The sequence below is a fragment of the Ovis aries genome, chromosome 18 (genome assembly GCF_016772045.2).
Source record: "Ovis aries strain OAR_USU_Benz2616 breed Rambouillet chromosome 18, ARS-UI_Ramb_v3.0, whole genome shotgun sequence".
NCBI classification, from domain to species: Eukaryota; Metazoa; Chordata; class Mammalia; order Artiodactyla; family Bovidae; genus Ovis; species Ovis aries.
The window spans coordinates 47,590,548-47,662,636 of record NC_056071.1 but is presented as its reverse complement, the minus strand read 5'-3'; the positions used below and the strand labels follow the sequence as shown (position 1 = coordinate 47,662,636).

Below are 72,089 nucleotides of genomic sequence, written 5' to 3'. Positions count from 1 at the left end.
CATTAACACTGAGTAGAGCAAAAGCCTTCTTTTCTTTATTAAGAAATATCAAAAAGGGTGAGAATAGAGAGAGGTCATCATTGTTTCAATCAAGAAGGTATGAGAAGATGAGGAAAAAGCTGCTCTGAAAAAATGTTAATAGCATATAAAGTAACTATTTCCCATATATTCATGACTTTTTCATTTTCATTTAATTCATGTAAATATGTTTCATCTAACAACTAGTTTTGATGCTTTTTGAGGTATGGCAGAACCAATTATAAATTTGAATTTAATTTTATTTCTCCCAAGATATAGTAAAAAAGATGTCTAAGTAATATTTTTTGAATGAAAAAACATTCTGCCTATTAAGTAGTATATCTTTCTAAAATGTCAATTGACTGTTTTGTGTACAGGCCAAGTAACAGCTTGCAGGTGTGCCAGACTCTAAACTTTCCTAAATAGTAGGGACTAGATAACACCAACTTCTTCTGCTAATACATTCTGCCCTTCTAAACTTTTATGACTAGTGTCCTAAGAATACTGATATTGTCAAAAATCACATTTAAAAAACAATTATTTCAAATCATTTGCTACAAAAGCTACACAGCACTGAGTTAACCCAATATTTACAATTGATAAAACATTTTCAGGAAAGACTAACTTGCCATTTATTATCATTACAAAGATACCACTTGCATACCTTTATAACTTCTTATTGTTCTTAACAAAGCACAGAGCTACTCAGACAAGTGGGTGGGTTATGAGAGCACCAGCATTTTTCATAAGAGGTGCTATTTATAGATTGCCAAAATTGTACCCTACATGGCATAAATGCTGATTCTGAATCATCAGTTGTCTTATACATTGCTCGCTTGCTTCATGGAAATTCACTCTGCCAAACATCGATAATCTTTCTGGTCTAAAAATATCACAATTCACACATCAGAAAATAATATTCAGAAAGTTAGCCTCCTTTCCCTCACTCTCTTCCATGAGATTAAAAGAAAAAGGAAATAAAATCAGACATCTCAACATTAATCTTTAGCAAGATTGTTTAAGATGGATGTTTCTTAATTTTTGCCAATTCTCTTGAAATGCAATAATGGTATCAGACATGGGAGGCCTTGCTTTCCTGTCCTTTTCTGGCTTATTAAATTCTTCTAAAATGCAACAGCATATTGTTACATATTTCCCATCACCTCCACATATATGCTCTGTCAGAGCTGTCTTTCTGCAGCTCTGTGCTCCAGGCAGTATCATGATCCCAAGTGGCACAGGCATAGAGCAAAGTGTTAACTGAGGGGGCAGAACACGGGACATTGCAAATTTGGCATCCCCAAAAGGTCTAGATGTGGATGCAGCATGTGGCCATTCTCCACTTGCCTGTTAGAAGTCTATCATCATAGCTCGTGAATGACTAGCAGTGTTATTTTCCAAAACTCACTTTATTAAAAAAAAGCCAAATTTTCTCAGACACAGCAATTAAGTTAGCCTACATTTGCACATAAACCTAATGCACTAATTGGCAAGTTCATTTGGATCTCCAAATAGCACGTACACCTGTTTCTCAGTGTGTGAGACAAATAATTACCTTTGCTTGCAACTCATTTTAATGAATTTTAAGAGAAGAAAACCCATAATTGATTTTCTTTGGAAAGTTCTAGATTATCAAGGCACTGACTTTTGCTGAATACATCAGATGTGTTTGATTTTTAAAAAGGCCTTCAAGGTAATTGAAATCTCACTGCCTTGTAGAACAGGGAGGAGTAAATGGAAAAAGAGGAGGAACAGGGAGAAGGGGATAGTGTTTTACATCAAGGGAGAACTTTCCAAAACTATGTCAAAAAGCTTTCTGAGAAAATGGATGTGAGTTTACTGGCTGAACAAGTCTGACCCCATCCATCACCGTCCAATGAATGATAGATTGTTCGATACAAGATGTTTGCTTTTTCTATGTTCCCATATTTGACACTTAAAGGAGACAGAAAAACATAGAAACCCTTCAAAGACAAGCCTTTTACTATAGCAATTACTCCTGAAATATATGTGAGTGACAGAAAGCTTGGAAGACTATTTTCTGAAAATCATGTGGCATTTTATAAGGAAACTAGATCATGAGGAGGTTTACTTACTCAGATAAATTATAAATTACTGGCACCATCTATACAACACACTGAATGAAAAAACACAAATTTAAAAGTCATTGACTACAGGGGTTAATTGATAGCCACCTGTTGCTCTGGCTAAGCCATGAGAACAATACCATGGGAAGAGAATAAAAGCAAGATATAGCAACTATGTATAATCTAAACAAAAAGTCCATGGGGCTGATTAGTTGGGATCAGCATGCCTTGCTGAGCTAAGGAGGTACATACTGTGGATGGAACACCAGGTCAGTGCAAGGTCAGAATGCTGCTCGCAACATGCATTGATTGTTCTTCCATGTTCATGCAAGGACTGCTGCCCCCGGCTGTGTGATGCCCTTGGTACTGGGAGACAGCATAAAAGTACAAAGAACATTCACTCTGGGACATGACTGAGGGCATGGGAACCTTATGCTATCTAAAAACCAGATACTTTCTGCATACCAAGAGCTCAGTAAAAGCGATGTGGAATCAGTCAGTGGGGCTCTCGATCCTAGAGGTCTTGAGTCCCCCCATCCCATATTTAAAACTTTTATTCTGTTTCTAGTTTCCTTTTTCCAAACTGTGCATCGACCGCTTTTGATCCCTACCTACTGCACTGGCCGCAGCAATTGACAAGAAGTGGCAGTTTAAAATGGCTATCAGTTCAGTTTAGTCGCTCAGTCATGTCCAACTCTTTGCGACCCCATGAACTGCAGCACACCAGGCCTCCCTGTCCATCACCAACTCCTGGAGTCCACCCAAACCCATGTCTATCCAGTCAATGAAGCCATCCAACCATCTCATCCTCTGTCGTCCCCTTCTCCCGTCCCCTTCTCCTCCTGCCCTCAATCTTTCCCAGCATCAGGGTTTTTTCAAATGAGTCAGCTCTTCGCATCAGGTGGCCAAAGTATTGGAGTTTCAGCTTCAGCACCAATCCTTCCAATGAACACCCAGGACTGATCTTCTTTAGGATGGACTGGTTGGATCTCCTTGCAGTGCAAGGGACTCTCAAGAGTCTTCTCCAACACCACAGTTCAAAAGCATCTAGGAAGTTACTTTTTATAATATCAGTGAGATGGTCAAATAAATATCAATTCAATTATATAAACTCAATGGGATTGGTATATATAATTTTTCCAGATACAATGCTGGCTTCATAAATGTACTTAGTACTATTAATATTTAGCCTTTGATACTTTAAGTCTTCTATTGAGTTTCTCTAATAGATGTTTCCAATGACACTTTACTCAGTAGTTGAATTTCCCCAAGATTTTATTTGATATTTTAAACATGTTTTGCTCTTTTCTTTTAAATAAAGTATCTGAGGATTCCCATATGGTGGTAAAATACAGGAAACATACTTTTTGCTGAAGATAAAGCAGATTCCAACAGGAATGCAGTGTAAAATTGTTACTAAAAAGGCAATGCTTAAGGCCTTTATCTTAGTTTGAATTCCTCTGATAGCATAACCTGAAACAAGGCCTGGGATGTGGGTGATTTCGCTGGGAGATAATAGAAAGCAAGTGTAATGGAGTGGAAAAAGTGAGAAAGGAAAACAAAAAAAATGGATCATTCCTTAATAAGCTGATTACCTGTGTCAACAGCTGGGTCTTAGTACCCAAGGGCCTTCCAAGGAGTCATGTGGAAGGTGCCCTAGAACTATCCCTCCAAGGAGAGAAGACTGGGGCCTTTATCCACCAGCCTACTCTCCTCCATTCTATAAGGGTTACTTCAGAGAGTATTAACCCTCTAATTAACCTGCACAAACTTACCAAGGATAAGAAAATTCCCACGGCTTCCGGGAAAGCCCAGAGGCAGTAAAATGTGGTGTGTTATTCATGCTTGAAGTGCACTGTTGCCTGGGCATCCACCTGCAGTTAAAATCAAAAGTGGCCAAGGGTTGCAATGCAGGCCTCAAAGGCATCAGTTACAACCATTGCATTTCTTTTATCTCCTTGTATGTATTGCACTTCCCTGGTGGCTCAGATAGTAAAGAATCTGCCTGCAATATAGGAGAGGAAGGTTCAATCCCTGGGTTGAGAATATCCCCTGGAGAAGAGAATCGCTACCCACTAAAGTATTCTTGCCTGGAGAATCCCATGGACAGAGGAGCCTGGAAGACTACAGTCCATAAGATTGCAAAGGGTTGTCTATGACTGAAGGGACTGAGCTCTTACACATGTAAGGCACTAGTAAAGGACTTAGAGATAAAAGGCACTAGGAACTTTGAAATCAGATCTGTATGTGAAAGCAGTCTCTAACATCATTAGATGTTCAGCACTGGGAAAATCCATCAGTCTTCCTAGGAGATGCTAGTATCCATCTTCTAGGCTGTGATCATGATTAAATGACCTAAGACACACAAAACATCTGGCACACTGCAAGTGTTCATGAGTGATAGTTCTTATTGACTTGCCCCACCTGTAGTGATACTATCACACTCATTTCATGATTTCTTTTATTCATCAGATTATCAAGTTTTTAAGTTTCAGTTTAAACTATTAGTTACTCGGGAAAGATGTCATGAACTCACAACACTAGATTAAGCACCTTAAAAGAGACTACTGAGTTTCTCCATGCTGCTAAGTCGCTTCAGTCGTGCCTGACTCTGTGTGACCCCATAGACGGCAAGCCCACCAGGCTCCCCTGTCCCTGGGATTCTCCAGGCAAGAACACTGGAGTGTGTTGCCATTTCCTTCTCCAATGCATGAAAGTGAAAAGTGAAAGTGAAGTCACTCAGTCATGTCCAACTCTTAGCGACCCCATGGACTGCAGCCTACCAGGCTCCTCTGTCCATGGGATTTTCCAGGCAAGAGTACTGGAGTGGGGTGCCATTGCCTTCTCTGGAGTTTCTCCATAGGCCTTCTTTTTTAACACTTGAGTTGCTTGTTACTAATTATATATATTTAGGCTAAACTGTTAGCTCCACGATGGAGGCAAATGTCCACCTTGCTTTCTAGGACTATCAATGAATATTTCTTGAATTGTATTGATATCTCTTAATAATATATTAAGGAATTCAATAAATTTTTCACTTCTTAGCTTCCCCTGATTGCAGAGATCATATGAAATCTTGGCTACTAAGAACACTTACAATATCATACATACTAGCAATACAATCTGTATTTCATCAATAAGCTTTACTGCCATAAATAGGTCTTGATGCAATTTTTATTTTGATTCTAGAGCACACAGTTGAAATTAAGCCTAAGATGATACTTATTCTTCTTCCATAAGCATTTGTCTACCTCACCACAGACCACTGCCCCATCCAATTTCTTAGATAAAGATATAAAAAAGTGATCAACAGCCCAAGTGAAGAAAAGCACCAAAATATAGGTAGAGGAGGGCTGGTGGGTGGGAATTTCTGCCCTCCATTCTCCAGAATGGTCTTTTTCCAAACCCGCAGATGAACTGTAGCAGATTGGAGAAACCCTAGTTCTTTCCTGCTTTGATGATGGAATGGGTACAAACTTAGAGACTGGTTTTCTCAGAGGCCTATTTTCAGAAAGGAAGAATTTGTATGTATCAGTCTTGAATCTCAACCTCCTGAGGAGTCCCTGAAGCCTGACATTTCCTTGCATTAATTTCTAAATGTAAACAAAAGAACAAATGCTAATGTTTTCTCCCCTCTAGGTCGTTCCTCTCATTCAAACCACCACATTAACTTTTGCTGATGTTGTTCTTGTCTCTAATGTTTTTTCTGGATTTTCTGATTTGGTTTCCTAGTCTTAACTTGAGTTCATGTCTTCATCCACTTGCTGATATTTATCAAATATCAAGTATGGTACGATTCACTTTTTGGCCCTGGACCCTCTCCCTGAACTGCATCATGACATCTGAGCCCATCCTAGCTTCCTCCACACCCAGACTCATTAAAGCATTCACCTTGCTGACACTGGATAGATGTTTTATGTTCTCTCCTGGGTCTCAGAAATGGCAGACTTGGCTTAGATAAACTATTTACTTTCTGTTTGGTTTTAATCATTCAATTTCCAATTCATTAGGAATTAATCTCTAATAGGTGAAATTATTGGCATAATTCTTCTCTCAGCATCCAGCCCTGTCAAATCACATGTCTGACTTGCCCAATTCATCAAAAGGGGAATTGATGTGGAGTTAGTGACTAGGTTGTCAGCATTACTGATCCTTTCCCAATTACACTGATTTAATTATCTTCACACATTGCTTATATGGCCTGGATGAATATTAGCTACACAGAATTACAATGGTATTGAAAAGAACCATCTTACTGGGTGTACCATAAATGCTTCCCAGTTAAACGGTGAGACTATTTTTGCTCCAGGGATTATTAGCATGAACAAACTATTTTGCATACAATGAGTGCTCAATAAATGTTTGTTAAGTCAAACCCAGTGTTTTCTAAATGTTTCAACAACTCTAAAGTGCAATACAATGTAGCATTATTTGGCATTTGATTTGGAGCCAGGCTTTCTGTAGCCTGTAACATTTTATGTAGGCTGTAATCACACTTATTCTATTTTGAAACTCAGACAGTCATAAAGCTGGAGATCACTTCAAAATCAACCAGCTTTTCACACAGCTGCCATACTGTCTTGTGTAATATTTTAGATATGGAGAATATTCTGTTGGAAAAAGTGGCCTCTGCCAAATGATGTAATGAGAATGCCGATAGTCCCAAACAGGGTTAACAGAAAAATGTTTCATATTTGCAAAGTATTTAGATCACATCACCGGGCCTGACAACAATACCTACAGTGGTTGGCTAAATGATTACAGTAGTTTGAACCATTAGAATCCATAGGGGGACTATTCTAATGTAGTTTCTCAGAATTACTCACGTTAAGGTAGCATTAGAAGATCCTGTCGACTATCAGCTGATGGGTCTTTTTAAAGAGAAAAAAATCATTGAATGAATAAAGCAATGAAATACGTATCTCAGTAGCAAATATGAATGACTGTTAAGGCATTGTGTGAAATGAAGACAGTTTGAGCTGGAACATTGTCACAGCACATGGTAACAATCTGTGGAGACCATTACTCAAAGCCAGGGTCTCTGTTGTGGATATCTTTTTCTGAGAACTGTTAAGATACATCAGGATTTGCTGTTTATGGAGATACCTCTAAAATGTATCTCAAAGCAAAGGTGCAAGGAAAAGCAAATAAAGGGGTTCTCTAAACAGTCTTTTAAAGAATATGGGCTTCTGTACTCATTCCTGATGAATCACCACACATATCAAAGGCTGGGAGAGGGCTTCCCTGGTGGTCTAGTAGTTAAGAATCCACCTGCCAAGTCAGGGGACACAGGTTCTATCCCTGGGCCAGGAAGATCCCACGTGCCACTGTGCAGCTGAGTCCGTGAGCCACAGACACTGAACCTGTGCTCTAGAGCCCGTGAGCCACAACTGCTGAGCCCACATGTCACATCTACTGAAGCCTGCGTGTCTACAGCCTGTGCCCGGCAACAAGAGCAGCTACTGCAATGAGAAAGCCCGCACACCACAACAAAGAGTGGCCCCCACTCACCGCAACCAGAGAAAGCCTGCGTGGAGCTACGAAGCCCCAACACAGCCAAAAATAAATAAATAAATAAAGGTTGGGAGAAATCCTGCAGTAAAAAAATCATTTTCACTTTCTTTCACCTATTAGGTCCTTCCTGCTTCTTTTCACTTAATCTATTTCATCAAATCAACATCCCATGAACGTAATTTTCTTTATACACTTTGGGAGATGCTGCTCCAGAGTGTAATCCACAAGTGAATGGGACACTTGAACATTTCAAGTGATTCTCCTCTTTTCATTGACAAGAAAATATTGAAAGGCCTTTTAGACCCAAGAGGGCCTTTATTACACACCTCATGATTTGTAAACAGCTAGTTTAATCGAATAATCCATTATAGGCTTGTCTCTGATTATAACTTCTGAGCTACTGTAATGCTACTTTCTTGCTAAATATGGAACTCCAAGGATTGTCTAACTTAGGTTTTACGATTAAATATTTGACCTGTCGACTATTTTTATCTAGAGGAGAGAACAACTCTTACCTCTGTGTCTCAGAATATAATTTATTATTGGTATTTAGGCAATGTGATTGCTTAATTTTAGGATTATTTTGATGTATATTATTCAAAAGCTTACTGTATTACAGTTGATAAACTACACACCAAGAATATAAAGATGATCGTATCACAGACCCTGACCCAAGAGGTGTGCAGTAAAGAAGAAAATTTTAAAAACCAATCATATCATGATGACAATACTTTGTAGGTCATTGCAAAAATATTGTAACACACTGACATGATAAGTTCTGTTTTGAAGGACTTGAGAGCAATTCAAGAGGATGATAAACAAAAGGTGACTGTGTATTCTCCAAGTCAAAAAGTCATTTATTTAAAAATAGTCATTTAAAATATTTATTGAGCACCTGCTTTATGCTATACACACTTCTATGCGTTAGAAGGGCACTGTGAACAAAAGAGACAAATACATTTGCTTCACAGAGATTATTTTTTAGTGGTAGATAAAGACTATGGTGAGAAAAATACACAAAAATAAATAAAGCACATATTCATTTAGAAAATGATAATTACTAAAAATAAAGAGGGCCAGAAAAGCAATCTGAAGACTCTGTGGCAGTAGACAAGGGTGCAATTATAGATAGGATGGCCAGGGAAATCCTCAATGAGGTGACTTTTGAGTAAAGTCCTGACAGCAGTGAGCGGACAAGCCCTGGGAACATATGGACACAGTTATTCAAGGCAGCAGGAGCCGTGAGGACTGAGATCATAAGCTGTGCAGCTGCCTAACGTGTGTGAGGCAGTGAAGAGGCCAGTGTGGTTGCAGCAAAGGAGAGTGAGAAAGTAAAGGGAGATGAGGTCAAGAAGCGAGGGGTCCAGGCCTCTTGGGCCACAGTAATGATTCTGGCTTTTACTTAAGTCAGATGACGAATCATGGGTGCTGAGCAGAGAAGCACCATGATCCAATTTAGATATAACTGAATGTTAAACATAGCAGTCATATTGGCATGTTGAGAGCAGATGTAAGGAAAAGTAAAAGTAAAATAAAAGAAATACATTAGGACATTATTAAAATATACAAATGAGAGTCAATGGAAAATCAAGTCACAGTAATAGTTTGGAATCTGAGTATACTTTGAGGGATTTACTAGTCAGACATGACTTTAGCAATGTAGCACAGAGAGTGTGAATTAAAAAATTAAGTCAAAATCATTCCACATTTCTTAATGGAGTTGCCATCAACTAAGGTAATGGCACCCCACTCCGGTACTCTTGCCTGGAAAATCCCATGGACAGAGGAGCCTGGTAGGCTGCAGTCCATGGGGTCGCAAAGAGTCGGCCATGACTGAGCGACTGAGCGACTTCACTTTCACTTTTCACTTTCATGCATTGGGGAAGGAAATGGGAACCCAGTACAGTGTTCTTGCCTGGAAAATCCCAGTGATAGGGGAGCCTGGTGGGCTGCCTTCTCTGGGATCACACAGAGTCGGACACGGCTGAAGCAATTTAGCAGCAGTACCAGTAGCAGCAAGTAACAAATGGGGCTTCCCAGGTGGTGCTAATGGTAAAGATCCTGCCTGCCAATGCAGGAGATAAAAGTGACAAAGTTTCGATCCCTGGGTTGGGAAGATCCTTTGGAGAAAGAAGTGGCAACCCACTCCAATATTCTTGCCTAGAGAATCCCATGGACAGTGGCATCTGGTGGGCTGCAGTCCATGTGGCACAAAGAGCCGGACACAACTGAAGCGACTTAGCACGAAGTTACAAAAGACCCAGGATGAATCAGTTTCCTTAGATGAGAAAATTTTCCTTAAAGTTTTATTGCCCTTTATTTACGGCCCTTTGGACCCCCTTCAAAGGCTTGGGAGAGGTCCTGAAAATATACTACATGAATCATTTTCCTGTAAGATTTGCCAAAATAAGATATTTTAGCTAACTGCAATTTCTTGTTACTTCAACTTCCTCTTCATCATAATTCTCCTGTTTAGTGGTGCTAGGATGGCTGCATGTATGTTGGGGATCCAAATGAAGATAATTTGAGGACATGATTCAGTCAGTTCAGTTCAGTCGCTCAGTCGTGTCCGACTCTTCGCGACCCCATGAATCGCAACACGCCAGGCCTCCCTGTCCATCACCATCTGCCAGAGTTCACTCAAATTCATGTCCATCAAGTCGGTGATGCCATCCAACCATCTCATCCTCGGTCGTCCCCTTCTCCTCCCGCCCCCAATCCCTCCCAGCATCAGAGTCTTTTCCAATGAGTCAACTCTTCGCATGAGGTGGCCAAAGTACTGGAGTTTCAGCTTTACCATCACTCCTTCCAAAGAACACTCAAGACTGATCTCCTTTAGAATTAGATTGAGCTTAATGGAATATATGTATCACTTCTGTGTATAGTTGTTTTATAGCTAGTCATTTTCCTATACTCCCACTACTGATGGGATGATTGATCTGGCATTGCGACACACAGGGACAAGGCCAGAATTTGCAAATGAATATACTCTATGGCATCCAGGAATAAAACCGTGGGTAACAGAGGAGAAACAAGAGTTGAAATGTACTAAACAATAATTTAGTATGTGGAAAATTCTTCTAGTAATCTTATGTATAGACACAAGATTTCGTACTCATTGCCAAACGTTCTGTTCTATCCTGATTATGCTCAATGATACAGTTTACACAGTTATGACTAGAGAAAAATATTTTATGAGAAACATACAAAATATAATTTTTCAGAATTTCTGTATTTGCAGAAGTACCACTATAAAGATTGAATGTATGTGTGAGGTCACACATTTTATGTATTCTAAAGTGTCAGATCACATCTTAATATATCTGTTTCATCTTGTTCTCCTGAAGCTTGACAGTTTCTTAAAATGGTTCACAAAAATGCCACCTTGAAACTGAAATAGACTGAAAAATGTGGGTTTCAATAAGAAACTCCTATTTACATTCATTGCTAAACTGGTGGTGGTTATATTGACTAGGCCCTTGTATTTTTGATTATCCAATTCATGACAAGAAGTGAAATCATATTAACATAAGGGAAATATATTTAACATTACTTCTCAATCGACACAAAATGGTGACATTAACAACTGCAACAACGACAACAAACAATAATACAGAGCTGTTATAAAGAATCAGTGACAAACTGATGAACGTCTGTGAACAGTTCAAATAGGATTTAAGATTGGAGAATACCCAAGAAAACTGCATGTTCCTTGAAGTCTTACAATTCAGATAAGAAAATACTTGAAAAGGATTTTACCCAAATTTATAACAATTCTAAAATTTTACATGGGATTTCCAATAACAGATTGTGAAGCAAAAAGAAATATTTCTAGCATATCAAAATAAGAAAAAAAATAATCATTTATGTTAGAGGAATAACAGAATTATCTTTTTCTTCTCTCTAACAAAATTTACATTTTTAAGTTATTTGGAATATGATGAGGTAATCGAAAAATAGAAGAGGGAACGTATCGTAGAGGTTTTTCAGTCGGTTTATTAATAAAACATAGTATGCTGGTTTTCTGGATTTTGAAAACTTTAACTTATTTGTAAGTTTTTAAAATTTATAATTTGCTAACATTTCTTTTCTCATGCATCCGTTTTGAGAAGCATGACAGAAAATGCCTGGATTGCTCTGAATAGATTGTAAGAAATATCGACGTTAGTGACTCTGTTACTGAAGACTTAGAATAAGGTGAGAAGTGTGATAATGAATATCGAAATTGTTTTGAAAATATATGAATCATTATGAAGAAACTGTTAGAAATATGAACGTGCAAGTTACTGCCAATGAGAGCTAAGAATGAAGTGACAAACAGTAGAAATGGGATCCTGTCTTAAAGTGGCAGTGAGTTTAGTGGAAATATGTCTTGCTGTTATGTGGAAAGGAGACTTTGTAAATGACAAAACTGAATATTTCGCTGAGATTTTCCAAGCAAAATGTTGAAAATATAGCAACACTTACATATTTAGTTGGGGAAAGTGTTGAATGATCGTCTTGATATTTATAATGAAATGTGAGAAGAATGAGATAAATTTAGGGTAAAACTGTTAAATAAATAGGAAGGAGGACTCGAGGATTTGAGAATTTTCCAGACTAGCCAGATTGCAAAAGATACTAAAATTAAGAGAAAGTATGCTCTAGACCAGAAAATCCAGAGCATGACTGTACAACCTTTTGCCTATACCTCAGAAAGATCAAAAGGTCAGAGTATTCAGTCACATATAAGGCTCTTTAAAAAGACTAAAGGGGTGTGGATCACAGATCTCATTTAAACTTAAAAGAATTTAGGAAGTTAAAAAGCAGAGACATTACATTGCCAACAAAGGTCCACACAGTCAAAGCAGTGGTTTTTCCAGTAGCCATGTATGGATGTGAGAGTTGGACCATAAGGAAGGCTGAACACTGAAGAATTGATGCTTTTGAACTGTGGTGTTGGAAAAGACTCTTGAGAGTCCCTTGGACTGCAAGGAGAACAAACCAGTCAATCCTAAAGGAAATCAACCCTGAATATTCATTGGAAGGATTGATGCTAAAGCGGAAGCTCCAATACTTTGGCCACCTGATGTGAAGAACTGATTCCCTGGAAAAGACCCTGATGCTGGGAAAGATTGAAAGTGGGAGGAGAAGGGGAAGACAGAGGATTAGATGGTTGGATGGCATCACTGACTCCATGGACATGAGTCTGAGAAAGCTCTGGGAGTTGGTGATAGGGAAGTCTGGCATGCTATACAGTTCATGGAGTAGCAAAGAGTTGGACACGAATAAATGACTGAAGAACAAGGAAGCTTACGGGCATTGTCCCTCATCCATGTGATCAGTCATAATTGAGGATGAGATTGTCCAGGAAGATCTATGGACAAGCCTCTAACTATGGACAGGAATCTGTTTGTTTGTTTGTTTGTTTTTATAAAAAATGTGTTTTATTTTAAAACAAGTCTGTAAAAGTAGAAATCATATACCAAAAATACAGATTACTCTGACGTGATAGCAGAATAGCTTATGGCTGGACTTGAGTTTGGAAGTACTGTATGTGTGAGGGTATCTGGAAATCAGAGGCCAGCTGGATCCTCCCTCCAGCCCATGTCACTAATCTGTAAACAGTAATTTCAAATAGTATGTAGCACTTTTAAACTACTACCGAACTGGAACCTAATTATTTCCCGTATAACACTACGGGAAATAAATATTTGTAAAAATGTTCTTCCTTAGGTTTGAGCAGAAAAGGGCACTTCACACCATTGTTTCCGTCATTTGAAATATCTGATTTTTTACAAAAGCAATGTTAAAGGCAATGATGAGTTTGAGCTTTTTGCTTCATTTTGAACATACGGGAAGGACACTGATTTAAACAAGAAATTAGTGTTTTGTGTGTGTGTGTTTTAAGTAGAATTTAATCCTGTTGCTTCTATGTATTTAAAAAAAATCACTGATGCTATCAAAAGGTTCAGCACTCGAGTCTTAACTTTTATGCAGGTGCCAGCTGTGCTTATTGCTCTGAAACTGCCCAGAACACACACCTGTTTCTAGTGTATATTCCTAATTGAAATGCAGTTCTTAGGGAACTCCAGGTCCAGAACTTTATAAAACGGGTTGTTAGAAACAATCATTGTGGAAGGCCATTAAAATAAAAAAACCCAATTTAAAATACTTGATTCCAGAGTGAAATAAAAATAACTTTAAGAACCTCAGCAAAAAGGAAAATGGCTGGCATCCGCAGTTCAGAATTCCATCCAACATTTCAAGAATCAGAGACTGACTGGTTCCCACCTCTCTAAAACAAAGCAAGCCATTTTAAAAGCTAAAGAACCCAAGTTAATATAATTTGATCATAAAGTCAGAAGTCGACAATTCAATTGCCTCAGCTAATTCAGAACGCTGGGAACACAGTACATAAAGGAAATAAAAGTATTAGTCGCTCAGTCATGTCCTGACTTTTTGCGACCCCATGGACCACCAGGCTCCTCTGACCATGGAATTTTCTAGGCAAAAATACTGGAGTCAGTTCCCATTTCCTCCTCCAGGGGAGAAACTGTACATAAAGGAGACTTCATTAATGTGCATTAGAGGATACCCCAGGTTAAACTGTTATAGAAAACTGTCTCTTGAGTCTTTAAAATCTATACCAATTCTATACCTCTGGTTGGCCGATTGTTTGTTTCTTTATTTAGGTTTTAAGGTGAATGACCTGAGGATATTTGTTTCCATCAATTTGATTGCTAATCTAAAAGCACAGTTAAAATTTTCTTGCTATCCTCAGAAGAGATGGCTGCAAATCTACTCTATGATTCTCATTCTTTTCAGCTTACAATACAAATACCTTATTATTTTTTTCAACCTATGTCTTATAATAAAGCAGGACTGAAAAATTAAATAGAATAAAGTTCAGTTGCCATATAGGCTTTCAAAATGATTTGCTGGTGGTGATTTTTAAGTTTGATTCTAAATAGATTTACCAAAAAAAGGGCACTCGGAAGATGTGGTTCAAATTTTGAGGTATCTTGAAATTATAGGCTCACTCTCCCCAAAATTTCAAAAGGCATAGAGCTTAAGAGTATATATACCCTTAAGAGTATATACACCCTTAAGAGTATATACACCCTTAAGAGTATATACCCTTAAGAGTATAGCAGTGATAAAAGCTTTCCTGCTGGTGCTGCTGCTAAGTCACTTCAGCTGTGTCCGACTCTGTGCCACCCCATAGACAGCAGCCCACCAGGCTCCCCTGTCCCTGGGATTCTCCAGGCAAGAACACTGGAGTGGGTTGCCATTTCCTTCTCCAATGCATGAAAGTGGAAAGTGAAAATGAAGTTGCTCAGTCGTGTCAGACTCTTCGCAACCCCGTGGACTGCAGCCTACCAGGCTCCTCCATTCTTGGGATTTTGCAGGCAAAAGTACTGGAGTGGGGTGCCATTGCCTTCTCTATTCATTTCTAAAAAGCAACACTTCATAGTTTCCTCTCTCCAGTGGTTCCCTAATATACTAGTAGAAGGAAGGCAATGGAAAACCAAGAATAAAAATAGCTGAGCTCTCCACAGTTGGGCTTCCTGCCCACTTGCCATGTTCAAAGAAAAGAGAAGATACCATTCTGCAATACAGGCTTCATAAACACCTAGGCTTCTCCAGTGACAGCCTGCATTTGATGCCCCATTTCTCTTGGTTCTTCCTGTTGCCAATGGTCAGCCTGGCGATGGTGGTGAAATGAGAGCAATTAACCTGTAGATGAGGGAAGACTTTCTTTAACAGTTGAAGAGTACTGTCTGGCACAGTTTCAAAGACTTGTAGTGTTTTTTATTTTTTAATTTTATTTTTTTACTTTACAATACTGTATTGGTTTTGCCATACATTGACATGAATCCACCACAGGTGTTCATGAGTTCCCAACCCTTTCTCCAAATTCAAGTAAAGTTTCAGGTATTATGTTAAAGCACCGACTGAGTGATAGGTGTTGCAGGTAGCTGAGTTGTTAAAATTCTGGAAAGCAGTCATTTTTCAGCATGACACTATCGTTTAAGTCTAGGTGGATAAGACTGGGACATCTTCCAACTAAGGTAGAGACATCTGGTCTCTGCAGATTCTTTCGATATGAAAATTCAGCTGGGTGATGGTCTCTAACACGTGTGCAACAACCACCTGTATGTGCTTTTTGGTTAAGCCATAGCACCAAGAGACGTTCAGCTCATCCAATCTGGAAGAGCTGCTCAGCAGAGTCTTCAGGGAAGATTCAGAGAATCCAGAACATCCAGAAAGGTTTAGTCGCAGTGAATCTGTGTTTTGAGCAAGAGGCCAGAGGCCTTCCAGGCTGAGATTCAGCAACTTGGAACAGTGAGACAGAAGGCCATGCAGATAGATACATCGATCACGGAGTTTGACAGGTCCAGGTGCTATAGAGGAAAAGGGCTGAAATGTTCATCTAAGGGTTGGTGCATAAATGATCATGGACAGCGGAAGGGACCCCTCGGGACAGCAGCCGACCAACCACATCTGGGTAGAGGTTTCTTCCCGCAAGGTCTCCAGTCTGCCAGAGAGACTCGTCAAACCTGGAGTGTCTTTATTTCCAGCACCCCTGTGAAAGGAAGGGCAGGGACTCCCGTGTTCTCACAGTGCGAGTCGCTAGATGATACCATCTCTTACAAACACTGGAATCTTCCAGGAGTTCAGAGAGGCACAGACAGGAAAAGATTCCTAAGAGCAGCAGGTCTGGAAGGTAGTCCCAAGACAGTCCAGAGCCACTGTCTTCAGATCGCTGTGGAAAGCAGGTGTGGCTCGTTCCAGCCTAATCCTGCAGAGCTCCTGGACGGGAATCTCTGTGACATAAATAGGAGATTCACAAGGTTTCAAGTACTTTATGTAAGAAGAAACGCCACCAACTTGGACTGAAAAGGACAAAGAGAGTAGAAAATTAAAGAAGGGTGTAGCCCATGTACCCTCTCATGCTCCAAATATTAATGGCAGGAAACAGACTGATAAAGCTACCCAGCTACAAATACTTGATATTTTTGATGAAAAAACAGGACTCAGATGGGAGATGCTACAGCCTAGAGAGAAGAATGATGAAACACAGCATTGTCCCCAGCTCTTGAAATCTAATGGCGTTTGGCAGGCTGAGTTTCAAAAGTTTTGGGGACTGGTGAGTACTTTTTTTCTTTCCATTTTATCCATTTATGAACTACATATATGAAAATATTAACCTATTCCTATCTCACCATGTATTATGGGAGCAGATAATTTGTTCTTTAGTTTCACAAGTCCATAGATGGAGAGAAACTATACCAGGAAGAGATTATCAGAGAGTCTAATATATATCTAATTTAGATAATACAGATGATGATACATAGAATTTTTACTTGATGAGATAGAGATAAGACTTTGGCCTTTAAGTTGATGCTGTAATGCACTAAGACTTTTGAGGATATTGGGATGTATTGTATATATATTTTTATATGGGAAGAATGTGAATCTTTTGGAGCCAGAAGGTAGACCATAGAAGGTAGAATAATATTCCCCCAAGATATCCATGTTCTAATGCCTGGAGCTTGCGAATATGTTAATTTATACAGCAAGAGAGACTACAGATGTGATTAAGAATATGGAATCTGAGATGGAGAAATTATACTGTTAAAAAATATATATATACACATATATATATGTATATAAAGGAAGGTTATAGTCCATGGGGTTGCAAAGAGTTAGACACGACTTAGCAACTACACCTACACCGGGACCTATGAGAAGCAAACGTCTGTCCTTCCTTCATATATATACATATATATTTAACAGTATAATTTCTCCAGGAAAATTATTTCCTGACTGTGGTCAAAGAAAGATGTGATGATGGAAGGGGATTCAGCGGATGACAAGGACTTGGACTGCCATTACTGGTTTCGAAGATGAATGAAGGGGAACATTAGCTGTAAGTATTCTCTGGACTGTAGAAGCTGAGAATGACCCTTAGTTTATAGCCAGTGAGAAAGAGGGACTGCAGTCCTGAAACCACAAGGCAGTAAGTTCCCCCAGCAACTCAAATAAGCAAGTAAATATATCATGCCTCAGAGAAGACAGAAAGGAGAGTAGCCCTGTTGACGTCTTTATTTTAGTACAGTGATACCTGGATTAGATTTGTAACCTATAGAATTGTAATATAAAATTTTGTGAAGATTAAGCCATTACATTTTTCATTATTTGTTATGGCAATAACAGAAAACCAATACAGATGTTACTGAAAACTGTGAGCTTACCATTTATAAAGTAGCACGAAATTCAGTGCGACTGTAACACAAAGTAGTTAGTTAGGAATGGCAAGTGAGGTGATGAAGCTATCAAGAAGGATGGGACCAGATTATGCAAAAAGCTTTTCATCTAATGGGATTCTTTGTTACATTAAGTGGAGACCAACTATTGATATATTAGGTTAAAAAAAAAAAAAAGAAACATTTTGGAAAATGACCAAAAAGCAAAGCAACTCTAGAAGGCCAAAAGCAAAACTTACCCAGAACAATGCTTCCACTACTACTTGGCACACTGAGTCCACAAATGAGTGGATTTTAGCCATCACTTTGATTTTGCCTCAGTTGCTACAAATTCTGTTCTGGACACAGATATTCTGAAAATCAAGCCCAGATTAAATGCACATAGTCCACACTCTTTCTACCAGAAAGTTGATGGAAAAAGCATAGGTATCTCTGACTGCTACAATGAAAACAGGAAATTTGCTACTGCAAAATTATACTCAAGGGGAAAGTGGAAAACAGGAAGGGGAAATTGTCACTGAAAAAGACAAATGTATCAACTTTTGAATGTGTAGCAAGACTATGAATAGATGTAAGCATAAAAGACCAAGGCTAATCTACCAGACCCATGAAGTAATTTAGGAATGTACAGTAACAGTAAATCACATACAATTGCCACTATGTTCTCATTAATAAAAGAAACCACAGAGAGAAAAGGGATGCATAATAAAGGAAAAGAAACTATCAATCAATCTTGAAGAAAAATAAATTATTTTCTGCCTGGTGAAACTTGTAAGTTTTTGTAATCAGGTATTCTACAAGTTTTCAGAGTGAGTGAGGAAGGTGAATATTTGGTTGAATGTGAGCAATGACTCAGAGAAAGAATTCAAGAATATGAGAAACAGTTACACACATGTGCCTCTCAATGGATGCTAAAGTAAATAGCACTAAGCAGGTTGATGGTTTGGAAATCTAGATACAAAGAAACTTTGATATCATCCTGTGCTGGGAAAGAGAGGTTCCTTTAGCTAGTAACATCCAAAAACTATCATTTGCTGGGCATGTACTGCATTCAGGCACTCTACTAATTGTTGACATAATACCCTCACAGAAGTTCTAGAAACAGATATTCTGTTTTATAAACAGAAATTCTGAATTACAGAGAAATTTGGGAATTTGAGTTCATAAAAATATCACAGGATAGGTCAAGACCTAAATTGAGTCTACTATGACTCAAAATTCTGTATTTTTTCTATATAGTTTCCATACTAAATTTATTAATTAGGTCTTTTCAGCACAACTATGTGATAAGATTTATGGCAATCAGTGTTTCACTTCAAATACTACTCAAAATTTGGCTGTAAAATGGATATATGCCAATAACTAACATGAACCATGATAAACAGTGTCAGACTTAATGTTGACGTATGTGTAACACGTGCTATTTTAAAGAATTTCTTCCTGAAAATTTTTGATACTGATCCTTTCCTGAGAACAGCATTTCTAAAGCTCTACTCGTATAGGGATTTCTGCCAACACCTTGATTTTAGCTCATGGTGATTTTAGACGTATGCTGGATTTCTAACCTAGAGAATTATAAGATAATATATTTGTGTTCTTTAAGCCATTACATTTGTGATTACAGCAGCAAAAGAACACTAATACAAAACCATCCCAAATAAAAGCCCATGCCCAGATGGCTTTACTGGTGAATTCTCTCAATCCTACTTAAAGTCTTCTAAAAAATAGAAGTAACACTTACTTATTCAGTAGTTAGTATTACACTGATATGCAAACTAGACAAAGATGTCACAAGAAAGCTACAGACCAAAAGTTCAACAAAATACTAATAACAAACCAAATCCAGCAAAAAGATTATTCACCACGACCAAGCAGAACTTTCTGCTGGAATGCAAGACTGGATAGAAAAGAAAACAACTTCCTCACCCTGATGCTTGCTATCTTGAAAAACCCACTATCACTATATTTAGTGGTAAAAGATTGAATAATTTCCCTTTAAAGTTAGGAACAAGATACCCACTCTAACCTGAATGTTCTAGCCATAGGAATTAGGCAAAAAATAAATAAAAGGCCTTCAGATTGGAAACGAAGAAGCAAACCTATTCATAGAGGATGTGCTCTTGCACACAGAAAATCCTGAATAATATAGAAAAAAATAATCCTAGAACTAATTAACAAATTTAGCAAAGGTGTAGGATATGAGATCTATATACAAAAATCATTTAATTTCTAATCCTCTAGCAGTAGACCAATTAAAATGCAATTAAGAAAGCAATTCCATTCACAGTAGCAGCAAACATAACAAAATACTTAGGATTAAATTTAAAGAAGTATAAGACGTGGGTATTAAAATCTACAAAACATTGTTGAACATAATTTTAAGAGAACTAAATCAATGGAAGACCATTCAATATTCAGATGACTTGAAAGACTTAATGTTAAGATGGAAATACATTGTGTATTTTATACAGTTTTATAAATAAAGTTGAAGAGAGAAGAAATGGATATTTTTGAAGGGTAGAAAACTACCTTTCAAAATTGACTCAGGTAGAGAGAAAAGGCTTAGACTAAATAAAGACAATAGAATAGATAGTAAGAGATTTAAGAGCTCTCCCAGCTTCAGGCCCATATGATTTTATAGCAGTTATCATTAAGAAATGCTTATATATAAAATAAAATTTAAATAAGTCTACATCACAGAAAACAGAGGAAAACATTCAGTCTTACTTTTATGAAATGTATGTAACACAGTTCTCAAAACCTGGTAAAGAAAGCTATAGAGATGTTCATGTACAAGTATTACACACACACATACACACGCACGCACACACCTCTTAACTCAAAATCTAGCATCTTAACAAAAAAGTCAGGATAAAATGAAAAGCTACCCAATTTCTCCACTGATGTTTAACACTGTGTTGAATGTACCCACAAGTGCAATTAGACAAAAGAAAGGAAGATAGATCTTACAACTGCAAAGGAGAAGGTAAAATAATTTATTGCAACGATCGGACAGTTCAAACTTAAAATCTGTACTTTCATTTTGCCACAATTAGGTAGAGAATTTTATAAACGACAAGTTATATATCAGCACACAAGACTCAAGAAGCTTCATACATACAAAAATGTTACCAGAGATAATAGGAGGCTTTATTTACAATGGTGAAATAAATGAGTAAGTTGGCACTCCATTTTCTAAGATAGGAATACAATGTCCCAAAGAATCTCTGTCCCTCAAAAAGATATGTTAAAGTCCTACCACCGGGAACCTGTGAATGAATGTAGCCTTATTTAGAATTAAAGTCTAATCAAGTTAGTCATTAGGATGCGTCTTACTCCAATATGACTGGTGTTCTTCTAAGAAGAGAAAACAGAGACATAAGGAAAGGAGAAAGTCATGTGATGACAAGGGGAGAAACTGGAGTGATGATTCTGTAAACCAGGGAACACCAAGGATGGCGGGCAAACACCAGAAACTAAAGGTTCTTCCCCTAGAGGCTTTTAAAGGTGGGGTGGACCTACCAACACTTCGATTTTGGATTTCTAGCTTCTAGGACTATGACACAAAATTGTGTGTTGTTTAAAGTCATTCCGTTTATGGTACTTTGTTGTGGTAACACTTGATAACTAATAAAGATGACTGTCTTTCCTAATATATATTAAGTTTAACATGAGTCCAAGTTTCTTTGAAGGAACAGACAAGTTAGGATAACCTGAAAATTTTTGGAAAACAAGAAAAGTTTTAACAGAGTAGCCTCATTAATCATTAAATGGAATACAAAGTCTCTATAAATAAAATAGCGTACTATGTGTTAGTTGCTCAGTCACATCGACTCTTTGCAATCCCATGGTCTGTAGCCCACCAGGCCTCCCTGTCCATGGAATTCTCCAGGCAAGAACACTGGAGTGGGTAGCCATACCCTTCTCCAGCAGATCTTCCTGACCCACGGATCGAACACAAGGCTGCTGCATTGCAGGCAATTTCTTTACCATCTGAGCCACCAGGGAAACCCTAGAACAGTGTGGCAAAAGTGAAAAGTGACGTCGCTCAGTCGTGTCCAACCCTTTGCGACCCCATGGACTGTAGCCCACCAGGCTCCTCCCTCCATGGGATTCTCCAGGCAAGAGTACTGCAGTGGATTGCCATTTCCTTCTCCAGGGGATCTTCATTTCCTTCTCCAGGGGATCTTCCCGACCCAGGGATCAAACCCGGGTCTCCCACATTCCTGGCAGATGCTTTAACCTCTGAGCCACCAGGGAAACCCAAAGAGTGCAGTACTGGTGTAAAAATATAAAGAACAATAGAAGAGAATAGAAAATGCCAGAAATATACCCAGCTGCATATGGGAATTTAACATATGATAAAGGAGGTTTCCCAAACTATTAAGGATAAGGTCAATTTTTTAAATAAATGGTTTGAGGATAATCAAAAAGAAAAATACTGGATTCATTTCTCATATCACACCTCAGGATAAATCCCAAATGAACCAGCTATCAAACCTTAAAATAAAAACACGCATATCCTATGTCTCCTTCATTGCAGGTAGGTTCTTTATCACTTGAGCCATTGGGGAAAAAAGTATAAAAATAATACGTGGATGAATTTCTCTAGAAGCTTAAATACAGAAAATGTCTTCATTTCAGTTCAGTCACTCAGTTGTGTCTGACTCTCTGAGACCCCATGGACTGCAGCATGCCAGGCCTCCCTGTCCATCACCAACTCTTGGAGCTTGCTCAAATGTGTGTCCCTCGAGTCGACACCATCCAACCATCTCATCCTCTGTCATCCCCATCTCCTCCCACCTTCAATCCTTCCCAGCATCAAGGTCTTTTCAAATGAGTCAGTTCTTCACATAAAGTGGCCAAAATATTGGAGTTTCAGCTTCAGCATCAGTCCTTCCAATGAATATTCAGGACTGATTTCCTTTAGGATTGATTGGTTTCATCTCCTTGCAGTTCAAGGGACTCTCAAGAGTTTTCTCCAACACCACAGTTCGAAAGCATCAATTCTTCAGTGCTCAGGTTTCTTTATAGTACAACTCTCATATCCATACATGACTGCTAGAAAAACCATAGCGTAGACTAGAAAATGTCTTTTGTCTCAATATTTAGAAGCAATAAGGGAAGTAAGGTTAAATTTAACTACATAAAAACAAAATACTATGAAAAAAGTAACACATATGTAAAGGTATATATTGGAGAAGGAAATGGCTACCCACTCCAGTATTCTTGCCTGGAGAATCCCAGGGACGGGGGAGCCTGGTGGGCTGCCATCTATGGAGTCGCACGGAGTTGGACACAACTGAAGCGACTTAGCAGCAGCAGCAGCAAAGGTATATATACATACAAATATATACATATAGATTTAAACAAATGACAACTTGGTGAAAAATATTGTACCTTCAGTCACAGAAGAAAAATTAGTGCTTCCATTACATAAAAACATTTAAATAGGAAAGAAAAAATCAATAACCTGGTATTAAAATGTGCAAGAGGTGTAACATATAGTTCTCAATAAAATGACGTGTCAATAGTCCTTAAATATATTAAAAGATGATCAACTTTTCTATCAGAGAAATGTATAATTTTTACCATGAGATATAAATTCTCATTTACATATTGAAACATCCAGAAATTTGACATGCTCTACTGGTGTGAAACAGGCACTCCTCACAGACTATTGGTAAGAATCTAAAACTGTGCAACCTTTACTGACAGAAAATTATCAGTATCTAGAATTATGTATGTGAGTAGGCGATGACACCCCACTCCAGTACTCTTGCCTGGAAAATCCCATGGACGGAAGCGCCTGGTGGGCTGCAGTCCATGGGGTCGCTAAGAGTCAGACACGACTGAGCAACTTCACTTTCACTTTTCACTTCCATGCACTGGAGAAGGAAATGGCAACCCACTCCAGTGTTCTTGCCTGGAGAATCCCAGGAACAGGGGAGCCTGATGGGCTGCTGTCTATGGGGTTGCACAGAGTCGGACACGACTGAAGCGACTTAGCAGTTAGCAGAATTATGTATACATTTACCCTTTTCTAGCATTTGCATCTTAGGATTCTTTCCCAAATGAGGGAATACAAAATGACAGAAGATATACTTTCACATAAGTCTAGTCAACATGTTCTTTAACAGTGTTACCATGTTGCTTATTCTTTATAGTTATAGTTACAATATTGTATTAGTTTCAGATATATAACAAAATGATTCAGTTAATATATATTTTTTCAGTCATTTTTTCATGTAGGTTATTATAAGATATTGAATACAGTTCCTTATTCAGTTCAGTCGCTCCATCATGTCCGACTCTTTGTGACCCCATGGACTGCAGCACACCAGGCCTCCGTGTCTATCACCAACTCCCAGAGTTCACTCGAACTCATGTCCATTGAGCCGGTGATGCCATCTAACCATCTCATCCTCTCTTGTCTCCTTCTCCTCCTGCCTTCAGTCTTTCCCAGCATCAGGGTCTCCAGGTCAGAATACTGGAATGGGTAGCCTTTCCCTTCTCCAGGGGATCTTCCCAACCCAGGGATCGAATGCAGGTCTCCTCCATTGCAGGTGGGTTCTTTACCAGCTGAGCCACAAGGGAAGCCCATATAGTTCGTTATACTATACAATAAATCCTTATACTATACAGTATAAATCCTTATACTGTGCAGTAAATCCTGCACATCCATTTTATGTATAGTAGTTTATATCTGTCAACCTGTATTTCTAATTATCTGTATATTTTTAGATTCCATAGGTGATATCATATACTATTTGTCTTTCGCTAACTTATTTCACTTAGAATTATATTATTTGTATCTATCCATGTTGCTGCAAATGCCAACATTTAAATCTTTTTATGGCTGAGTAATATTCCGTTGCACGTATCACAGGTATATAGGTAAATATACTGCATATTCTTAAACCAATCGTCTATACATGACACTTGGGTTTTTCCATCTCTTGGCTATTATAAATAGTGCTGCTATGAACAGTGGGGTTGATGTATCCTTTTTTAATTTTTAAACAATTTTCTTGGGGTATATTTGACTTACAATGTTCTATTAGTTTCAGGTATTCAACAAAGTGAGTCAGTTATACAGATACATATATTCACTCTTATTTTCAAGACTCTTTTCCCATATAGGTCATTACAGAGTACTGAGTGGAGTATACAAGTATAGCAGGTTCTTGCTTCCTGTTTTATATCTAACAGCATGTATATGTCAATCCCAGTCTCCCAATTTATCCCTCCCCTCTCATTTCCTTGTAACCATAAGCTGTTTACCTTTGAGACTCTACTTCTGTTTTGTAAATAAGTTTATTTCCACCCTTTCTTTTAGATTTCATAAGTGATAGGAGGTTTGTCTCTCTATGTCAGACTTCCTTCACTCAGTATGACAGTCTCTTAAGTCCACTCACGTTGCTGCAAATGATGTTATTTCATTCTTTTTCCACAGCTAAGTAATATTCCACTGTATACATGTACCACTTCTTCTTTATCCATTTTTTTGTCAATGAAACCTAGGTTGCTTCCATGGCCTGCCTGTTGTAAACAGTGCTCAATGTACATCGGGGTTCATGTATCACTTCGAGTTATGATTTTTTCTGGCCATGTGCCCATGAGTCGGACTGTTAAATCCTATTGTGGCTCTATTTTTTTATTATTTAAGGATCCTCTATACTGTTTTCCATTCCCACCAACAGTGTAGAGGGTTCCCTTTTCTCCATACCCTCTTCAGAATTTATCTTTTGTAGACTTTTTGATAATAGCCATTCTGACAGGTGCAAGGTGAAACCTCATAGTAACTTTGATTTGCTTTTAAGAAAGGCAATGCCAAAGAATGCTCAAACTACTGCACACTTGCACTCATCTCACAGGCTAGTAAAGTAATGCTCAAAATTCTCCAAGCCAGGCTTCAGCAGTACGTAAACCATAAACTTCCAGATGTTCAAGCTGGTTTTAGAAAAGGCAGAGGAACCAGAGATCAAATTGCCAACATCCGCTGGATCATCGAAAAAGCAAAAGAATTCCAGAAAAAAAAAAACAACGCTTATTTCTGCTTTACTGACTATGCCAAAGCCTTTGACTGTGTGGATCACAACAAACTGTGGAAAATTCTGGAAGAGATGGGAATACCAGAGCACCTGACCTGCCTCTTGAGAAACCTATATGCAGATCAGGAAGCAACAGTTAGAACTGGACATGGTACAACAGACTGGTTCCAGATAGGAAAAGGAGTACGTCAAGGCTGTATATTGTCACCCTACTTATTTAACTTATATGCAGAGTACATCATGAGAAACACTGGACTGGAAGAAACACAAGCTGGAATCAAGATTGCCGGGAGAAATATCAATCACCTCAGATATGCAGATGACACCACCCTTATAGCAGAAAGTGAAGAGGAACTAAAAAGCCTCTTGATGAAAGTGAGAGAGGGGAGTGAAAAAGTTGGCTTAAAGCTCAACATTCAGACAACGAAGATCATGGCATCTGGTCCCATCACTTCATGGGAATTAGATGGGGAAACAGTGGAAACAGTGTCAGACTTTATTTTGGGGGGTTCCAAACTCACTGCAGATGGTAATTGCAGCCATGAAATTAAGAGATGCTTACTCCTTGGAAGGAAAGTGATGACCAACCTAGATAGAATATTCAAACGCAGAGACATTACTTTGCCGACTAAGGTCTGTCTAGTCAAGGCTATGGTTTTCCAGTGGTCATGTATGGATGTGAGAGTTGGACTGTGAAGAAAGCTGAGCACCGAAGAATTGATGCTTTTGAACTGTGGTGTTGGAGAAGACTCTTGAGAGTCCCTTGGACTGCAAGGAGATCCAGCCAGTCCATTCTGAAGGAGATCAGTCCTGGGTATTCTTTGGAAGGACTGATGCTAAAGCTGAAACTCCAATACTTTGGCCACCTCATGGGAAGAGTTGACTCATTGGAAAAGACTCTGATGCTGGGAGGGATTGGGGGCAGGAGGAGAAGGGGACGACAGAGGATGAGATGGCTGGATGGCATCACCGACTCGATGGACATGAGTTTGGGTGTACTCCAGGAGTTGGTGATGGACAGGGAGGCCTGGTGTGCTGCAATTCATGGGGTCACAAAGAATCAGACACGGCTGAGCGACTGAACTGAACTGAATAAACAACAATGTTGAGTACCTTTTCATCTGCCTGTGGGTCATCTGTCTTTTTGGAGAAGTGTCTGTTTAGGTCTTCTTCCCATTTTTCAATTGGGTTGTTTCCTTTTTGGATATTGAGTTTTAAGAGCTCTTTATAGTGGATATTAACCCCTTATTTGTAGCATTGTTTGCAAATATTTTCTCCCATTCCATAGGCTGTCTTTTCATTTTGTTGATAGTTTCTTTTGCTCTGCAGAAACTTCTAAGTTTGATTAGATCTCAACTACTATTTTTGCTTTTTATTTTTGGCCTTCAAAAACTGATCTAAGAAAATATTGCTATGATTTATGCCCAAGAATTTTTTGCCTAGATTCTGTGCTAGGAGTTTTATGCTATCGTGTCTTAAATATAGGTATTTAAACCATTTGTTTATTTTTGTACATAGTATAAGGAAATATTCTAAATTCATTGATTTGCATGTGATTGTCCAGTCTTCCCAACACCATTTGCTGAAAAAAAAACTATTTTTAATACATTTTGTCTTGCCTCCTTTGCATAAATGATCATAGGTATATGGATTTATTAAAAAGTTTTGATACATCTCATAGTGACACAGATACTGCAGTGCTTAAAAATCCTGTTGTTTTAAACACTGTCTAATTTTTCTGGCTTCTGCATTAATGTCCAAAGTTGCTCAAATTGCTACTATCGCTAATTATTCTTTTGTCTACCTTGCTTTCTATCTCACTCACTTTGGCTTCTTCCTAAAGTAAGAACTATTTTTATTTTCAATTACTTCCCTGAATCTTTATTCTTTAATTTTTCTCCTGTTTGTTTCTTGTATGATTTTTTGACTATATAATTTGTTTTTCTTTCATTATCATTTTCACTTTCAAATATTCTTTGATAATCCAACTAGGTCAATGCCTGCTTCTCCTGGTGTGAAAATTAATGTTAGTGTTTTTGACCTAACATTTCCTAGAAATGAATCACTTCTAAGTAACACATGAAAATGGAGACTTTTCTGTCTCTCAGCAAGTAAGACACCTTCCTATTAGACAGCATTTATTACGGACTTACAAACAACTGTTCTTTCCACTCTTACTTCCCTTTATTGTAATTATAACAATCTCTCATTTTTATATCTTAAATAGAATAAAAGGCAAACAACATCTGAGATATGAAACTCTTTCCTCCAACGTAGTTGGGATCAAAATTTATTTTCATAATATTGAATTTTAATTTTAATTTTCAATACTGACAACTTAGAAATGTTTCCACTTCATAGTTTATTCATGATAATAATATTTAAATATTTATGATTGTTGTCAAATTTGGGAAACTCTCAAGTTTCTTTCATATATAAATTATACAGCTTCACAGTATTTCAAGTTTTATTGTGCAGTAGCTAATCTTAAATATTCTTTGAATTGAAAACTTTCATTAGCCAGTGTGCCAATTATTGGAAATGGGTACCCCTTTGCCACTATATAGCTCAATATTAGTTTCTCTTCTACTGTGCATATACTTTCATTACCCAGGGATACAGAACATGTTCACATTACAGTGAGACTCTGGCTCTAAACTTTAGGCCCACAAGTCAGGCAAATCAGCACAGCAGGTGTGAAAGTTTCCAGACACTATTCCTACACCAGGATAGCCAGAAATAAATAAACAAATAGTAAATGAAAAGGACCATAAACCATAAATATATTCCACTAAGCTCATCATCTCTTTGGCTATAACCCACACATCCCATTCCAATACATCTGAGTAAATAAAAAGTATAATACGCAGGAAGCCAGTGTTATAAAAGATGGTGTGCTCTGTGCTCAGTCATGTCCGACTCCTTACAACCCTATGGACTAGCCTTCCAGGCTTCTCTGTCCATGGGATTTTCCAGGCAAGAACACTGGAGCGGGTTGCCATTTCCTCTGTCATGGGATCTTCCCCACCCAGGAACTGAACCTTCATCTCCCCCATCCCCGCATTGCAGGCGGATTCTCTTACTGCTGAGCCGCCGGGGAAGCCCTTCAAAGATAGTGGGGCCTAACTAATTGCACTTAAATACTTTATTTCTAAAGAATATGTATATATTCCAATCAGTTTGCTCAAAATACACCCGAAGCTAACACAGCATTGTAAATTAGCTATCCTTCATTTTAAAAAATACTTCGTTTCTGAAAACTTATTGAAGTGTCCAACCACATGAATATATTACTAAAACCCCTTTCATGAGAAGCAAATGAATCTGAAGCTTAAGCTTTCTATTAACTTCACAATAAATCAACCTAGGAATAGAATGCATAGTTTTAGAAGTAGGAATCAGAACTTCTAATATCAACTCTATGGTCATGAAAATTCTCTAGAAGATAATGGAATATAATATAATGAGAAAATCCAATGTGATGCCCAATTAAGAATTTGTTTAAGGGCATCAGATGGGTTGGAAGTAGGGTGAAGGGTGATACTGATGAGAAGAAATGCAGCTAATAGAGAAGATAAATAAACCCAGCCTGGTGATTCCAATAATCAAAAAGTTATAATGGTTCAGACCATTTCTTTACTGTAGAACAGGCCCTTTTCCCTTCTTATATTATAAACTGGGTAGAGGCAACAAATGCTCAATTTATGTGCCCTTGTGATCCACAAAGCATTTATAGCTCACTTCACCATGAATTGTGACAGTATTAAAGTGTGTGTTCTAAACCTTTAGACTTTGAAAATTACATTCCAGTAGCTCTTGCTTGGAACACATTTTCTAATGTTATAAAGAATCTGTTGCATGAAATTTTAAAAAATGTGTCTGTGAAATCTGGATAATTTTTAGTTCTTTTTTTCCCCTCCAGTCTAATGAAGTGAACGAGAGGGCTAGGAGTCATTTTCTATTTTAAAATACTCTAAGTATAACTTGTCCTCAACTAAATTGCCCAATAAATGAACATCTTAAGCTTACATTTTCCTGAATAAAAGCTCTCAACAGGAAACAATCCAATATTAAAAATCTAGTTAATACATATAAGCTTAAAGCATTTCTACAGGAAAATAGGGAAAGGACTCATTTTATTTTCAGGAATGAAACATTATTACAGAACTCTGTTCAACCTCAAGTCTAAAGATACAATAACATGGTCATTTAAGGCACATATAGAGTTAAAATACAATCCAGTATACCAGATCCATTAACATAATATTTCTACTGGTTCTATAGATCATGAAAATTTCCTATTATACTCACACTGGCCTTTATTACATGCCTTTTTATGAACACAATCATTTCACAGTCCATTTGGTTTGATTTTGGCCAGGAGACCAATAACAAGTGGCTCTTTATTCCCAGAAACATCTCCATCCTTAATTCAAATGAAGAGCTCATGTTCCCAAGTACTTAGTATAAAATTATTGAAGATTTCAGAAGCCTGTGGCTTTAACTTCTGACTGTGAGGCCTCAGAAAATATTTTATCAAGTTATGCTTCAACCACTAAAACTTTTAAAATTAAAATGTAAGTGATGAAAGAAATAAAAATAAAACCTCAGATCATAGTCAGGTGCCAAAGCTGAATTTTGAAAATCAGAAAATGCCATTAAGTGCAAATACTCTATGTTTACATTATATTTACATACTCCCTTACAGACTACAATTTTGCCTCCCTCAAGAGTCTATACCCACTTGATTGCTAATTTTCCTCCTTGCTCCTGACCCCTTATGATAATAGTTTTACTAAAACAATAAATTTCCTCAGTTTTTCCCATCCATACTTCCAGACTCATCTTTTCTTTTTCTCTCTGTTCAATTCTGAGTATAAGTTAGCAAATAAATGCCTATTGTCTGCCCCTACTTTAAACTCCCTCCAGTGTTTTAATATACTCTTAATGCTAATATGCATATTGACAAAGTATTCCCTATTAGAAATGGACTCCATATTTCCTTCTATGCTAATTTGCAAGTAGTTTATCTTCTTTCCATTTTGTGAGACCCAGAATCATTATCTTGATATGTATCTGTGACATGATACCTTAAAAATCATTCAACCTGGCTCACAGCATGTAAAATAAGTGTAGGACCCCACCCCATCCCTCATCACATCCCAAACTTGCCCTCTGCCTTAGACAGTTTCAACAAATTATGTAAGTTTGAAAAGAAATGACTATGACTTCTCAAAAAAGCATTTAAAGGCAGCCTATAAAATCTATAAAAATGCCTCAGGAATCTATGCCACAGAACTGCAGGCTAGAAATCACAAATAAATGTGCTCTTGCCTTTGTTATAGGTGAGTTTTACAGGCTTTCAACACCTTATCTGGAATCACTTCACTCTTCTCAGTGAAGTGCTGAGAGGCTCCCACCCTGCTCAAACTGCTTTCTCCCCCTAAATCCATATGCAGGCCATTCAGTCCTTCTATCTGAGGGGAATGATCACTCAGAAATCTTTTGTGAGATCCTAAGAAAAGCATGCTACTCTCCCCGGAAAGTTAACCAATTCAGGGGTTTCATTATGTTTTCATTTGAGAAAAGTGCAGTAAGACAACTCAGGCCTGGGGGACAAGAATAATATCTCATATCTCTTTGATGTGCTCACAACAATCTAATACTGTGCCAGCATGCAGCATTCAGTCAAAATGATGAATGGCATACAAACTACTCAAGAGCATAAATCTGAAGTGCGTGGCATTCCACTATTGCCATGGTCTCTGATGCCTGTGTTGTGTGGCCGAAGACCACCACTGCCACAGAGGGGAAAACCATCAGTTAAAAAACATGAAATAATTATTTACATTTTAAATTTCATGTCAGGAATGCACACTTAACTCACAAATGGGTTCAGAATTTTTCTTTAACAGATTAAAAAATTTTCATACCTTTCCACATAGATGTACATATACCTACACAGCAGAGGTTGACAAGATGTAAGCCGACAGCTCTAGCAGGGAGTAAAAACAGATCATCTCCCATGGTAGAACATCCCCAATAATTTCTGTTTTGAGAGACTTTGTATAAAAGCTAGATGTCTAGTACAAGTTTATCTTTTCTGTAAGGATTCTGTGATGTATTTTATCTTTACAGTGTTGTTGAATGTCTATTCAATAATATCTTTGTGTTAAGATGTCAGCCACAAAGGAAGGAAGTTAATAGAACATTATATGGGAAACTTTGGTGTGCTGAAAGTCAAGATGTTTGTTCTTCTTAGGGGTCTGGCATTGAAAAACTTTTCCCCCACAGAAAACAGTTTTTACTGAGTCTAAACAGATTTCAGTGGAAATCTGTCACCAATTAGCTTTGGGGGTGTGTTCTCCATCACTCAGTCATGCATAACTCTTTGCAACCGCATGGACTATAGTCCACCAGACTCCTCTGACCATGGAATTCTCCAGGCAAGAATACTAGCGTGGGTTACCATTTCTTCCTCCAGGGGATCTTCCTAAGCCAGGGATTGAATCTGCATCTCTGGCAAATCCTGCATTGGCGAGCAGGTTCTTTACCACTGACCCACGTAGGAAGCCCATCCAGTTGGCCTTACTGCACAACAATTTTCGACATGCACACTCTTTCCCCTTCACTCCTCTTGTTACTCCCCTTTTTATCTGCAGAGTTTATCAATATAAAGAAAATTCCTAATTCAAATACAGCAATAGTAATGACTATGACAGTTATTACTTCTTTATATGGCACCTCACATTGTTCCAGTTCAAATATCTCATTGAAAATACATGGAATACTCACAACTACATCATTAATAAATATTATTAAAGTTGCAGTGATCTATACTGTGTGGTTTTGATGAAGTCTGGTTTTCTAATGCCACTAGAGTCTTAGGCAGATTTTGACCTTAGATCACTCAATTCTGAGCCAGTGTCCTTGCCTTTGTCATATAATTCTAGTACATACAATTTTACCTATAAAATTTTATAGATAAAATCCCTCTTGAGACAAGTTTTTCATTATCTATCCAAGTACTTTCTCTTATGCATTAAATCATATCCTAGGACATCCCACAACACCAGCTGCAACTTGAATCCTTGTTGTTTCTGTGTCAAAGTGGCCAATTTTTACTTTTACCCTCATATTTCTGAGTTCTAGTTCATTTCCCTGATATATTTGTAGTTGTTAGCAAGTTTTGTTTTTTTCAGATAGGGTTCCTGACATGTTAATAGGTAACCAACAAACATAATTTACTTAAAGTAAAATTAGAATAAAATAGATTATTTGGAAAATAAATAAAGTGTAGCCTATTTTGGAATCCAACACTTTCAACATTTAAATAAATATTTTTCCCCTCTATGTACTGCTGCTATCAATTTTGTGGCTTTTGGCTATAATGTTCTGTTGATTTTCATCTAATCCCTATAACAACTGTTTTATCTTCCTTGTTATAAGCCATCTGGCCTTTGAATTTTTAGTTATTGTCGCATATTATGAGCCTCACTCAGTATTCCCAGATGACACTTTACCTTGCTGTTAGTGCATTCATTTTTCCCCTCAGTAAAATAATTATTTTAACAGGAACAGGTGGATCAAAATTGTGATCTTTATCTTTTATGCTAAAATTATATATAAACCTGCAGGTGAAAAGCTATGTTACAAATTTCAAAAATCTAGTTACCTCTAGTTTCTAAATGTTATCACATTTTTCAGTTCAGTTTAGTTCAGTCGCTCAGTCGACTTCGAATCTGCAACCCCATGGACTGCAGCACGCCAGGCTTCCCTGTCCATCACCCACTCCCCAAGCTTACTCAAACTCACGTCCATAGAATCGGTGATGCCATCCAACCATTTCATCCTCTGTCTTCCCCTTCTCCTCCCACCTTCAGTCTTTTCCAGCATCAAGGTCTTTTCCAATGAGTCAGTTCTTTGCATCAGGTGCCCAAAGTACTGAAGTTTCAGCCTCAGCATCAGTCCTTCTGATGAATATTCGAGGACTGATTTCCTTCAGGATTGGCTGGTTGGATCTCCTTGAAGTCCAAGCGACTCTCAAGAGTCTTCTCCAACACTACAGTTCTAAAGCATCAATTCTTCAGTGCTCAGCTTTCTTTATAGTCCAAACCTCATATCTATACTTGACTACTGGAAAAACCATAGATTTGACTAGATGGACCTTTGTTGGCAAAGTAATGTCTCTGCCTTTTAATATGTTGTCTAGGTTGATCATAGCTTTTCTTTCAAGGAGCAAGGGTCTTTTAATTTCATGGCTGCAATCACCATCTGCAGTGATTTTTGGGCCCCCCAAAATAAAGTCTGTCACTATTTCCATTGTTTCCCCATCCACTTGCCATGAAGTGATGGGACCAGATGCCATGATCTTAGTTTTTTGATGTTGAGTTTTAAGCCAGCTTTTTCACTCTCCTCTTTCACTTTCATCAAGTGGTTCTTTAGTTTCTCTTCACTTTCTGCCATAAGGGTGGTATCATCTGAGTATCTGAGGTTATTGATATTTTTTACCAGAAATCTTGATCCCAGTTTGTACTTCATCCAGCCTGACGTTTTGCATCACATTTTTAGAAGCTTTCTAAGTCTTTCACGCCTTCTCTTTTCCTCTCTCCCTCCCACCTTTTTTTAATCCCCTCCTTCCTTCTTCCTGTCAATATTTATTGAACCTTTATTTTGTACCAATAACATACTAGATAGTGATGATATGGCTGGAATTAAGACAAGCACCTTCATTGGCCCTACGAGCTATTGAAATGTGTTGACCTATTTTTAAGTGTTAGGGTCTAATTTGGGAATGCTTTTATATTTCTTATAAACCCACTGGCTTAAAGTAAAGCTAAATGTATCATAACAGAGTCAAATCCCAATCAGATCATGTTGGAATCCTTCTTTTCTTTTTGTAAGATGTGGGCTATATTTTTCCCAGTAATCTCTGTCTCTGCCAGTCATTCTAAATTGGTTGCCATTTCCCTACAGTCTCTACCATCTTTTTGGTCCAGCAGTGTTTCTGATCCATTTTTTTTTTTTTCAGTTTTATTGAGAAGTTATTGTCACAGATCATGTATACACCTAAGACATACAGCATGATGGTTTGATTTTCATATTTTGTGAAATTATTACCATAGTAGATTCAGCTAATAGCAGTCTTCCCATATAGATACAATAAAGAGAAACAAAAGAAGAAAAAACTTTTTCCTTGGGATCCATTTTAAGATTTACTCTCTTAACTTTCCTATGTATCATACAGCAGTGTTAGCTAGAGTCATCACGTCATCCATGACATCTCTAGTATTTATTTATCTTATAACTGGAAGTTTATAACCTTTGACCACCTTCCTCCAATGTCCCCTCATGCAACCCACTGGCTCTGAGATGCAGGTTCTATACACATGATGGTCACAAGGGTGGGGAGGAGTGCACAAGGCTATGTCTCTCTACCAGCAGGACGAGACTCTTATTTTTTCATGCATAAATGGTATCTGATAGCCCAGCCTTGCTCCCAAGAGCCTATAATTTCAAGAAATGGGCTCCTTTTATTTGCTCGCTCTTAGATATGTTTGTGCATGCTCATTTGTGTCCAATCCTCTGTGGCCGCATGGACTGTAGTCTGCCAGGCTCCTCTCTCCAGAGAATTTTCCAGGCAAGAATACTACGTGGGTTGTCATGTCCTACCTACTCCGGAGGATCTTCCCAACCTAGGGATCTAACCCGTGTCTCTTGTGTCTCCTGCACTGGCAGGTGGATTCTTACCACTAGCGCCACCTGAGAAGCCCTGCTCCAGGCTAATGGTGTCCTTGATTATATCATTGAAAACATATCTTCCTTCCTTCAACCTGCAAATCATCCTTACTTGCCAGCTTCTGATTTTCTTTGCAACTGTAGAAATGGAATGACTATGTGCTTTCTTTTTGCAAAGGCTGGAAGCCAGAAGAAAGGCGGGAGTTCAAAAAACTGTGGATTGCTTTGGCAAGCCAAGCAGCCAGCTGTTAACTGGAGTTCCACAGGACTAGCCAGGGATGTCAGTGGCTGACTCTGGCATCTGACTCTGGCATGAATGATGTTTTGGGATAAAATTGCCCTTCTAGTGTCTTGGCAGCTTAAGACATCTCAGACTGAGATGAAAACATGGCTCTCACTGCCTCAATGAGTGGCTGGAATATTCTGGACCTACTTGAGCCAGTATGAGATTTATACACATTCCTGGATTTTCAACCCAGCTTTGAATTGATATTTGACACCCAAGAAGTAGAAACTTACAATGAAAAACATCTTTAATTGGTTCAAAGCTACCAAGTTCCGTTGCCAGTGAAGAAAAGAGTATTTTTAGAGGTTTTTTCTGATCTTTCATCTGCTTGTGACTGCTTTTCCTAATCAAAAGTAGCAACATAAGAATCTTTCTTGTTTGTTGTTTGAAACAGAGTACTAATCTTTAGAGGCAAGCAGAAGGAAATTACTCTTTTCACTGGCAATAGCTGTTTAAATTTCAAAGATTATATTAAAAGATGTGTCCTTATTCTGTTTACACATTCTAATCCTTTCCAGTAGCAGCTTGGATATTATACCACAGGGTTTGTTTTTTTTTTTTTTTTTTTAACAGAGATGTAGACTCAGGATGCTCAGTTTACAAGATGTGGAAACAATGACTGCTATTAGGACACGTCTGAAAGTGGGGCAGGAGATGAATAGGTGAATTAAGCCACCATATGCCCAGTCAATTAGGTAAAACCCTGGCACATTAGAAAATGCTTATCTGATTTAAATAGGAAATGTTTCACCCAAGAATGCAAAGAAATGAAAATAGAAATTAAATCATATATTGCTGACTAGTTACAGCTCAAATGCTTTTCAACTATGGCATTAAAAACATTATTTTAGGAAAAGCAAACTTTTCTGAAACTGACAGTTCCGTAAAAGTTCTTTTACATAGAGGGCTTGTTGAAAACATCATTCACACAGACATATGTATGTATGTGTATATATGTACATAATTATATATGTACAAATATACTTCATTGCCAAAGTATAAACTTCTAGAAGGAATAGATAGTATGTTTGGAAAGACCATGATAAAAAGAAGAGTGAGTGCCTTCCGCATATTCTACACTTGTAGTTAAAATTGTGTATCTTAAGGAAAACAGTTAAAAGATGATTTTTTTTAGTCAGGAAAACCCTGTAGATTTTCTCTCTGACATCAATTTTATGTGGAAAGGAAAATGGCTTTTAAAGATTTTTAAATATTTGTTGTTTATATACACCATTGTTTTGCTGTTGTTTAGTTGCTGAGTCGTGTCCGATTCTTTTGTGATCCCATGGACAGTAGCCCATCAGGCTCCTCTCTCTAATGGGATTTTCCAGGCAAGAATACTGGAGTGTGTTGCCATTTCCTTCTCCAGGGGATCTTCCTGACCCAGGGATTGAACACGTGTTCCCTGTATTGGCAAGCAGATTCTTTACCACTGAGCCACCAGGCAAGTCCAACTATGTATACCATATACATATATACACACACCATATATATACAAACATATACCATATATATATATTCCTCATATTTTTCATTTATTCTCAAATTTTTCTTGTAATAAGTAAACAAATACGACTGAAGTTTTATTTACATGAAAGACAGCTTAGGTCCACTGCAAGGTCTGCTCTTATGATGGATGATTGCTGTGTAGAAGTAAGATGCCTCATGCCTTGGTTGTTTGTTTAGGAATGAGAGTACAGCACTTACATATGTCTGCTATTCCAGACAGAATTGAGAGCAAACAGTTCAGTAATGTCTTTGTCTGATAGTCTGCACTGTCAACAGTGCCGTCAGGGCTGTGCAGCCACACTGGCTAGTGATAAGGAAAGGAAGACAGAAATGCAGGGATCCATTTGAGAGCACAACCTTTCCACTGGTCAGTATAAACTCTGCTCTCCTGCGTTGTCCACAAACCACCCTTGATTAAGTGCAAAGTAAACACCCTCTGACCAGCTGTACTTTACATACCGTAGGATTAATAGAGGAAAAATTCATAACCACAGTTATAATACTGGTGTGTCAGTCTAATAAAATTATCTAAACTGCTAACTTAAAATACTAAGGAATAAATTTTTATGTTTTACATTTATATGACATATCACAAACACTCATTTTCATGTTTTATTGTTGGAAGGAATGACGCTAAGGCTGAAACTCCAGTACTTTGGCCACCTTATGCAAAGAGTTGACTCATTGGAAAAGACTCTGATGCTGGGAGGGATTGGGGGCAGGAGGAGAAGGGGACGACAGAGGATGAGATGGCTGGATGGCATCACTGACTCGGATGGACGTGAGTCTGAGTGAACTCCGGGAGTTGGTGATGGACAGGGAGGCCTGGCGTGCTGTGATTCATGGGGTCTCAAAGAGTCGGACACGACTGAGCGACTGAACTGAACTGAAAGGTGTTTTTCAGTTTGCAAGAAAGAGCTAATCTTTGGAGGCAGACAGAAAGTTGCCATTTTCTTTAGCACTTTTATGTATATTTGATGTTTGCATTAGTCATTTTTATATGTTAGCTTGTCTCCCAGATTAAAGATATATCATATTTGCCAGTTTTCATTCAGTTCACTTACTCAGTTGTGTCCAACTCTTTGCGACCCCATGAATCGCAGCAACCAGATCTCCCTGTCCATCACCATCTCCTGGAGTTCACTCAAACTCACGTCCATCCGAGTCAGTGATGCCATCCAGCCATCTCATCCTCTGTCGTCTCCTTCTCCCTCTGCCCCCAATCCGTCCCAGCATCAGAGTCTTCTCCAATGAGTCAACTCTTCACATGAGGCAGCCAAAGTATTGGAGTTTTCATTAATCTCCTTCAAATTCCATCATGACTGTCGAATTCTAATGAAGATGTATATTCAATTGTCTTTTCCAATAACCTAAAAAATGTCATTTCACTTTTGGATATAAAACAGGGAAAGTCTACTTTCAGGGTTAGAAAATATCTTGACCCAGACGTTAAACTTTCTCAAGTAATAGGATAAGAAACAAAGTCAAAAATGGTCCCTAGGGATGTTTAAATCAGATGAAAAGATTTCGTTAGAAAGACTGGCAAGTTTCAGCAATTTAGACTTTTCCCACAATCTTAACATAGAAGCACATTCCAAAGATACATGTATATGTATATATATATATATTTTTTTTAATCAAATAATGAGATTTGTACATCCATTTTAAAGATAGTTCACCCAATTTTCCAATTGGATTGTTATTTCTATCCTCACCACAAGTGAATTTAGACACACTGGAGTGGAATATTTCAAATTAGAGTTAATAGCAAAGAAGTAATAGATGATTTCATTATGTTTCAAATAATGGAAGAATGACTTTCCCTATATTCACTACTGATAAAGAAAAAACTTCTGCACAAATGCCCTTACAAATGAAATACCTTAAATGATGAGATCTAATCACCCCATTCTCTCTCTGTTGGTCTTAACATATTGCAGAGCTGACATTCCAGATGCCAGCTGGCAGCCCAATTTAAAGACGCAGCAGCCTAAAGAAATGTACAAAAGAGCTTATAAGCTAATTCCATGCTGCATGTCATGAAATCCACTGCCATCTCATGCGCAATCACAAAGCACACAATGGTATGAAAGAATTAATTAGGTACCTAGACTAAACTCCTATGGCACTGTGGCTAGCTTCCCTTTTAACCCTATTTGTTGTCATACCAGTAATATGCTGTTTGTGCTTTCAGATTGCATCATAAATTCATTTGAGGATTTTCTGAATATATTCATATCCTTCAATAAGATGAACAATTGAAAAAGTTATTGCCTACGAATGCATTTGATAGAAAATTTTACTTGTTGGTCTTTCATCAAAACACCTTTGCATTTTCAAAGTCATTGTTTGGAGCAGTCAGTTAAATATCTGGGTTTTATATAGGCTTCTCACTTTTGGGTTGTCCAAGGGAAGTGTGGCTACAGGATCCTACTGCTTTGAAATCAACAGAAGCAAGGAAATATAAAGGTAATTTAAATGAAACTATTGCTCAGCAATGCTCAGCAGACATAAATGAATATATTTTTTAGATGCTGTTAATACTTTATCACAAGCATTGTTGTTTTTAATGTGTTTCAGAGGCATTGCTGGTACTATAATTCCAAATGATTTCCACTTAAAGTCCTCACCAGATACAGCTTGCAGTTAAACTAAAATCCCAAGAAAAGGTCAAGATGAACACAATCACTACTACACTGGAGCACAGAATAATAAAGGTCCTAGATGTACAGTTTATAAGCATGTAAATTGCATATACATGCCACAAGAAGCTTAAGTATTTAGAGCTTATTATTAGATTTATTAAATAATCATACTTTTTAAAACATCTCATCCTTCTGATTTTCTGGTCACCCAACTTTGAGATATTTAATTACTCATCAACAGAGACGGTTTGATACTTCTGTACTCTTCATCATCTGATAGTAGATCTATACTTTTATATTGGTGCCAATGGTCAAAATTCTATTTTTTAAATTTAAATTTATTTATTTTAATTGGGGGCTAATTACTTTACAATATTGTATTGGTTCTGCCATACATCAACATGAATCTGCCACAGGTGTACACGTGTTCCCCATCCTGAAGCCCCCTCCCACCTCCCTCCTCATACCATGCCTCTGGGCCATCCCAGTGCACCAGCTCCAAGCATCCAGTACGCATCAAACCTGGACTGGCGATTTGTTTCTTATATGATATTATACATGTTTCAATGCCATTCTCCCAAATCATCCCACCCTCTCCCTCTCCCACAGAGTCCAACAGACTGTTCTATATATCTGTGTCTCTTTTGCTGTCCCGCATATAGGGTCATCGTTACCATCTTTTTAAATTCCATATACATGCGTTAGTATAGTGTATTGGTGTTTTTCTTTCTGGCTTACTTCACTCTGTATAATAGGCTCCAGTTTCATCCACCTCATTAGAACTGATTCAAATGTATTCTTTTTAATGGCTGAGTAATACTCCATTGTGTATATGTACCACAGCTTTGAGGCATTTAAAGGTTCAAGTCAATTTGGAAGCACTATTTGTCTGTCTATTCATTTGTTCATGAGGAACAGCACAGAAGAGTGCTTAAAGGTGAGAGCATTTATTTGTTCAAATCTAACTGTATCACTTATTTTACCATATGTTGTTTGATAATATATTTAACTTTCCCCTCTATGCTTCAGATCATCATCATAAAAATGAAAACAATTACAGAATCTCCCACTCAAGGTATATAAAAAATTAAATGAGAATTCCATTTAGGTAATACTCAATTTGGACATGGCATAGAGAAAAGCCCTCAAAAATTATCACTTTTATTTATAAAACCCTTGTTTTAAACTTATTACAGAATGGAGTTATGTTAGAAGTTGGGAACAAAATTATGTATGATATAGCACTCCACTCAAAAAATATAGCCTAGTCGAAGAAGCAAAACAAATAATCCTAAAAGGACTTGATGGGAAGACTCAGGAAAAACAACTGTTTTCAGTATAGGAGAAAACCATGAAGTCACAGACCCCCTGATCCCAAGGGTCCCAAGAAGTCCAAACTTTCCAGTATACTTAATTGAAATTCACAAAGCCTCTAAGCCAATGAAATCATCAGTCACAAAACTAAGGACATAATAGCATTGGCCAAGTCCTATATTAAGATAAAACATGGACAAACCAACTATAACAGGAGAGAAGAAACAGGGACCAGTGAAAATTTTATGAAACTTGTCCACCATGTTGGAGAAGTACTCTGTCTTGGTAATTTTGGGGGGTTAATGTTTAGGAGGACTTCCCTGGTGGCTCAGACGGTAAAGCGTCTGTCTACAATGTGGGAGACCCAGGTTCGAGCCCTGGGTTGGGAAGATAAGGGATTGATTAGAACACTGTGGTAGAGAGGGAGAGAGTGTGTATAAACGATGACTATTTCTTGCTTTTTCTTGGCCTTTTGGTTCAGCACAAAACTCAAGTCTTTTAAAAGTCAGAAAGTTTAACTTGCTGTGTTCCATTTACATAATATCTTGTGGATAAAGAATATTTGCCACAGCTCAGACAATACCTGAAAATGATACCACTAAAGTTTCTAAGGCTGAATCTATTCTTTATATAGAACATCCATAAAGCCTGATATGACATTCATTTTCATTTTACAAACAGCTCTTCTAAAATATATTTAAATAGCATTCTGCTTCAAGACAGTGACTGAGGCACTTTGGAGATCCTATAAATTATTCCTCACTAGTAAAGGAGTCGTGAGGGAAAGCAAAAATAAATATCAAGGGGAATTTCATAAGACTTCAAATGCCATATGGGAACAGGGTAAGAGATGCAGGTATTTATATGCAACATGAAAGATCTAAAAGAAATAGCTTTGAGGAAAGCTTTTTGGCACAAATTTTTATCTGTAGGGACAGTAAAGAAGAATCAGCCACATCTAGGATTCTAGTTCAGTCTTCGCTAAAGGACTAAAACAAAATCCTACTGCAGCACATATGCTCTTAAGGAACAGCTTAAATTAACATTACTTATGTTCTTAGAACTTTTTAAAAAGATATTTTAGAGTGAGAACCAAAATATACCATGTTTCTTAAGTGGGGGTTAGAGGAGGATGGAGGCTTTGGCACATGTAAATTGAAGTTTAAAGTGAAATGACCACATTGACAGTGGTGATAGGCATTTGGGGAAAACAAATATATGGTTGACAAGTGGCTAATTGTGAGAATAAGCTATTTCAGTAATTGGTTAAAGAAAAAAAAAAGGGATGTTAAGGTTTGGAAAAGTCATGGGTGTAGAGCACTACAGAAAGGTAAGAATCAGCCATTTTCTCCTAATTCCAAATATCAAACACGATTTAAGAAAGAAAGATGTCACCAGAGGAGGCTGGGAGTCAAGGTGGCTCTCTGGTGAATTCACCAATATGCAGGGCTTCAGGCTCAGAAAGCAAGTTTTTTCAGCTCCAAAAGAAGAGCCTATATACAGATGAATCAAGTTTATAGAAATTAATATCTGACAATCAAAACTCCTGAACAAAACAGTGAGCAATTCATCAGGAAGAAGTAATGACAAACATCTGATAATATGTTTACCCTCACAAGTCATCAACAAATTAATATTAAAACCAAGCTGGTCTTGGTTTTGCACATTTTAAAAAATATGAGTAATGTTAAAGCTAAATGGTCATCAAGTAAATCAGGAAATGAGCATTCCCTGCTTCTCCTTTTGGATACATAAATGAATACAAATATTCTATAGTGAAATTTAATGAAACCACAAAATCCTTATATGAATATTTGTAGGCCTAAATCTTGGGGAAATTATCTTATTAAATTAGTTGGAAAGTATATAAAGATATATATATATATATATATATATATAGAGAGAGAGAGAGAGAGAGAGAGAGACAGAGAGAGAGAGACAGAGAGAGAGAGAGAGAGAGAGAGAGAGAGAGAGAGAGAGAGAGAGAGATGCAAATTTTGAAAAAAAGAAATGGAAACAACCTAAACTTGAAAACACTGGTTTCAGAATAATTTCAGGAAAGTAGAACTGGGAGAACTCTAATGTTTTAATAGGAACCTCAATTTAACTACTCTGGAAAGAGATTTACTTTATGAACAAAAGGCAGATGGTCTGTCAGGGAGAGAGAGACAAAGGAGATACATTATTCTATCCAAGACCCTTGGCTAAAGACGGCAAAGTTCAACATTATGACTATGTCTGAAATATCAATTGAGGGAAGACAGTCTCAGAAAATCTACCTCAGAGTCACTGGGGGCTTCCCAGTGGCTTAGTAGTAAAGAGTTAACCTGCAATACAAGATATGCAGGTTCGATCCCTGGGTCAGGAAGATCCTGTGGAGTAGAAAATGGCAACCTACTCCAGTATTCTTGTCTGGAAAATCCTATGGACAGAGGAACCTGCCGGGCTGCAGGCAGTGCATAGAGTTGTAGAGAGTCAGACACAACCGAGTGACTGAGCATGCACTTACTGATACCATCTTATATTTGTGTTCTAATCACATGTCTACCAGAAAAGCTCCTGAAAATACAGCCTGTTTTTTTAATAGAGATTGTGTGAACCTGCTTTCCTGAGAATTATGGTCTACTAGCTAGTTTGACTTATCTTTGAAATCTAATTAGATGATATTATTTTATACTAGTATGGTCCCCATATGTCTCTTACACTCAGTTTCCCCTGTTGTTAATATATTGCCTACTATGAATATATTACACTACTATCTTATACTACCATAGTGCCTTTGTCGCAACTAAGGAATCAACTGCCGTCTATGGGTCACACAGAGGTGGACACAACTGAAGCGACTTAGCAGCAGCAGCAAGGAATCAACATTTCACATTAGTATTCACTAAACTACACACTTTTCTCATGCTTTGACTTCTTCATTAAACTTATTTAAGAAAGAAATGACGTCTTTAATCTGTCCATGTTACTTGGTCAGTATGTCTTAATATGGTTTTCCCTTGTGGCTCCGCTGGTAAAAGATCTGCCTCCAATGCTGGAGACCTGGGTTCCATCGCTGGGTTGGGAAGATCTCCTGGAGAAGGGAAAGGCTATACACTCCAGTATTCTGGCCTGGAGAATTCCATGGACTATACAGTCCATGGGGTCACAAAAGTTGGACACAACTGAGCGACTTTCACTTCACTTCATGTCTTAACATAAAATTTTAGTAAATATTCATTCTTTCTGTCAAAAAAAAGCTCAAAAGTTTTTCTTTTTTTAAAATATGCATAAATCTATACACCAAGTAACTCTATATTGTAATAATTAAAAACTTTTGCAAATCTCTGCAGAGAGAAATAATGAAAGTGAAAGTCACTCAGTTGCGTCTGACTTTGCAGCCCTGTGGACTGTAGCCAACCAGGCTCCTCTGTCCATGGTATTCTCCAGGCAAGAATACTGGAGTGGGTTGCCATTCCCTTCTCCAGGGGATCTTCCTGACCCAAGGATCAGACCCAGGTCTCCTGCATTGCAGGTGGATTCTTTACCCTCTGAGCCTCCAGGGAAGCTCTGAGAGAAACAATTCTGCTCTGCAAATCAGGCAGTGATTTAAATAAAATAATTTTAATAAAATAAATTTTACTTTAAAAATTGACTCACAGAATAGTGGTAGCTACAAGTTTAAAATTCAGAGAGCAGGTTGGCATGACTTAGCAAGAGTTGACTTCAAAGTCTTGAGGCAGAATTTTTTTCCTCTGGAAAACTGAATTTTTGTTCTTAAGATCTTCAGCTGATTGGATTAGATCTACCCACTCATTTGAGGGAGATCACCTTTACTTAATTCAACTGGTTACAGATGTTAACCACACCCATACAAAATACAGGCTTCCCTGGTGGCTCAACTGGTAAAGAATCCGCCTGCAATGCAGGAGACCCCGGTTCAATTCCTGGGTTGGGAAGATCCCCTGGAGAAAGGAAAGGCAACCCACTCTAGTAGTGTGGCCTGGACTTGTCTGAGGTCAGGGGCAGCAGCCGAGAGCGCCAGGCTGTGACAGCGCAGGAGCAGCTGAGAGGAGCTACCCCACATCCCAGGTCAGGGGTGGCGGCTGAGACAAGCTAACCCACGTCCAAGGAGCAGCAGCTGAGCAGGAGGGCCGACAGGAGCTACTCCACATTCAAAGTCAGGAGGGGTGGCCATGAGGAGATACCCCTCCTCCAAGGTAAGGAGCAGTGGTTGTGCTTTACTGGAGCAGCCATGAAGAGATACCCCACGTCCAAAATAAGAGAAGCCCAAGTAAGACAATAGGTATTGTCAGAGGGCATTGGAGGGCAGATACACTGAAACCATAATCACAGAAAACAAGTCAATGTGATCACACGGACCACAGCCTTGTCTAACTCAATGAAACTAAGCCATGCCGTGTGGGGCCACTCAAGACAGGTGGGTCATGGTGGAGAGGCCTGACAGAATGTGGTCCACTGGAGAAGGGAATGGCAAACCACTTCAGTATTCTACCTTGAAAACCCCATGAACAGTATGAAAAGGCAAAATGATAGGATACTGAAAGAGGAACTCCAGAGGTCGGTAGGTGCCCAATATGCTACAGGAGATCAGTGGAGAAATAACTCCAGAAAGAATGAAGTGATGGAGCCAAAGCAAAAACAATACCTAGTTGTGGATGTGACTGGTGATAGAAGCAAGGTCTGATGCTGTCAGAGCAATATTGCATAGGAACTTGGAATGTCAGGTCCATGAATCAAGGCAAATTGAAAGTGGTCAAACAGGAGATGGCAAGAGTGAACATTGACATTCTAGGAATCAGCAAACTAAAATGGACTGGAATGGGTGAATTTAACTCAGATGACCATTATATCTACTACTGTGGGCAGGAGTCCCTTAGAAGAAATGAAGTAGCCATCGTAGTCAACAAAAGAGTCCAAAATGCAGTACTTGGATGCAATCTCAAAAATGACAGAATGATCTCTGTTCATTTCCAAGGCAAACCATTCAATATCGGACTAATCCAAGCCTATGCCCCAACCAGTAATGCTGAAGAAGCTGAAGTTGAATGGTTCTATGAAGACCTACAAGACCTTTTAGAACTAACACCACAAAAAAGATGTCCTTTTCATTATAGGAGACTAGAATGCAGAAGTAGGAAGTCAGGAAACACCTGGGGTAACAGGCAAATTTGGCCTTGGAATGTGGAATGAAGCAGGGCAAAGACTAATAGAGTTTTGCCAAGAGAACTCACTGGTCATTGCAAACATTCTCTTCCAACAACACAAGAGAAGACTGGACATCACCAGATGGTCAACAACAAAATCAGATTGATTATATTCTTTGCAGCCAAAGATGGAGAAGCTCTATACAGTCAGCAAAAATAAGACAGGGAGCTGACTGTGGCTCAGATCATGAACTCCTTATTGCCAAATTCAGATTTAAGTTGAAGAAAGTAGGGAAAACTACTAGACCATTCAGGTATGACCTAAATCAAATCCTTCATGATTATACAGTGGAAGTGAGAAATAGATTTAAGGGACTAGATCTGATAGATAGAGTGCCTGATGAACTATGGACAGAGGTACGTGACATTGTAGAGGAGACAGGGATCAAGACCATCCCCATGGAAAAGAAATGCAAAAAAGCAAAATGGCTGTCTGGGGAAGCCTTACAAATAGCTGTGAAAAGAAGAGAAGTGAAAAGTAAAGGAGAAAAGGAAAGATATAAGCATCTGAACAAAGAGTTCCAGAGAATAGCAAGGAGAGATAAGTAAGCCTTCCTCAGCGATCAATGCAAAGAAATAGAGGAAAACAACAGAATGGGAAACACTAGAGATCTCTTCAAGAAAATCAGAGATACCAAGGGAACATTTCATGCAAAGATGGGCTCGATAAAGGACAGAAATGGTATGGACCTAATAGAAGCAGAAGATATTAAGAGGTGGCAAGAATACACAGCAAACTGTACAAAAAAGATCTTCATGACCCAGATAATCATGCTGGTGTGATCACTCACCTAGAGCCAGACATCCTGGAATGTTAAGTCAAGTGGGCCTTAGGAAGCATCACTATAGACAAAGCTAGTGGAGGGTGATGGAATTCCAGTTGAGCTATTTCCAATCCTGAAGGATGATGCTGTGAAAGTGCTGCACTCAATATGCCAGCAAATTTGGAAAACTCAGCAGTAGCCACAGGACTGGAAAAGTTCAGTTTTCATCCCAATCCCAAAGAAAGGCAATGCCAAAGAATGCTCAAACTACCACACTATTGCACTCATCTCTCACGCTAGTAAAGTAATGCTCAAAATTCTCCAAGCCAGGCTTCAGCAGTATGTGAACTGTGAGCTTCCAGATGTTCAAGCTGGTTTTAGAAAAGGCAAAGGAGCCAGAGATCAAATTGCTAACATCTGCTGGATCATCAAAGAAGCAAGAGAGTTCCAGAAAAATATCTATTTCTGCTTTATTGACTATGCCAAAGTCTTTGACTGTGTGGATCACAACAAACTGTGGAAAATTCTGAAAGAGATGGGAATACCAGATCACCTGACCTGCCTCTTCAGAAACCTATATGCAGGTCAGGAAGCAACAGTTAGAACTGGACATGGAACAACAGACTGCTTCCAAATAGGGAAAGGAATACGTCAAGCTGTATATTGTCACCCTACTTAGTTAACTTATATGCAGAGTACGTCATGAGAAACGCTGGACTGGAAGAAACACAAGCTGGAATCAAGATTGCTAGGAGAAATATCAATAACCTCAGATATGCAGATGACACCACCCTTATGGCAGAAAATGAAGAGGAACTAAAAGCCTCTTGATGAAAATGAAAGAGGAGAGTGAACAAGTTGGCTTAAAGCTCAACATTCAGAAAACAAAGATCATGGCATCTGGTCCCATCACTTCAAGGGAAATAGATGGGGAAACAGTGGAAACAGTGTCAGACTTTATTTTTGGGGGCTCCTATATCACTGCAGATGGTGATTGCAGCCATGAAATTAAGAGATGCTTACTCCTTGGAAGAAAAGTTATGACCAACCTAGATAGCATATTCAAAAGCAGACACATTACTTTGCCAACAAAGGTCTGTCTAGTCAAGGCTATGGTTTTTCCAGTGGTCATGTATGATGCGAGATTTGGACTTTGAAGAAAGCTGAATGCCAAAGAATTGATGTTTTTGAACTGTGTTGTTGGAGAAGACTCTTGAGAGTCCCTTGGACTGCAAGGAGATCCAACCAGTCCATTCTAAAGGAGATCAGTTCTGGCTGTTCATTGGAAGGACTGATGCTAAAGCTGAAACTCCAATACTTTGGCCACCTCATGGGAAAAGTTGACTCATTGGAAAAGACTCTGATGCTGAGAGGGATTAGGGGCAGGAGGATAAGGGGCCAACAGAGAATGAGATGGCTGGATGGCATTACCAACTCGATGGGCATGAATTTTAGTAAACTCTGCGAGTTGGTAATGGATAGGGAGGCCTGGCGTGCTGCAATTCATGGGGTCGCAAAGAGTCGGACACGACTGAGTGGCTGAACATAACTGAATTGATACAAAATACCTTTACAAACACATCTCGATTAGTTTTTGCTTAAATCATTAAGTACTATAACCTATCCAAGTTAACACATAAAACTAAACATCATAGTAGGACACATAACCTCTGAGGACATCCTACTGGTCATAATTCAGTTAAAAATCACTGGAAAGATGAAAGAGCTGACTCACTGGAAAAGACTCTGATGCTGGGTAAGACTGAGGACCAAAGGACGAGGAGGCAGAGAGGATGAGATGGTTAGATAGCATCACCAACTCAGTGAACATGAATTTGAGCAAACTCTGGGAGATAGTGGAGGACAGAGGAGCCTGGCTTGCTGCAGTCCATGGGGTCGCAGAGTTGGACACACTTAGCAACTGAACAGTAATGAACAAGAAAGATGCTAGATGGATGGATGGATGAAGGAAAGGAGAGATAGAGGAAGAAATCATTAAGACTTTCAGTATTTTAATTAAAAAAGAATGTAGGTTATCAATTAAAGCAGCTTTATTTTGCCATGGTATTTGCTATATACTTTACCCACTGAGCCACCAAGGGAAGCCCGTTTTTTCTTTTTTTATACAGGAAGTCTTTAATTTAATTACTTGGAATAAATGTTTATATAATAATCAGCACTCAGTTTAGCAGTATTCTTTAATTGTTGCTAAAGATTTTATATCTGCATCGACCAAAGATTACTAGTCCTTGAACAATAGTCCTTTGTTGGAGCAAATCCACAAGAAAATACTTTATCATAAATCCTTGTAACTTAACAAAATGAACATACTGTAATGAAATTTCATGCTACAACACATATACCGTGGTTTCTATAACAGCTACTTTGGCACCTTCAGGACAGTGGTCCTCTGTCATCAAATGCCTTGTACATTAGAGGACGCAACACCTAATTTTTAAAAGGAAACAAAGCAGAGGGAGCACATCTCCTCATCTCTGCAGATCCAAACCTCTTTTATATTGATTTCCATCTTTCTGCCATTCTTGTGTCTATGGTATTTATGACAGTAAAAATTAGGGTTAATATTTGAAAGTGTCTCTTTTAAAACCCAGAGAGATGTTGTGGGGAGGGAGGTGGGAGAGGGGTTCATGTTTGGGAACGCATGTAAGAATTAAAGATTTTAAAATTTAAAAAATAAAAAAATAAAAAGTTTAAAGAATTCAGTTGTCAGACTAGCCTATGAAATAAAAATTAGCAACAGTATTCTTATGTAGTCAAGATCAGCAGCAAAATAAACACCTAGGGGCATTCTGCTGATATGTTTCTAGGGTTGAAAATGAAATAGTTGAACAGATTCCAATCTTGAATGTAGGTTTATCAAATAGGGAAAGGAAGTGATGAATATCATAAAGTGTCCTTCTGTGATCTTGCTAACTTACTCTAGCACTAAGTGGCCCAAATATTCAAAAAGAAATCCTTGTCCAACTCTTATTATTAGCTTTTCCTCAGCTGGAAACCTTCAGTGTTTTCACAGACTCCTTAGGTGAACCCCGCAAAGATAATTTCCTTGTTATTAAAACATATTAAAATAGTGAGGAAAAATGAATTTTTGTTTCTTTTAATATAAAACCCAAACCAGGTTTCCCCTATTTAGGACAGAAATTGTCTGAATTTTTGCAGCAACTTGTTGACTTGCAGTGTTTCTTGATACATATTAGAATTACTTAGGGAGCTTGAAAAAAATATTGATTCCAAATTATACATTTGGGGTTAGGGTGATGCTTAGCACTGATACTTTTAAAGCTCTTCTGATTGTTCTAACAAGTGGCCATGGTTGAAAAGTTCTGAGGCAGAAGAAAGAGAAATGAGCCTCCAGGTAGACATCACATACTGAACATGAACGTTTGCCCAGAGTTGTTGCTCCTCTGAGTCCTAGTGACTGGATGAAAGTCCATCTGGCTCCTGACAAGGAATTCACCCTTGCATATGCACTACCTAATTTTCCTTTTTAAAAGCCTTTTATTTGATTCAATTAACTCTTCAGACTACTCATGAATGAGTTGGAGGAATAGTCCTGAGATTCTTAGGGACTAAATGTTCATCTTATTGTTATTTGAAAATGGGTAGTTTCTAGTCATTCAATGTGATTATGGATTATCAACCAGATACAAATGTCAGTGGGACAAACTAGCACTAAATACTTGGAAGTTCTGGTAGGATTTTCACCAAGAGCAATCTAGAACTTCAGTAGATATCCTGGAAAATTTTAGATATACATCTTAGAACCTCCCATGTTGTATCCTAGAATCAAAGAGCTCAAAGGCTCCCAATATCCCTCTGTCAGTATTTTAAAAATTGGTATGGAGAGGCTTTTAAAAAATGGGAAAAATTAAAGTTTCTTCCTTTAAGGGGTCCTTTAAAAAGGCTAATGAGAACATCCAGGATCTAAAATCCAAGCTTAAAGGCTCCTCTCCTTCTAATCCAGCTCAGGGCTGTCCTGCCTCCTGGCCCATGTACATTGATTATCTTCTCCTTATTAATCTGTCCCTTTTGCTGCACCTTCACTGGACCCTTTTCTTTTCCCTCTACTGCCTCCTCCTAAACAGCCCTCCCCCAAAATTCATCCATATAAGTGAGAAAGAATACCCTAACTCCAGTGGAATTATATCTCCAAATATTTTTCAAAGTCAGACCGACACAAGGAACTTTCTTAACTCTCAATTTGAAAAAAAAAAAAAAAATCAATGAAAAACTGAGAACTGCCCTTGGGTCATATAGTTTGAGGCTTTTTTTTACCTTTATCAATTAATTTATCATCTTATGAAGCCCAGAAATGCAAAAATGTAGCTTTCTTTAAAAGTAGAATAAATTGATTACAAAATTATACCAAATCTATGGATTAAAATTGAATTTAACAACAAAATAGGTATAAAACAATGCCAAGATCTCTTAGCTGCTATCTCTGACATCTATTCTATCAAAGATGCTCAGTCAAAAGTTCAGGCCTGTAAATAGGGAAAAATCAAGTTTATTCCAGACTTTCAAGGTCATGGAACTACCACCTTTAGATATCATACCAATCTCAACAGAGAAAATATTTGATCTATACTGTGCACCTTCTTTGGGCATGATTTTAAAACTGAGGTGGTAGGTATAGTTAGAAAAGAAAATATACTATTTACTTCCTATCTGAATTACAAGAGTTGGTAAAAAGAACAAAGCAAAAATATTTTGAAGATACTTTGGCTACAAAAAAAGAAAATATGCAGACCAAATTAATACCTGTTCAGATTAAGCAACAATTGCACTTTCATGTCTGATCTAGACAAAAAGTTCCTATTATAAGAAAAATGGACACAGCCTTTACTCAGAAGTTATCAAAAAAGTATCAAAAGACAAAGGACCAATCTGTCTAACAGAAAAGCATCCTGCAAGGATACAGCATCTCTATTCTGGCTAAAACTACTCCTACCACAAAAAGGAGAATTTTCCATGCATTGGCAAAAACACTATATTCCAAACTAATTAATCTTATGACCTTTTTATTATTCTGTTCTTGGACCAACAAAAATATTTTATGGTAAGGATTCCAAGTACCCCTCAAACTTCTATTTTCCTCTTGACTACTTTCTGTCTTCATTCCTGCCTGTGTGAGACACTGCAATATAATCAACCTGCTTTTCTGCTTAGGGATTTCGCTCCAGTGAATCTGCTGGAACAAAATCTACTTTAGAAAAGGGATGCCCCAGTTATATTTGGATCACACAGCCACTTTCTAAATATTCTTAGCCCATAGTTTGACAAAGGCACAATTGTTACTTGAAACCTCTTCTATTGATACCTTGAGATCTGAATCTGCCTCCAAGACCTTCTAGGCTTGAAACAGCTCTAATGTGGGACACATATGAAGGTGAATGCTTAAGGATCTCAACTGATCTGGCCAAACCCTTGAAACTAGCCCAAGACCCACTAAAAAGAGGACTACTGAAGTGCTGTGGCCCGTTATGTTTGAATACCTTCTGAAACAAATTATTAGTCCCTTTATTAGACCTCATACAGCTCCAGCTCTACCCGTCAAGAAGACAAATAGATACAACTACTGGTATTCATTGGAAGGACTGATGCTGAGCTGAGCTCCAGCCACCTTATAAGAAGAGGCAACTCATTGGAAAAGACCCTGATGCTGGGAAAGATTGAGGACAAGTGAAAGGAGAGACAGAGAATGAGATGATTGGATGGCATCACTGACTCAATGGACATGAGTTTGAGCAAACTCATGGAAATAGCAAAGGATGGGGAAGCCTGGTATGCTGCAATCCATGGGGTCCCAAAGAGTCAGATAAAACTTAGCAGCTGAACAACAACAAAAACAACAACTGATCTGCACAGGTTTTAAAAGTCATTAAAAGATTGTTCTTCTCTGCTTCCCTGTGTTCCCCAGTGCCAATATCATCTCAGCCTTGATCACTGACAGCTATTTACTTTATGGTGTTAGATCTACACTCAGTATTTTTCAGTATACACTTATACCCAGACTCACAGCATCTAGTATTTGCATTCACTTGGAAAAATCGATAATACACTTGAATAGTCGTGCCCCAGGGTTTACTGAAGTACCCTCTTACTACTTACTTAATACTTAATCATAAACTTAGAGACTTTGTTCCCAGCAATCCACTTATATACAATATGTTGATTATCTTCTATTATGCTCTCTGAGAGTCTTATAGAATTAATTCCCTTCATTTGAGAATAACATTACCATAAAAGAAAGACAAAGTGAAATCTTTATCAAAGACCTATGAACTCAAACTTTGTTAGACCAAAGTACATTGTCTAGGCTATAACATTGGAAAAAAATTGAAAATCTCTTTCTTTCTAAATACTGGAAACTATTCATGACTTTATCTGAGTAAATACTAAAAGGATTTCTTGGTTCCATAGGTTGTGTGGATATCAAATCCCTAACTTTCCTGATGTGAGAAATGCTGATAGGAAAAAGCTTGTCCTTGGTTGTCTTCTATAATTTAAATAACTCACATAGAAAGGCTCCTTTGGACTTCCCAGTTGCATCTTTTCTAATTGTAGCTGGAAGATCAGGTCAAGTCTGGGGCACACTTACAGTGGATATGAGATACTACTTACCACAGTCGCTCATTGACCCAAAAGCAATAGTCCTTCTGGTTTGTGTGCCGTGGTGGCAGCAGCAAAGTAAACTGGGGCCTCTGCTGACTTAGTTTTAGAATATCTATTTTATCTCATGATTCTTCAGGCTACCCACACCTTACTCATGACTAAAAACACCCAACATTTTTCTTCTGCTCAGTCCTGCTCAACTCTAACCCTCTGCCAGACATCAAATCTGCAAAAATAGTTGAAACTATAGCCCTTGCTTGGACCTTCCAGTCAATGGAACTGATAGAACAAATGTGTATAAAGATTGTACAGATATGTTTTCAAGGTTTATAACTTTTACATGCTTTGGAAGCAATGCCATTATTAAAATGCAGATGGTACTCTGAGTAAACATAGCAATCACATAAACCTTAGATGCTTTTTTTTTTTTTTGGAATTGGCTGTAGTGAGCTGGTTACCAGATGCCTCCTGCACCTATGGAGCTCACCCTGTCTTTGACTCTGCCTTTTTGTAATCTAATTTAGTGTAATAGCAGAAAGTTTTAATGTGTATACTCAAGATTGCCATCAGTTAGTCCAAGGGACTTTTCAGATGTATAAACCACAGGAAACTATGAATGACCCACAGCCTGAAAATATGACTTCCTAGGAATGGTACCACTATGATATTACTCTTAAAGTTTATTGGAGAGACTCTTAGCAGGTACTACTAATCACAAATGCTGCAGTAACACTCTAGAAAGCAACTCTTGAATTCACATTTCTGAGAGGGAGAGAAAAAAAATAATTTTTAATGAGTACTCTTTAACCCTTTGGATATATATATATATATATATGAAATTTTGTATATACATGACTTTTTATATATACAAACTTTGACTATATACTAGTCCACAAAATGCATCTCAAGAAATTTCCAAAGACTGAAATCAAACATGGCATGTTCTCTAGCTTCATTGTTTGTCATCAGGGCTGCATTCCTTGCTGAAGGCTCTAGGGGGAATCTGTTCTCTTGCTTTTTCCAGCTTCTAGAAGCCACCCATTTTCCTTGGCTGTCTTCCTTCCACTAATTTCAAAAGTAGCAACACTGGATATTTTTGATCATTCTTCCACAGTCACACTCCCTCTGACCATAGCCTGGAACAGTTCTCCTTTCTAAATAAGATTAGATTGGGTCCATCCAGACAACCTCATCTCACGGGCCTTAACCTCAATCACATCTGTAAAATCCTCAAGTCTACTTTGCCACATAAGGTAACACATTCACATGTTCTGGGACATCTTTGAGGGACCATTATTCTGCTTAACCAGAGAAGGCAATAGTGACCCACTCCAGGACTCTTGCCTGGAAAATCCCATGGACAGAGGAGCCTGGTGGGCTGCAGTCCATGGGGTCTCGAAGAGTCGGACACGACTGAGCAACTTCCCTTTCACTTTTCACTTTCATGCATTGGAGAAGGAAATGGCAACCCACTCCCGTGTTCTTGTCTGGAGAATCCCAAGGATGGCGGAGCCTGGTGGGCTGCCGTCTATGGGGTCACACAGAGTTGGACACGCCTGAAGTGACTTAGCAGCAGCAGCAGCATTCTGCTTAACACAACTGGAAATAACCCACTTATTATTATGGTAGTTTGTGTTATGTCATGTTAGTTAAACTGGAAACTATGTTTTCTAGAATTCCCTTCCTGGCATAGTTTGACGTAAGAAGAGCTCGCTAAAAGTAAGACTTCTTTTGACATTTGGAAGGAGGAAACAAAGCAGCATCCTATCATTCTCAGATTGTTATGGTCAGATAGATAGACTAAAAAAATATATATGGTGGTGGGGTGGGGGACAGGGTGAGAAGAGCCCAGTAGGGCTCAGCTTGCCCTCGCTTTCCTCCATTTCATGTCCAGCTTCTGTTTCCACTTTGCTGATTAAAGTTGGCTCCTGGTTCACCACCAAACACTTGGTGTGTACTAATGTGCAGAGCTCGCCACAGACCCTTTCTTCATGGCTCAATTTTGGTGGTTGGATATGTTCGGCATTTTGGTTTTACTTTGAGGTTTTGACTTGCATTCATGACACTGTTTTAGATGGAACCTGGCTAGTGGTTCTCCCTAATCCCTGAATACTCCCTTCCAGGCCTTCGTTTTCCCAGGGACTCCCATATTTGTCAGCCTATTACCAAGCTAAATCCTTTCTTTCCATAAAAATTATAGTCCTATTCCCCTAAAGGAATCCTCACAGTCAGTAAAAAATGAAATAATTATTGAATTATGATATTTCTGTATGCATAGCAAACCTCACAATCAAAGAAAGGAAGGAAGAAAAATTTAGTGCATGAAATGAGGACCCACTATCTCAGATAAATTACAAACCTTTAGTTTGAGTCTCATCCCTGAGGGAAGACTTCTTTACCTCTTTTTTACAGTGCTAATCTCTTGACAAAACCCACAGGTAAGAAAACTTTAGTAAGAAGTTAAATATCTGCACCAGCGTGAACTTCTCCCTCTAAGTAAACAAATTTTCCACCTGATGGGGGTTTTCCTTACAAATTCAAACACCCCAGGATGAAGAAAGGAAGGAGATTCTTTAAAAATGAACTTTTTGCCAAGAGTTTTCTCAGAACATGGAGCAAGGTCACTCCTATAAGTACTTCCCACTTATTGATCTCCTGGCAGGGCCTAGCTTTGTGCTTAAGGATCATTTCTATTCTCACAAAAGCTCAATGGAAAGTTGACCTACCTCCTTATTTTACAGATGAAAAACCAAAGCTCTAAGAGTTGAAGTAGCTTTCCACAGGTCACACAGTGACAGGTAGATCTGAGAAGGAAACCTAGATCAGCTCTTGCTGACTCAAGTCTGCGGCCAACTAATATGGGATCCAAGAAAAAAAAAAATACAATATTTTAAATAACTAGAGTTTGCCTGGCTCCACTGTTAAGCTCTGAATTGTGTTCCATAATACCTGGCTTTTGCTGTTTGGACAGTATTTATCATTCTCACCTTGTTCAAAGAAACCAGCCTCCCAGCCTTGGGAATGAATTAATAAAAGCCACGGAGGAGGCAGGTCATGTGGCATAAAGCATAATGAACAGAGATGCTGAATACTTTGGCCACCTGATGCAGAGTCAACTCACTGGAAAACCCTGATGCTGGGAAAGATAGAGGGCAGAAGGAGAAGAGGGCAGCAGAGGACTGGATGGTTGGATAGCATCACCAACTCAGTGGACATGTATCTGATAGTGAAGGACAGGGAAGCCTGGTGTGCTACAGTCCATGGGGTCACAAAGAGTCAGATAAGACTTAGCGACTGAACAACAAAGAGCGGTAGTGGATCACAGAGGTTTGGACCCCTGACTCTGGAGCTAAGTGTACAGAGTCTACATTCCAGCTCTGCAGAAAGGAAAAGGGAAGGATTAGGAGGAAAGAAACTGTTGACTTTGGTATTCTATTATTACTTCCACAAAGCGATGAGATGAATTGATCTCAAAATATCAAATCTCAGTTGTTTTCTCACTACCTCAGTTCAGTTCAGTTCAGTCACTCAGTCGTGTCCGACTCTTTGCGACCCCATGAATCACAGCAGGCCAGGCCTCCCTGTCCATCACCAACTCCCAGAGTTCACTCGGACTCACGTCCATCGAGTCCGTGATGCCATCCAGCCATCTCATCCTCAGTCGTCCCCTTCTCCTCCTGCCCCAGTCCCTCCCAACATCAGAGTCTTTTCCAGTGAGTCAACTCTTTTCATGGGTATTTTTTTGTTTTCAACTTTTTAATTCCATGTACTCCTGTAACAAACATTCTTTTTTATAAATGAGGTCAAGCAACCTTGTTCTAGCCCAGATTGGATATAAACACATCATATTAAGCTATGGCTTGGGTCACCTTGAAAAGCTTAGGTCATGGGATAACAACCCTGTGATCAATAATTTGGGATGGCAATGGGATACATCAAGAAAGAAAAGGAATAGTTTAACACAGAATGATTAATACCAGTTTAAGTACTTGGAGATAACCATATTAAGAATAGTTGAATGCCAGGAATTGCATATAAGGTAGAAAGACCATTAGCAATAATTTCATACTAAATCCAAAATTAGAATGTATCTTAAAATAGCACCAGAGCAGTCAACTGGCAGGGGTCCAAGTATAGGCAGTTTGAAGACTGCAGGCAGGCGGGCTTTGCAGAACACTGTTATTATTTCACTGAAGGAATTTTGTTAGAGCAAAGGTTAATCAGAAATCCTCTGTAGCATATCCACTTTACACTCAAGTTCTAAAATTTCACTGTCTATGATATTTCCCATCCTGAATTTTACATCCAACCACACAGGTCTCATAGAACCTAGTAGGGGTTCTTCAGAAAGATCCCTTGACAATATTAAGAGATTTCAATAATGAAATATCACCATTATAAGAGAGGCCTCGCATTTGAATATAAAACTCCTTCCATTGTAAAATTTTCTGTGAGAAACTAAATCTAAAAATGAAATCTTTCTGTGAGTTAAGATCCAAATTTAAAGTCTCAACAAAGGCCAAACTCAAAATATCTTGTGTTTGTGAATTAATTAACATTCAATAAATATCCCCCTCCTACCCTTCTAATTCTGCTCAGTCTCAGCTGTTATAGTTAGGGTTCTTTTAGCAGCTGAAGTTTTGGCTCTTTCACTGGAATCAGTGTAGTCTTTTAGGAATTAACTTGTTGAATTATTCAGTAACAAGTTTCTCTTGAGCCTTACTTTGAAGAATTCAAAGCTTTAGTAAGACAAGATTTTCTCAGCTCTGGACCTATACCCTCCAGATTTAGAAACTAAGCCAATTCCCAGACCATGGAACCATTATCATAGGTAACAGTTCATAGACCCCAATGCTCAGAAGCTCAAAGGTAAGTGGGAATGTAGGTAAAGTCAGTCTGCAACTGGTTTTGGTTTTTAGAATCCAAGAGTTATGAGTATAAACTCAAATGGAAGACTTAGCCCATAAAGATTTTGATTGTACCAGTCAACAGAGGAGGGAGAGATCCACCAACACAAATAATTTATTCTCCTAGAGAACAGCATTGGAAAATTTACTGTCTTTCTTCAATCTATAGAAAACTTATAATGCTGATGCAAAGCACTCACTAATTCTAATTTGAAGTGCCTTCGTTTTTTCTCAAGGAGTACATTACCCTCTGGTAGTGATGCTCCACTTGGGAGCCTCCACTTGAAAGCATTGTGTCCACTCTCACTGAGCAGGCATTTTCAATTCTGTATCGCACAGTCTATTTCCCCTGCCTCCTGTAAAACTATTCAGGACTCCCTCACCTGCCTTCTTAGGAGTGTGTCTTCTTAGGAGTGTGTCTTCACACATCTTTCCCTGTGTCATGAATGGGTTACTCACATACTGAGCACTCAAGTCCTCCAGGCAAGTCAAAGCCTTGAGATACATTTACTCTATTGAACAGCAAATATATTATCATGTTCAATATGTACAATGGCATGTAAAATGCTGGAAAGCTCTGAAACCAATCTAGAGCCAAGTTAAGAACACCTAGCGAGGTCTCTCTTGAACCTGCAGAGAGCAATATGAATATAAGATTATTTCCTCTCTTGACCCTCAACGCCACCCACACTGAAATGCAGTTTGGAACAGGCCATCTCACTGTACCTGGCCAGACCTGTTACTATCAGCTCACAAGTGGAATTTCACCAAATTTCTAAAGCCTTCCCATGACTCAACTGCTTTGCAAGTCAAAAGCAGCAGATATTGTTTTGACTTTACATAAACAGAATATAGTTTCCTTATAACTGAGTCCTTGCCCCTGTTGTTTCAGACTCATAGGATTGATGATAGGATGACCATATAATTTAGTATATACTTTGGGTCATAAAATGGAGCCCTAAAAAGCCTTATCAGAGATTTTCTTGAGCAAACTGGGCCATATGGTCACCTTAGTCATTGAGGAGCAAACCAACAATCAGAAAATAGGTTAATAAAGTTAAATAAAAATAGTGGCAGACTTTATTTTCTTGGTCTCCAAAATCACTGATGGTGAATGCAGCCATGAAATTAAAAGATGCTTGCTCCTTGGAAAAAAAATCTATGACAAATCTAGACAGCATATTAAAAAGAAAAGACATCATTTAGTCGACAAAGGTCTGTCTAGTCAAAGCTATGGTTTTTCCAGCAGTCATGTATGGATGTGAGAGTTGGACTATAAGGAAGGCTGAGTGCCAAGAACTGATGCCTTTGAACTGTGGTGCTGGAGAAGACTCTTCAGAGTCCCTTGGACAGCAAGGCGATCCAACCAGTCAGTCTTAAGGGAAATCAACCCTGAATATTCACTGCAAGGACTGATGCTGAAACTCCAATACTTTGGTCACCTGATACAACCAACTCATCGGAAAAGACTCTGATGCTGGGAAAGATTGAGGGCAGGGGGAGAAGGGGGCCACAGAGGATGAGATGGTTGGATGGCATCACCGACTCAATGGACATGAGTTTGAGCAAATTCCGAGAGATAGCGAAAGACAGGGAAGCGTGGCATGCTGAAGTCCATGGGATCACAAAGAGTTGGATATGATTTAGCGACTGAATAACAACAAGATCCTGAGAATATGAATTACTGACCTAGAATTATTGACCTAGGATTATTTCCTTAACACTGAGTCAGGTCTCCACCAACAGAAGCTGAGTGGCCCAAGTTGGAAAGAATATATTAATATTACATTAGAAAGAGGTAGTTTACTCATGTTTAGCTCTCCATCTTTATCTTCCACTTCTCAACAGTTTGACCTGTAGGTTCTTTTTTCTTTATTGAAAATATTTATATACAACTAGGTAATTACACTTAACAGATTTTCCTACCAATTCCCTGCTTACACCTTCGCGGTTGCCTTTATTGTCTCCTCCTTCTCCCCTGTCAAACTTTAAAATGTTAGACTTCTTCTGAAGACTCTCATTGACTCTTTACTTGGTGTTCTCTCTTTAGATGAATTTTATCAAATGGCTATAAATAATATTTATTCTGATGACCCTCTAAGTTACATCTCCAGACTGGTCAATCCACCTGTGATTCAAATTCATAAGCCAACGACTTAATTGTTATCACCACTGCGGCCTAATAAAGCCCAAGTAGAATACAAATTCTACCCTGAGAAATGCACTTAGCTTCAGAGCTTCCATGTCTCAGTAGATGGTGCACATATTCCTCTGGTATCTCAAATGTAAAAGCTTGGCTTAATCCTTGAATACTCTTATTTTTTCTCACACATCAACTAATCAATCACTAACTCTTCCTGTCACTACTTCAAACCTACCTCCCCAGATGGGTCATTTCTCACCTTGTTTATTATACAGTTCAGTTGCTCAGTCATGTCCAGCTCTTTGCAACCCCAGGGACCACAGCATGCCAGGCCTCCCTGTCCATCACCAACTCACAGAGTTTATTCAAACTCATGTCCATTGAGTCGATGATGCCGTCCAGCCATCTCATCCTCTGTCGTCCCCTTCTCCTCCTGCCCTCAATCTTTCCCAGCATCAGGGTCTTTTCCAAGGAGTCAGTTCTTCACATCAGGTGGCCAAAGTATTGTAGTTTCAGCTTTAGCATCAGGCCTTCCAATAAATAGCCAGGACTGATTTCCTTTAGAATGGACTGGTTGGATCTCCTTGCAGTCCAAGGGACCCTTGAGAGACTTCTCCAACACCCCGGTTCAAAAGCATCAATTCTTTGGTGCTCAGCTTTCTTTATTACTACAACCTAGTCCAAACCATTGTTATCTCTCACCTGGAATAATACATTAACTTCCTAAGAGACGCCCCTATCTTTCATTCTTAACCCACAAAGATTTATCCTCCACAGTGTTTTGGGGGGCTTTATATCAGTGCTGCCTCCCTTTCTAGAAACTCACCGATGGCATCCCATAACCAGAATAAAGCTTTACCACAATTTCTAAGTGTTAGTCACTTAGTCATGTCCAACTGTTTGTGACTCTTTGTAGCCCACCAGGTTTCTCTGTCCATGGAATTCTCCAGGTAAGAATACTAGAGTGGGTTGCTGTGCCCTCCTCCACGGGATCTTCCTGACCCAGGAGTCAAACCCATGACTTATGTCTCCTGCATTGGCAGGTGGGTTCTTTACAACTAGTGCCACATGGGAAGCCCCCAACTTCTAAGATTCTGTATAATCTGCCCCTTGCCTACCTCTCTGATCTAATCTCTCTTCACATTCACTACACTTTACCCATACTGTCCTTATTTCTGTTTCTTTAAGAGGCAAAGATCCTTCCCATCACAGAGGCCTTTGATCTCCCTATTTCTTCTGTTATAGATGCTACTTTTCAGAATTTTTGCACAACTGACTCCACATTACTCGAGTCAACACTCTCAGAGATACTTTTCTTATAATGCTAGCTAAAGTTCTTCCCTTCCCGTGTCTGTCGTATTTTATTTTATACGGCACTTATCAACACCAGAAAATCTAGGCCAGAATAACCTCCTGCGTGTGGGAAGTCTGAATTATTCACAACTTGAAACAGTGCCTGGCACCTAGCAAATACTCATTAAATAGTTTTTGACTGAAAAAAAAATGGGAAAAAAAAATCTGTCATTCTGAAAAGTATAACAAACTATCATGCAAACCACATCTCAAAACTTTGGCCTTTAAATGTACTTCTCCAGATCTTTATTTTCACAAGCAATCTCAGTTCCAAACTTTTTGTTCATTTCCCTCTTCATGTTTTATCTTCTCACAGAAGTCTTATAGATCTTGCTTTGTTTCAACACCCTCCAAACCTGCCATCATGGACCAACAAGTTGGTAAATTTATAATAAGCTTGTTTTATGTATTATCACACTTAAAAATGTATATGCTGTTTTGGTCACTCTTTCTCCTTTATTTATTTGTTTGGAAGTTGAATGAACATATAGGTCTTGCCGATCTCTTTCTCTAAATACAATGTCTTTGTCTTGTTCCAATCACCACCACACTGCCCCCACCCTTTGCTTCTAGATCACTCATCATTTCCAACATCTGGAAGTTATAGAAATAGAGAAAAAAAAGGAAAAATGATCCCTTTCTTATTGTGCACCTGCATTTGTTCATTCTCTGCCTATGTGAAAGAATGCCTGAATCTCAAGGATGCCAACGCCTACCCTCCCCTCCCAGCTTTCACTGATCCTTGATTTTTTCACCCACAGCTTCATAAATATAGGCAGGAACCTTGAAAAGCTAACAGTATATCATTGGTTTTAAATTATATTCCTTAAATACGTTTCAAAATTTTAGACAGTGGAAGAAGACTGACTTTTGCATTGACAAAAACTGTATATAAAAACAAATTTTCTTCTTGGATCTTATCTGCTAATTAAGTAGAATCCGTGTTATGAAAAAAACTGCTACAAAATGTTTCTTACGTTTCTGTAGTTCTTGTTGTCTTTCCAGTTTTCCTTTGCAAAGGTATGAACTAGACTGCTTCCTGGGAAGCATATTAGAAGAATTAAATTTAGAATGAATTAAGTTTTATGAAAATCACTCTAATTTCAAGTAAACCACAGTAGACCCAGGACTTTTCCCAGCTCAGATTTTAAACAGACTATAGCATCTGATTGTGATGGACTGCAGCTGCAAGTAGATGGCAAAAAAACATTTAGCCTATGTATCAGCACTGTGCAAATGTTGTATTTTATTCTTTTCCTTTACATTGAAGGGCACTGTCTACTCTGGCAGGAGTGTGGCCAATTTACATTTTTCCAGTTATATAAGGAGTTATGTGTGGAAACTTGGCTTAAACAGCTCTGTCTCATTTTAGTGATATTTCAGCTTCTCTCCAAGATGGTGCCCTGAACTACTGCTTTCCTATTTCCAAAGCTAGCTCAGGTTTGACTGACTTGCTCAACCTTTCTTCTTTCAGAGAACTATACCAGTTGTACTAACACCTTTGGGCTGGCTGTACACAGACAATGACCACCAGTGCTGGCTTTTTCACTGCCCTAACCCCAATTCACAGAACACATTTTATGCCTACTTGATATACTGGATTTAGAGTTGACAGCAGGTAGATCTATACTCATTAACCTCATAGGAAAGGAGAGATAGGAATGCCAGTAAGGGAGGAACACCATCCCAAAAGGAGAGGAAAACCAGGACACGAGAGTGGGTTAGCAGGAGACCAAAGAGACAGAGAGAAGAGAGACAGATGGAAAGAGAAGCTGATTAGCAGTACACTGAGCCAGGCAAAAAATTTAACATAGCATTATTTTTAGATGTAAATAACCCAGGTCATAGAAACATACAATTTTAAATTAATTCAGTCATTTAAAACTAATATTAGTCAAGTCATATTCTTCAACCATGTACTACTGATATCTAACTACTCTGCAGGAAACTATTACATATTGTTGAATGTCAAAGAAAGCTGAGTGAGTTTTAGATGTTGATAACAATAAATCCATCCTCTCTGTGTTCTCTTCATGGCTCCAGTATTAGCTTCTGTGAACTGGCTCACAAAGTATGACTGCACCTGAGAATATGAGGCTTTATACCAAACCACAGGAAGAGTAGCAATTCAGAAATTAAGGGTTTTTAATAATAATCTGGTTGATAAAAGCAGAATGCAAAATATGTCATATGCAAAACAGGAATTGTGCCTCAAAAAGGGTGGGAGATGATTCCAGCTTTAGTTCACATTTGCACATAGTAGAACTTATTAGTAATTTCAGGTACTTGGTTTCTACAAATATGAAATTATTTTATTTTCATTTGCTTCCACAAAGATACCTATCATAAAAGGATCTGATAATCCATTTTAATGCCACACTACAATAATAGGAAATGTTACCCCAGAAACCAATTGGGAAAAAATATAAAAAATCAAAAATACATATAGCTGAGAAGTAGATAGCTGACCAATAACAAAAGAGCAAAACTATTCCAACATACTTCTCATCTATACTCTTTACCATCTCACTCCAAGAAAGCCTGCATTTTCTGTTCCCTCTTTTACTAAGTTTTGCTCACTTCTGTCTAGTCACTCCCACCTTTCACTGACCACCATTTGTTAAGAATACAAAAACACGTGACTAAATAACACAAAGTTTTTCATAAATGTAAAATCCCATTAACCCAAGACTCTAAGAAAGTACATACATTTCAAATTACAGTAAATGCTTTTAAGATTGCTCTGCCTTCTTAATTCTTGTTATGTCTTGGTACTCCTTGCATGCGTGTATAGTTACACGTGTATATGTGTGTATCTGAGTATTTTAATTTTATTCTTCAAAGCATAAGTCGATGTCAAATAACCTTAAATAGTTCATTGAAAGAAAACATGTATTTGCATGCAGTTGAAAATAACAATACATAATGAATATGGGCATGTAATGTAGCAAATATAAGTTTTATGGCATTACTAATGCCCTAGATATTTTATAAATATAACCAAGCTGGCAAAATTTAAGTGATGCTAACTACAGAACCTATTCTGATTCATACTTCTAAATTTATAACATTAGAATAGATGTTTCCCTTCTCTGTGACACTAACATCATTCAGTTCAGTAACTCAGTCATGTCTGACTCTTTGGGACCCCATGAATCGCAGCATGCCAGGCCTCCCTGTCCATCACCAACTCCCAGAGTTCACTCAGACTCACGTCCATCGAGTCAGTGATGCCATCCAGCCATCTCATCCTCAGTCGTCCCTTCTCCTCCTGCCCCCAATCCCTCCCAGCATCAGAGTCTTTTCCAGTGAGTCAACTCTTTGCATAAGGTGGCCAAACATCATTAGGAACTACTAAAATAATAGATAAAATTATAGGCCACCTGAAGTGAAGAACCAACTCATTGCAAAAGATCCTGATGCTGGGAAGATTGAGGGCAGGAGGAGAAGCTGGTGACAGAGGATGAAATGTTTGGATAGCATCACCAACTCAGTGGACATGAATTTGAGCAAACTCCAGGAGACAGTGAAAGACAGGGAAGCCTGGCATGCTGCAGTCCATGGGGTCGGAAAAAGTTGGACACAACTTAGTAACTGAAAAACAACAACAACAAAATAATAGAACTAAGAGGAGTAGGCACTGTTCTCCTACCTCTTGTGAAGAAAGCAGCAGAAGTATGGGCGGAACTTGAAGCAGCACCTGAACATACTGCCCAGAAGCTGGGTGAAAATCTTGAGCCTGAAAATATGCATCCATATCCCTCATCCTTGCTCAGGGCTCCTCAGTGCTCACCTGGTTGCCTTCCAGCATCCTTGCTTTCCTGATTCTATCAAGAATCCATTTATCTCCAGCATAGCACAGGTATGGTATCTTAGAAAAGCTGACCTACCCAGTTTGAGAGATAGCCTTAATTTATTTCAAAGCAATTCCATTGATTCCCACCTGCCAGAGACGGGTTCAAGATAGACGTGTGTGACAAGCCACAGTCAGGCCTGCTGAATTAAACCTTGAGTAGACCTGATAACTAGTGAGGAATGCAGCATGGATCAATACCCTTGAATTCTCTCAGATGGTAACAGGTGGTACATACTCCACCCTGACCTAAAATGCAATAAAAGGCAGCAAATGTAATTGTGACAGAAGCCACTTTTCATAAGCTTCAGAGACCAACAAACTCTGGGTGTACAGACTTTAAGAAAAGCAAGGAGAAATATTGAGAACTTACGTTCTTGAAATGTACATGAGTGTTTTCTCCATTGCCTGTTTCCAGGTACAAGAATAAACCAGTGACATAAACTAAGCCCTGTATATTGTCATCACTGTTTCTCAAACAGGAAATAGGTGATTTAATCTGGCCCTGCTCTTGAAAGAGTCAACACGATTGGTAAGTACAGACAAGAAAGGAGTGAAATAAAGACAAGTTCACCAGGCTACCTGGATACCCTATTACCACTAGGATCGGGGTCACTTGATCTGTGGAGCCTAAGGGAAAGTTTCTGGAAAGATGCAAGTTATTTAAGGATGGAAGATTTGTTAGCTCCACCAAGTTCCTTCCTTAAGCCATCACCCATCATCCCAATGCTGCTAAGTTGTGGGCATCTTGAAGAAAATTTAGGAATGGATAATTGTGAAACACCCAAATCTAAGCAAGCTGGTTATGAAAGCTTGGAACCAGAGCCTGGTTTCAAGGTCTCTAGCTGGGTCTTTCTTGTAGAGTTTTTCAGCTGTGGTGAGATTTCTACAAATGTCTGTGGACCTGGGAGCCCAGAAGTCCAGGCTTTTTGGCTATATCCTTTTTACTTGCTGGCTTCTCTTCTTAGTGGGCTCTGGATGAAGGTTCCCAGCAGCAGCAGCAATCTCCCTTCCAGGATTACCCTTGGGCCATAGTTCCAAGTAATATCTCACTCCTGTTGGACCTAATAGGTAATTCAAATGAATGTGGGTTCCTGTTCAAGATGGCAATGTAGGAAGATCCTGAATTCACCTTTTCATCAATCCACTGAAACTAAAGTACATAAAGAACAATTTCCTCTGAAACAAACCTCCAAAATACTTAAGCAACTCCTGTGCATCAGGCAAACAAGGAAAAAACCCACATCAAAATGAATAGGAGAGGCTGAGACACAGTCTGGCCATAAGCCCCACCCTCAGCACAGCCAGCCAAAATGGGAATGGAACTCGCAACCTGGAGTCCCTGAACTTCCCCCTGAAGAGCAAAAGGTTTGAACCCCACATCTGATACCCCAGCTTTGAAGACCTGCATCTGAGAAATCAATGCCCAAAACATCTAGCTCTAAAAGACAACTGGAAAAAAAAAAAAAAGGCCAATCAGGCCTTCATCTATAAGACTACAGTGATCTAAGAAATACTTCTTAACCAGCTTTTATGGATTCATCTGGCTATCCTCCCCTCATCACAGAGTCTGCACAGATGTAACCACCTGAAATGCATGGTTTTCTGTGAAAGAGGCCTGGTTGCTTATCTTAAAACTTGGACTTGAGGGGCAGGTGTATCTAATTTAACACAAATCTGGGGCCCTACTGAAATTCTCTCCAAAGATGGAGGCCATATTTGTATTCTTCCTGGGTCTCATTCCAAGTCACCAGTATCTTCCAGAAAGGAGCCTATCTTCCAGAAAACTTGGGGTGCCCCAATTTTTGCAGGTACCACCCAGGGGACACCCCTTGATCACCTGGCTCTGATAGCCAGTGGGGTTTGCATTCTCAGGTCCCACTGAGCTGTAACAAAGATTTCTAAAAGCCACCTCCCTGAGCAAAGGGAAGAGGCAGGAGACTGAAACGCCCAGTCACTATGGAAGAGGCCTATTGTGCTCATAGCTGCAGCCTGAGGGACAGGCTTCTAATTAAACACACATCTAAGGGCTGACCGCAACCCTCTCCAGAGACCTCAGAGTATGGGTGCTACATTTGTGCTCTCCCACTACCTTGCTCCTTGAGATGTGTCTTAACGATGATTGGTTTCATCTGACAGCAAAGCAAAACAATGAAAGCAAAAATAAGCAAGTAGGACTTCATCAAACTAAAAACTTCTGCACAGCAAAAGAAATGATCAACAACAACAACAGAAACCCACCACATAGGAGAAAATAGTTGCAAATCACACCTAATGAGGGGTTAATATGCAAAATCCATCAAGAATTCATCAACTCAGTAACAAAAAAGTCCGATTTAAAGACAGGTAAAGAATGTGAATAGAAATTTTTCCAAAGAAGACATACGCATGGCCAACAGGTACATGAAAAGAGGCTCAACATCACTAACCCTCAGGGAAATGCAAACGAAAGCCACACTGAGATAGCAGCTCACACCTGTTGTATGGCCGTTATCAAAAAGATAAGAAGTAACAAATGTTGGTGAGCATGTGGAGAAAAGGGAAACTTCGCGGACTGTTGGCGGGGAAAGCTAGAATCAAATAAATCTAAAGAATTAATTTGAATGCTCTAAGAAAGGTTTACAAACACAAGAAATTCTATCTAGTTTGCCAAAAAGTCACCTATATGTATTTCTGCTATGCAACAAGCAAGAGATAAAACAATTTCTCATTGATTTTGACCTAATCAACAAATTCATAAGTATTCAAGAAGCATAATATATCTTTGCATAAGCATGAATTATTATTGTACTTCATTCTAGTAAAAAACTCAATTTTAAAAAGCATCAGCAAAAATCACATTATTTTATATTTAATTAAAAATGATGTTGAGATAAAAGCAAACAAAAAGTAATTTTTATTTTTATTTCATCAAATCCATCTCCATGAATGAAATTCCCTTATGAAGAGACCAAGAGGCCAAACTTCCATGTAAAATTCTTTAGGCTTTAAAACAAATGTGTTATGCTATCTGTGAAGCATAGGAAGCTGTCTCTTCCTCATTACTGTCTCCAGTGAAGCAATTCTGATGTTTTGTGCATTTCCCTATTAACAATGTGCATAGTATTCTGAAATAAGCTGACAAACTTTACAGAAAAACAGCTGTCAATTCACTACTTGATGAGCAGGCAGATATAAAGGCTTTCCATATTCAGTGTTTCCAAGGAAACCCCTCTTTCTGTATACACTCATTCAACATGCAAGCTTTGAAGTGACTGTATAGTCTCTGTGCATGTGAGAGGAAAGCAAAATAGAGGTATAAGTTAAAAATCTCTAGAATGAAGCATTAGTTCCATGGCAATAAAGAGTATTATAAGAATTGGCTAACCATATTGATTTGATTGAACATAAGCAAGATGATGTTTGGGGAAAAAAAGAGGAATCTAGAAGAAATAAATATGCCCTAGGGAACCCGGTTAGTGAAATATTTCAAAAGGGAATGCCATTGTAAACAACACCAGAATGACAATATAAAGAGGGATGAGACAGGAAAGCAAAATAGAGCAACAGAAACAAAAGAACTGAAACTAAAGAAAAATAAGGAGACAAATTAAGAAAGAAAATAAATCTGTATATTTGAACATATTGATGTTTATTTACAGCAACACTAGTATAAAGAAAATTGACCGATGAGGTCAATTCCAAAAAAATCAATTTAATTAAATTAGTCAAAACAGTTGGCCGCAGTCTTACACTGAAAGTGTTTGATGTCTAACCTCTTTGGTGTACTCAGTAAGCATCTATTATCACCATTCTTTATGAAAATTATCAAGGCCATGAAATACTAAGATATGCATAAGTATGAGAATATTTCTATAATTATATTTCTAATAATTTCATTAGGATGCTTTATTGTTTTGTTTTCACCTAGGTAATATTACTGTTTAACATTAACATTTTTAATATAGACAATCCTCAACTCACAATGGTTTAACTCACAATTTCTTGACTTTACAGACTTCCCTGGTGGTACAGTAGATAAGAATCCACCTGCCAATGCACGGGACACAGGTTTGATCCCTGATCTAGGAAGATTCCATGTGCCCAGAGTAACTAAGCCTGCATGCTGCAACTAGTAAAGCCTGGACATCTAAAATCTGTGCTCTCCCCCAACAAGAGAAGTCACCACAGTGAGAATTTCATGCACCACAATGAAGAGCAGCTCCTGCTCACTGCAACTAGAGAAAGCCTGCACGTAGCAATGAAGACCCAGCACAACCAACTATAAATAAATTAATTTTAAAAGATTTTTCAACTTTATACGTTTGAAAGCAACAGTCATTCAATAGAAACTCTACTTCAAATGCTGAATTTTGAACTTTTCTTGGGCTAGCAATAGTGGGATACTGATAACTGGACAATAGCCTTGAACCTCAGCTTCCAGTCAGCCATGTGATCACAAGGTAAGCAACTGATACACTTACAACCTTTTTTTGTTCACTTTTAGTATAGCCTTCAATAAACTTCATGAGTTATTCAGCTCCTTATTATAAGACAGGTTTGTATTAGACAATTTTGCCCAAGTGTAGACCAATATAAATATTCTAAGCATGTGTGAGGCAGACTAGGCTAAGCTATGACATTCAATAGGTGAGATGTATTAAATGCATTTTCTGCTTATGATATAGTCAACTTATAATGGGTTTATTGGGAAATAATTACCTAATTAACATGTTTCATGTTCAATGAAATGTATATATATGCACACAATTTTTGTTGTTGAACATCTGAGGATACACACACACACACCCAGTTGAAAATGCCACAGCTTTAACAAGCCTACCCCTCCAAGGAGAACTCTACAGAACAAAATGATTAGACTCCATACCTCCTGCATCATTACAGCAATATTCTAGAACCTATCACTTCTAGTCACTGTGTGCTTTCCCTTCTTTCACATGCTTCTGAAGGACACTCCAATTTAAGTATGTAAGTTATGGATAAAGTGTTAGTCACTCAGTTGTGTCTGACTCTTTGTGACCCCCAATGGGCTGTAGCCTTCCAGGCTCCTCTGTCCATGGGAATTCTCCAGGCAAGAACACTGGAGTGGGTAGCCATTTCCTTCTCCAGAGGATCTTTTCAACCCAGGAATCAAATTTGCATCTCCTGTGTCTCCTGCATTGCAGATAGATTCTTTACCCACTGAGCCGTAAGGTGTTCCTTTTTGGTTATAGATATATCTTCATCATAACGTTGCTCTTTTAGCAAAATCCATTTCAAGACTTCAAACAAAATTTGTGCTGACTTATTTTTCAGAGAAAACCAATCTGCTTGTGTCCTTCCATACCTGTGGCATGGTCATGTGAATGTTCACGTTTTCTTCCTAACCTAATAAAGCCTGAAATGCACACACTGATGGAATGTGTGTTAATGTGTCAATGTGTTAATGAGACTTTGGGCCAATAAATTACCCTTCCACAGTGAGGATCTATGAATTTAATTTGTGTTTGTTGGGTCTATGTTGTGCAATGCTATTTAATTCAAGATAAATCTGCCCATTATGGGTAGAAATATGTGTTATGACTTGGGTCTTTTATAACATGGCCTCATAACTGCAATTCAAAGGAAACTGTAAAATGAAGAGCTAGTACACTAGGGTTTGAAATGACAAACTGTCATTCCGATAAAGATTATTCAGGTAAAAAGTGATAGTACTAACGCTCAAACAAATTAGGAGAAACTGCTATCTATGCTGTACCAGTAGGATGAGTAGTGTAGACCATTTTGGCAATTTAATGTTACATTTTTCCTTTAAAAGATTTAGAA

General features: G+C 38.4%; 1 pseudogene; it reads right to left on the bottom strand.

Moving 5' to 3' along the window:
- Positions 1-15,295: 15,295 nt before the first annotated feature.
- On the bottom strand, positions 15,296-66,197 carry LOC101107050 (S-phase kinase-associated protein 2-like; annotated as a pseudogene).
- Positions 66,198-72,089: the final 5,892 nt, after the last annotated feature.